General features: G+C 46.4%; 1 protein-coding gene across 4 annotated transcripts; it reads right to left on the bottom strand.

Moving 5' to 3' along the window:
• Nucleotides 1–33,259: 33,259 nt before the first annotated feature.
• Slc13a5 (solute carrier family 13 member 5) lies at nucleotides 33,260–70,470 on the bottom strand. 4 transcript variants are annotated; one of them, XM_045159151.1, is made up of 12 exons: nucleotides 70,309–70,468; nucleotides 59,371–59,499; nucleotides 58,967–59,103; nucleotides 55,336–55,523; nucleotides 53,829–53,997; nucleotides 52,207–52,329; nucleotides 48,738–48,956; nucleotides 47,606–47,706; nucleotides 45,490–45,608; nucleotides 41,056–41,217; nucleotides 37,681–37,818; nucleotides 33,260–35,987 (listed from the first exon to the last, which is right to left on the bottom strand). In XM_045159151.1, exons 1-12 carry the CDS (start codon nucleotides 70,408–70,410, stop codon nucleotides 35,856–35,858), a joined length of 1,719 nt encoding a protein of 572 aa, XP_045015086.1. In that variant the 5' UTR covers nucleotides 70,411–70,468; the 3' UTR covers nucleotides 33,260–35,855. The 4 variants fall into 4 exon arrangements, with proteins under 4 accessions (XP_045015086.1, XP_045015089.1, XP_045015087.1 ...); XM_045159154.1 differs by lacking the exon at nucleotides 70,309–70,468 and adding an exon at nucleotides 60,355–60,385; XM_045159152.1 differs by lacking the exon at nucleotides 37,681–37,818 and having other exon boundaries at nucleotides 70,309–70,470.
• Nucleotides 70,471–71,497: the final 1,027 nt, after the last annotated feature.

Genomic DNA, 71,497 nt, shown 5'->3' with positions numbered 1-71,497 from the left:
GGCCTGACTGCCTTGCAGTGTCCACTGTTGTTTATCCACACCGATGACTTCCCTCTCCTATTGAACTGCATGTAGTGTAGCTTTTTCCAGCTTTTTGTCAGCTATCTACAGGGAAGAGGTGTTTAGCTTAGCTCCAGCAAGATTTCTCAGTGATCGTGCAGCTTAAGTATGTGGAGTCTTCAGCAACACGGTCTTACCATCTGTTTCTAGCAGGAAACCAAGAACGTTGGAAATGGCCTGCAATGTTTAGGGGGCATCAGGGACCTACCTCTTTGGCCAACAACTCACTGGAAGGTATCCCATCCCTGGCACTGAAATTTTTCTAGTAATAATCTATGTCTTCTGGTTGTTCCATTATCCAAAAATGTAGGTTTATATATGGCTTATTCATATCCTCTTAAATTTTTTTCTTTTTGGTTTTTTAAAGTAGGGTCTCAGGCTGAAGGGGTGGCTGAGTGGTTAGGGCATTTTCCTGCAAAGCCAAAGGACCCAGGTTCGATTCCTCAGGAACCACATTAGCCAGATGCACAAGGGGGTACATGCATCCATAATTCATTTGCAGTGTCTCTCTCTCAGTCTCTCTCTCTATTTCTCTCTCTCCCCTCCCTCCCTCTGTCAAATAAATTAATTAAAACAGAATATTTTTTAAAAAATTAAGTAGGCCCTCGCTCTAGCCCAGGCTGACCTGGAATTCACTATGTAGTCTCAGGATGGCCTAGAACTAACAGTGATACTCCTATTTTTGCCTCCTGAGTGTTGGGATTAAAGGTGTGCACCACCATGCCTGGCCCTCTTAAATTTTGATTAACCTTCCCTCACCCTTCCTTTATCAGTTCTCTTCCCCTGACCTAACTTAGGCCATTCCACCCCCACTAAGCTGTTCATCTACTTTCAAATATACAATACCATCTCCTTAAGACTTTTCATCTCCTCCCTGCCTTCTAGCCCCTTTCTAACTTACTAGTCTCTGCTGCCAATTTTTACTCCAGCTCACATACAAGTCTAAACATTTGTAGCTAGGATCCACATATGAGAGAGAACATGTGGCATTTGGCTTTCTGGGCCTGGCTTGCCTCACTTAGTATAATCCTTTCCAGATTCATCCATTTCCCTGCAAATTTCATAACTTCATTTTCTTTACCACTGAATAGAACTCCATTGTATAATTGTAACACATCTTTATTATCCCCTCATTAGTTGAGGGGCATCTAGGCTGGTTTCATTTCTTAGTTATTGTGAATAGAACAGCAATACACATGGTTGAGCAAGTATTTCTAAGGTAGCGAGTGGAGTTCCTAGAAGTGCTATAGCTGGGTCATGTGGTAAATCTATTTTTAGCTGTCTTAGGAACCTCCACACTGATTTCCACAATGGCTGGACCAGATTGCATTCCCACCAACTGTGTTTAAGGGTTCCTCTTTTTCTACATCCTCACCAGCATTTATTGCCATTTGTTTTCTTGATTATAGCCATTCTGACAGGAGTGACATGAAATGTTAAAATAGTTTTAATTTGCATTTCCTGGATAGGTGAATTTTAACTTTATTGAATGCTTGATACTTTTGTATTCTTACATTCTTAACCCTATTTTAGTAACCTGCAAGTTACCCCTTGTAACCTTTAAATTACTTGAAGCAATTTGATCTTTTGGGGTTTTATTTTACACTGTTTTTTGTTTTGTTTTGTTTGAGTCCAGAGTAGTTTTAGGTGATGGATGAATTTTTTTGGTGTTTTTTTTTTTTTTTTTTTTTGGGTGGTGGTGGGGTTGAGGTAGGGTCTCACTGAAGCCCAGGCTGTCCTGGGATTCACTATGTAGTCTCAGGTTGGCCTCAAACTCACAGTGATCCTCCTACCTCTGCCCTCCAAGTGCTGGAATTAAAGGCATGTGCCACCACACCTGGCCAAAAAAATGATTGTTCTCTAAAGCAAAGGCTTTCTAAGTATTCTCCTGGTTATCCCTGAGTTAGGAAGTGTTTTGCCCTGTCTGATGGGAACAAGCCATGTTCTCAGCCTTGTGATCCTTGAAGGTGTTCCTGTCTTTCAGGTGGTACTGTTCCTGTCTTTGAATGGCTTCTTCACTGTTGAATGTTCTCCTCTGGGGATAATGTTATGCTATCTTGGAGTAGAGAATACTGTGGTCCAGTAGCCATGGCAGTTTTGACACTTTCCAACTTTCCAGCAGATGGAGAAGGGGAAGGTCATAAGACCCTCTTCTGGGATTCTAGCTGTTGTTCCCTCCAGCCTTTCTCCCAGCTGTAACTGATTTTGAAGATGCCAAATTACAGAAGTAGAAGCAGGGCTGGAAGAGGAACTCCATGATGCAGCTTCCTTGAGCTTGCCATCCAGAATGGATTTGCACTGGTGTAGCTGCTCTCTAAGTAACCCTAATGATATGGAAATATGGGGTGTCCTGTAGAGCGATGGAGCCTTTATTGGCTCTTGGGTGGGTTTTGAACTCAGGGGTCAGGGTGCCAGATGCTTATGATCCCACAAAACTTCACTGAATCAGTGGCCGCCAGTTTCTTTTTTTTTTTTTTTTTTTTTGTGTGTATTTATTTATTTATTTTGGGTAGGGTCTCACTTTAGCCCAGGATGACCTGGAACTTACTATGTAGTCTCAGAGTGGCTTTGAACTCAAGGTGATCCAATCTCTGCCTCTCAAGTGCTGTGATTAAAGACGTGCACCACCACACCCAGCAAACAAGATTTATTATTTTATTTTATTTTATTTTATTTTATTTTATTTTATTTTTGGTTTTTGGAGGTAGGGTCTCACTCTGGCTCAGGCTGACCTGGAATTAACTATGTAGTCTCATGGTGGCCTCAAACTCACAGCAATCCTCCTACCTCTGTCTCTCGAGTGCTGGGATTAAAGGTGCGCACCACCATGCCTGGCAAGATTTATTTATTTATTATTTATTTATTTTGGTTTTTCGAGGTAGGGTCTCACTCTAGCTCAGGCTGACCTGGAATTCACTATGTAGTCTCAGGGTTGTCTTGAACTTGTGGTGATCCTCCTACCTCTGCCTCCTGAGTGCTGGGATTAAAGGCCTGCTCCACCATACCCAGCTAAGATTTATTTTTACAAAAGAAGGTAAAGCAGAAAGCTCCAGAGTTACCAAGTGGGTAATCCACTTAAGTGAGTGTTTCTTATATTAAACATCAAAGATGGGCTTGGTGATACACAGTTTTAATCCCAGCACTAGGGAAGCAGAGGTAGGAGGATCTCCATGAGTTCAAAGCCATCCTGAGACTACATAGTGAATTCCATGTCAGCCTGGACCAGAGAGACACCCTACCTTGAAAAATCAAAAAGTAAAATAACATAAGGCATCAAGTTGGGGTGAGCTTTACTTATCAAGTATAAATGGCCTTGAACTCTATGTCTTTCTGCCTCCACTATTTTAGTGCTAGGATTATGTGCTACCATGCCCAGCTCAGGTTTTTTTTTTTTTTTTTTTTTTTTTTTTTTTTTTTTTTTTGAGGAGAAGGTAATAGCATCGTTATTGCTGTGAATCATTGCATTGTGTTAGGTAGAAAAAAAGTTGGGAGCATATAGAAGCTTATATATAAATGCTAATTACACCATGCCGTTGGCTGGCAGTTTTGCCCTGTGGCTCCAAACCCTATTCAGCATTGTAACTAATGATAGGTCTAAGCATATTTTTGCTTTGCTACCTGATTCTTTGTTGAATTCTACCAGCAGAGGTCACTGGAGGGAACATTCCAGCCTAGAATTAACAGAGAATACTTCACTTTGCTGTCCTCTAGTCTTCCTGCCTCCCTACACTTCCTGTGAGCACACTTACACCAGCAATACTACACCTTTGTGGCAGCACTTTTTTATTGGCAGCTGAATCCACTTTGCAGCTTTCTGCTTGAAGAATGCATTTTATTGCCCCCCATTCAGAATGTCAGTGCCAGCTACTCAGCCCTTCTCAGAAGCCAGAGTTCATCTGTGTGGGGTCCCTTTTCCAAGCTTCTAAGTTTTAGTCATTCCAGTCTCTTTTTTGTTGTTGTGGTTGTTGTTTTGAGGTAGGGTTTTGCTGTAGCCTAGACTGATTTGAAATTCACTATGTAGTCTCAGGGTTGCCTTGAACTCACAGCAATCTTCCTACCTTGGCCTCCTGAGTGCTGGGATTAAAGGCATATGCCACACACCCGGTCCCCAGTCTCCATTCTTGCCTCTCTGCTAATGAGATAGAGTATCTTTCATAGGCTCATTATCCACATTTATGGAACACTGTTCATATCCTTTGCTCATGTTCTTTATCACTTTTATTACTTATTTTTATTTATTTATTTGAGCAAGCCAGGTGTGGTGGCACACGCCTTTAATCCTAGCACTCAGGAGGCAGAGGTAAGAGGATCACTAGTTCTAGGCCAGCCCGAGACAACATAGGGAATTTCAGGTCAGCCTGGACTAGAATAAGACCCTACCTGAAAAAAATAAATAAAGGCTCCCATTCTTTTTCTATTTGCCTCTTCCCCTCCTTAAACAAACAAACAAACAAACAAATAAAAATATGTAAAAGAGGGCTAGAAAGATGGCTTAGCAGTTAAGGTGCTTGCCTATGAAGCCTAAGGACTCATGTTCAATTCTCCAGATCCCATGTAAGCCAGACACTTTGGTGAGGCTAGCACAAGGTCGCATATGTCCAGTAGGTGGTGCAAGCATCTGGAGTTCTGGCTCTCACATAAAAGAAAAGGCCAGTCTGTTGGGCTTGCCTCAAAAAAACAAAACAAGGGTCAGGGGTGGTAGCGCCCACCTTTAATCCCAGCACTTGGAAGGCAGAGGTAGGAGGATCACTGTGAATTTGAGGACACCCTGAGAGTACATAGTGAATTCCAGGTCAGCCAGGACTAAAGTAAGACCTACCTCAAAAAAACAAACAAACAAAAAAAGAAAACAACACAAAAACCCAGAAATAAAAAATATGTAAAAGAAAAAAAATAATTGAGAGAAAACATGGGTATGCCAGGAAGGGCCTCTTGCCACTGCGAACAAATTCAAGACTCGTGTGCCCCTGTGTGTATCTGGCTTTAGGTAGGTACTAGGAAATTGAACCCAGTTCATCAAGTTTTGCAAGCAAGCACCCTTAACCCCTAAGCCATCTCTCCAGCCATTTCTTTTCTTTTAATTTTTTAATATTATTTATTTATTTATTTGAGTACAACAGACAGAGAGAGAGAGAGAGAGAGAGAGAGAGAGAGAGAGAGAACGGGCATGCCAGGGCCTCCAGCCACTGCAAATGAACTCCAGACGTGTGTGCTCCCTTGTGCATCTTCTAGCCATTTCTTTAAAATATTTTATTTATTTATGAGCAATAGAATCTTACTAATTTTTTAATGAGCCCTAAATGTTTTGAGTTCAGATCTTTTTGCATGCATATTCTTAAAGTTTAGGACTTGCTTTCCTCTTTTATTATCTTTTATTTTTTACTTATACATTATTTATTTGCCTCTGCAAAAAAATATCGGATGCTTGCACCACTTTTTGCATCCAGCTTACATGAATAGTTTGGGAACTGAACCCAGACTAGCTGTCCTTGCAAACAAACATCTTTAGCCACTGAACCATCTCCCCAGCACCTGTGCCCCACTTCTTGAAACAAACTTTATTTTTCATTCTGTGTCATTGTCAAAGAGGTCTTGAAAACTCCTGTGCTATTCTTTGGAGCTTCAGAAATTGCAAGGCTGCCTGTACCTGTTTTGTGTATAGGAAGCCTTTCCATCTTTGCAGGCACCTAGAGATGTTCCTCTGAATGCCACCACAAATTTATATGTATATCTTTTAGAAATCTGTCCATCCCAGGGCTGCATGTGTACCTCAGTGGTACAACATGTGACCAACATGAGTGAAGGCCCAGGGTTTGATCTCCAGAACCAAGAAAGTAAAAACAAAAATACCTATCCCATGGGATACCTTCCAGTGAGTTGTTGGCCAGGGAGGTCCCTGATGCCCCCAAAACATTATAGGCCATTGCCAAGGCCCTTGGTTTCCCACCAGGAACAGATGGTAAGACCCTATTGCTGAAGACTCCACATACTTGGGCTGCAAGGCCACTGAGAAATCCTGCTGGACCTGAGCTGATAACCTTCTCCATGTTGACCAGCTGACAGAAAGTTGGAAGAAGCCATTCTACATGCAGTTCAATGGGAGAAAGAGATACCACCAGTGAAGCTACTCAACAGTGGATACTGCAAGCCTTATAATTGGCCAGCCAGGCCAAATGAACCAACAGGGGCAATAGTGGCATGTCTATCATGGTGGAAACCAACTGCTCTCTAATTGGACTACAGGCCCGCTCCATGGGAGGGAATACATCCCTGATACTGAAAGCTTAAAACAGGGGTAGTCATGAGCCCTAGGGGTGTAACATCTGCTGATGTCTGGATAAATGTATATACTATGCTTATCAAACTGCCCAGTAAGCCCTTCTCTTAACATTCATACATACATACATACATACATATATATATATATATATATATATATATGTATGTATATATTTTAATATTTTATTTATTTATTTGAGAGAGAGAGAGAATGGGTGTGCCAGGGCCTCCAGCCACTGCAAACGGAATCCAGATGCATGTTCTCTCTTGTGCATCTGGCTTACGTGGGTCCTGGGGAATTGAACCAGTGTCCTTAGGGTTCGCAGGCAAGTGCCTTACCACTAAGCCATTTCCCCAGCCTCATACCCTTATATTAATGCTACTCTCACTTTGGGTAGAGACTCTTCTCTTTTCAGATGGCAGTGACCTTGGGATGACTCAGAAGGTATCATAGTGCTGGAAAGAAGTGACTGGAGTACTGAGTAACGTCTCAATCACACCTTCCAAGGTTCAGGCTCTAATGTGGAAGAGGTGGCAGAAAGAATGTAAGAGCCAAAGGAAGGGTAGGACTCCTTACAACATGCTCCCTCCAGACATAAAATGGCCTGGATATCCATGGCCTCATAGTGCCTGACACTACCTACACAAGACCATCATAAGAGGAGTAAAAGATCATGGCATCAAAATAAAAGAGAGACTGATTGAGATGGGGAGGAGATATGATGCAGAATGGAGTTTCAAAGGGAGAAGTGGGGGGAGGGAGGGTATTATCATGGGATATTTTTAATAATCATGGAAGATGTTAATAAAAATTGAGAAAAAAATACCCATTCCAGATCTTCTGTGTACTTCATGCTTTATAGCATGTCATTTGCAAAAGGCTGTCAGTGCTAAAATAAAACATTTGAACATCATCAAACTATTCTGACTCGTATGAAGAGACTGACAACATTAGTCCCACATGTGCTGTAAGGGCACAGCTCCCATCTGCCAGAACAGAAAACGCTCACCAGTGGAAACTCACATATTGTCACACTGCCTTTAAAAAATCTAGGAGAGGGCTGGAGAGATGGCTTAGCTGTTAAGGCACTTGCCTACAAAGCCTAAGGACCCAGGTTCAATTCCCTAGAACCCACATAAACCAAATGTACATGGTGGCACACATGTCTGGAGCTCGTCTGCAGTGGCTAGAGGCCCTGGAACACCCATTTTTCTCTGTCATGAATAAGAATAAAATATTAAAAAAAGTTCAGGAGAGAGGAATTTAAACTACTCCTTAGTATATATATTCATTGATCAGATTTTGCTGCCAAATCCAAGGTCATTTTATCCATCAATTAAGACTGGCTACACTCCTGAGGCCTGTAAATTTTCTAAGGAGCTACAAACATAGATAAGGCCTAAAAATATCACTGGCCTAAAATAAAAAAAGGAAAGTAACCCTATCTCTCTATCCCCTACAAACATTTTTGTTTGTTTGTTTGTTTGTTTGTTTGTTTGTTTGTTTTGGGGGGGGTTCGAGGTATGGTCTCACTCTAGCCCAGGCTGACCTGGAATTCTCTATGGAGTCTCAGGGTGGCCTCGAACTCACGGCAATCCTCCTACCACTGCCTCCCGAGCGCTGGGATTAAAGGCGTGTGCCACCATGCCCAGCTCCCTAGAAACATTTAAAAAAATTTTTTTTAATCTTTATTTATTTGAGAGCAACAGGCAGAGAAAGAGGCAGAGAGAAAGAAAGAGAGAGAATGGGCGCACCAGGGCTTCCAGCCACTGCAAATGAACTCCAGATGCATGTGCCCCCTTGTGCATCTGGCTAACGTGAGTCCTGGGGAATTGAGCCTCGAACCGGGGTCTTCAGGCTTCATAGGCAAGTGCTTAACCGCTAAGCCATCTCTCTAGCCCATAGAAACACTTTTTTATTGTTAATCATTTTAATATGTCCTGGGGGAAAATTAAACTTGCCTTCAAAGTTGTACTTTTGCCAAACTTTTGGACTATACTAAGCATTTTAAAGTATAGCCAGACCATATATAAATTGTACTCTCACTTTTGGTTAGAGAAGCCTCTCTTTTCATATGACAGTGACCACTGAGGAGACTCAAAACTCACCAAAGTGATGAGAAGTGATAATGGAGTGTTCAGCACTAAGTGAGATATCTCTATCATACCCCCCAAGGCTCAGGGACCTTTGGGGAAGAGGTGGCAGAAAGAATGTAAAAGACAAAAGAAGGGGAGGAGTGCTTTGCAATATTGTTTTCAGACACCATGTGGCCATGGTTTTCATGACCTCACTTGACCTGCATAATAGGAGGGGAAAATATGACATCAAAATAGAAAACAAACAAGTTGAAAAGAAGATGGGGTTCACTGGAGGGGGGAGTGCAGGAAGGAGAAAAGGGTAGTAGGAGGGAATTGTGATCATGGTAGATTATATGCATAGAAGCTGTCAATTAAAAGTTTTAAATATCTAGCTGGGGCCTGCAGAGATGGCTCAGAGGTTAAGATGCTTGCCTATAAGGCTTAACACCCTGAATTCAATTCCCCAGTACCTATGTAAAGTCAAGTTTGTAATAGCTAGAAGCCTTGGCGCATCCATTCTCTCTGTCTCTCTGCCAGACATTGTGGCACATACCTTTAATCCCAGCACTCATGAGGCCAAAGTAGAAGGATTGCTTCGAGTTCAAGGCCAGCCTGAGACCACATAGTGAATCCAGGTCAGTCTGTGCTACCTCAAAAAAACCGAAAAAAAAAAAAAAAAGCTGGCATGTGGTGCCCACCTTTAATCCCAGCACTCGAGAGGCAGAGGTAGGAGGATCACTGTGAGTTTGAGGCCAACATGAGACTATATAGTTAATTCCAGGTCACCTTGGGTTGGAGTGACACCCTACCTCCAAAAAATAAAATAAAATAAAATAAAAATACAGAATGTGTCTGTAGCTGGGCAAGGTGGCTCACACCTATGATCTGAACACTCTGGAAGGATGGGATAAGATGATTGCCATAAATCCAAGGCCAGCCTGGGCTACAGATACATCCCAAGTTCGTATTTTTCTCTTTATTTGAAGCCACTTTATTTTTAATTTACATACCATAAAGTTCACTAATTGTAAAATAAAGAAGCAGTGTGTTTTAATAGATTTACCAAGGTCTGTGATCATTACTTACCTCATTGCCTCCATTTATATAGTCCAGGCAGTCCATAGTCCATATTTTTCTTATTCACGAAATAAAATAGAAAAATATAGACTATGTAAGAGTTTGTGCTCATAATAAAACTATGAAATGTTTTGTGACACTTTTATGTAGAGAACCAGAACCATGGAGTAAAATTAAATGGATTCCATTGAGAGCCAATTGTCAAGAAAGATGACTGCAAGTCCATTTTCTGAGGACTCCTCAGACTAGTAACCCATCAACGTCCAAAGACCTCTGGGGGGGCAGTGGGTTTCGAGGTAGAGTCTCATTATGGCTCAGGCTGACCTAAAATTCACTTTGTAGTCCCAGGCTGGCCTCAGGCATCCTCCTACTTCTGCCTCCCGTTAGTCCCTGGATGAAGGGTCCTGGCAACAGGACCGCTTTCACTTTGTGCCATTCACACAATGGCCAGCAGAGGTCAGCTGATCCCCACGCTGAACTTTGGAAAAGCAGAAATAGAGAGAATGCCAAGTGATGCCAAGGTTAGCTGCCTGGGTGCCTGCAGGAGCGGCAGCTTCTGAGAGAGACAGCACAAGCGCCCGGCCCTCCCGGCCACGGTGGCACTCTGCCGTAGTGACTCTACTGTAGCTACTTTCCAGTCATGGAGGTTTGATTCTTGTCTGGAGCTTTCCAGCCCCACTTGGGACACTTCAGATATCTAGATGTTCTCAGACAAGGCCTTCTGAGTCAGGATCAGGCCCCAGCCATGCTCATCTCAGGAAATCCACCAGGGACATGCCCACACAGATCAGAGAACTCCTGTCCTCCCCAGTTCAGGAGGAGCTTTTCAACATGCCCTCCCAGGAGAGGCTTGGATGCACGTTGTAAGCGCTTGCTCTCCCCAGGGCACTGTGGAACACATTCATGCCTTCCTTCCTTGTGACCACTTGAGGAAGACAGAGACACTAGGGGTGAAGAGGTTGCGTGCCTTTCCCAATATTCCTGGCCAGGGGGACGCAGATGCAGAATCCAGCCAGAGGCAGGCTGCCCCTGCCCTCTTCATCGCTTCCGTAAGAAAAATGGACACCCAGCCCACTGCACGGCACTCAGGAGAAACCCTGGAGGTCACCAGAAGAGTAGGGACAGTCAAGCCTAGTACGAATAGGTATGGGCCGTTTTGTTCTGTTGTGTGAGGGCAGCCTCAAAGGTAGAGCTTCAATCAAAGGGTGAAAAGCTAAAGAAGACACATCTGGACTCAGAAAAAGGTTTTGTAAAAATGTACTTACAGGGCTAGAGAGATTGCTAAGTGGTTAAGGCACTTGCCTGTAAAGTTTTAACAACTCGAGTTCAATTCATTCCCTATTATCCACATAAAGCCAGAGGTACAAGTGTCTGGAGCTCATATGGAGCAGCTAGAGGCCCTGGTGTGACCCATTCTCTCTCTGTGTTTGCAAATAAATAAATAAAATGTTTTTTTTTAATTGTACTTACTTTAAAATCTTAAATCTACAGACAGACCTAGCTAGCAGTCCCATCAGCTAGTCCCAGTGAAGTCCCAGGGTGTGGTGCCACGTGGATGTTAGAGCCATGAAGAAGACTTATGACGGTTGAGCCCATTTTGTGAGGGGCTGGACTGCTGCCCGCCACACAGGAGCTAGCACTGTCTCCTTGCTCAAGAACAAAGAAAGACACAACCACTCTGGAAGACACATGCAGTGGCATTTAGGCCAGCATCACACAGAAGGACTGGAAGGTCCCAGGCAGCCTGAGGTTGGAGAAAAAGGAAGAGGAGGAAGCCCAAGTCCCTGGGTCACAGCCCCCCTTGACAGAGTCTTTGAATTTTCCCTCCCCCTGCTTTCTCATCTAGGCTGATCCAAGTGGTTCCTTGTCCTGCTACCTAAGCTGAACACCCCCCCCCTTTTTTTTGTAAGCTTTTTGCCTACCCCACCCTGCCATAGCTCATGTTCTTTCCCAGACTCCAAAGTGTTGTCTGATCTCACTGCCTGGGCTTTCTGTCCAGTCCATGTTTCACTTTCCAAATCTCTCCTCCCTGATATTCCTTCAGATCCCCTGGCTTCTCAGTCCCCATCCTCCCAGACCTTGCTGTAGCATTTGACTCTGGGGAGAATTTCTCCCTCAAGGATTTCTCCTGTGCTGTTTTTCAAGACCCTGAATGCTAACCCTGTCTCTCTATGTCCTTTCCTTCCTGCCTGAAACTTGCAAATGGCCCCAGAATTCTTTCCTGAGCCTTCCACTCTCGTTGCACACACTGCCCAGCACTCATTGTCACTTGCTGCCTGGCTATTAATCCAGACTTCCTCTCGAGCAGCAGGTCTTCATGGCCTTGTCCTACAACAACTAGATACATCTTCTAGTCAAAGGTTTCCAAGATATCCATATGCCTCTTGTCCCCAGCGATCTGCCATACTTTGACTACATATATTCCCCCACACACCTCTGCCTGCCTTTCCTCAGTAGCACTGTGCACCATGTCACCTGGGAGAAACCTCTGTTACCTTTGGCTTCTCCCCCTCACTTAACACATACCCCTTCCCCATACCCTTCAGCCCGGAGGGGAAGGACCTATCTACCCCAGCCTCATTATTCTGGCTCAGGGTTCCCCCATTTCCACCATCTTTTTGCTTGGTTTCTATGGTGGTTTGACTCAGATGTCCCCCATAAACTTAGGTGTACTGAATGCTAGGTCCTCAGCTAATGGCAACTTGGGAATTGAAGCCTCCTGGAGGTAGTGTATTGTTGGGAGTATAGATTATGGGTGTTATAGCCAGCTTCCTCTGCTCCTCCTATTGCTGTTGTCCATCTGCTGGTGGCCAGGAGGTGATGTCCACCCTCTGCTCATGCCATCATTTCTCCTGCCATCATGGAGCTTCCCCTTGATTCTGTCAGCCAAAATAAACCTTTTTTTCCACAAGCTTCTCTTGGTCAGGTGTTGTCTGCCAGCAATGTGAACTAGACTGCAGCTGTTTCTTTTCTTTCTTTTTAAAATGAAGCCTTTTACTTAAAAATGCTTTATTTATTTACTTATTCTTTTGGGGACAAGCAGTAGGTGAGGGGATGGGCACAGCAGGGCCTTTTGCTATTGCAAACAAACTCCAGATTCCTGTGCCACTTTTTGCAGCTGGCTTATATGGGTGCCGGGGAATTGAACTTGGTCAGTCAGGCTTTGCAGGCAAGCACCTTTAACCGCTCTGTTCAATCTCATCCTCTCCTTCCTTCAGTCCGTTTCCAAACTATGTCTTTAAAGACACATCACACCTCCCCTCATCTGCTTCTTTAATCCTACCCATTCTTTAGTTGTGTGGCCCTGCATATCACCAGGCCCCTCTGAGCTACACTCAGTTGCTCAGTTTTGAAGGGCACATTTTCTATGACCTGGTTCCCATTATGCTGGGACTCCAGTGACACTCCCTGGAGGAGCAAGGGTCAGTGTCAGTGAACCCATAGAAACTGCAGAGCCTGGTGCTCTGTGTGGGCAACAGAGCAAGTGTGGCTTGTCCTCTGCCCTTGTCTGGCCTGCAGGCACCTCTGGATGAGAGTAAGACCCATGCCAGCTCCCAGCTAAGCCATTAGTGTGTACATCCTGGATCCAGCCCCCACTGAAACTCTGAACAGAAGGCAGGAGCTAGGCCGTGCTGCTGTAGATACTGGAATCCCCAGGAGCCCGGAGCCCATGGCCAGGACTGGCTCCCCACTGCTTCTTCTTTCATCTCCTTTCCTCCCTCGAACCCACTGCTGTAGTTTGGCTCTCTTTTATGGATGTTTGTGTTTATTTTTGTTTTTCTTTTTTTGAGGTAGGGTCTCACTCTAGGCCAGGCTGAGCTGGAATTTTCTCGGTAGTCTCAGGGTGGCCTTGAATTTACCACCATCCTCCTACCTCTGCCTCCCAAGTGCTGGGATTAGTGTGTGCTGCCACCCCCAGCTAGTTTGGCTCTTAAATGTCCAATAAGCCTGTGTGGGAACTGCTTGGTGGCACTGTTGGGAGGTGGTGAAGTCATTAGCAGGTAGGGCCTGGTGGGAGATTCCTAGGTCACTGAGGACATGTACTGTGGAGCCCTGCCCTTTCCTCCTGTGTTGCTTCTGGCCAGTTTGTTTTCCTGTGCCCTCCCTGAGATTTCCATCAGGCACCATCATCAGAGGCCTAAAGTAATGATGAGTATAGCCTAGAACCTCTAATATCACGAGCCAAAACAAGCCTTTTCTCCTTAAGTTTACCACCTCAGGTATTTTCTAGAGTGACAGAAGGCTGGCACACCCTCCTTGCTGGCCTTTACACTAATCCTTAAACATGCCAAGCTCATTACTGCCGTGGGGGCCTTTGCATTTGCCAAATACTCTCCAAATGTGCTCTTCTTTAGATTTCTGAGTGGTTTGCCTCTTCCCACTACTTAGGCATCAAATCAAATGCAGCTAATATCTCTGCTGATTAAACACTCTAGCTTTCCCGTATTCATCAGTCTCATCTCCTAAGTTGTGTGTTTCTCCATAGCCCTCATTACAGTGGACAGTTATATCATTTACTCATTGAGTAATTGTTACTGTCTTACATTCCCCACTTGTTTACGACTGTATCTCCAAACCTGTCAAGCCTGGCACAGAGGAGGTATGCAGTAAGTGTAGGAGGAATGAAGAAATGAGTGAGTAAAGGAATGGATGTTCAAGACGATGGATGCAGACTGAAGCTGCTCCTCAAATCTGCTCCAACGGGAGCCAAATTGGCTGGCACTTAGCCAAGGCCACAGGTGGGTTCAAGGACAAGAAGCTAAGGGAGGCCAAGGTAGACTCACACTTGCCCACGGGCCTGTAGTGTTGCTTGTGTGAGGTGAACTGTCCTCAAGGCCCTGCTCTGGGCTTAGCTCCCCAGCCCTGCACCCCAAGTCCGCTTCCTCCGCATTTCACTCCCCACTGCCTCCAGCTGTGTTGATGGCACCTGTGAGTTTTGTGCCCCGAGTCCTCCCTCTTGGTCTACTCCTGTCTTATCCAGGTGATAGAAAGCATCAAGGAAGGGCAGGGGCTGGCATAAAGCCTCTCTGTATTCAGTACTTATCCATGGATTGGATGAACAAGGTTGGCTTGTCTGGGCCTAGGCATGGGCACTGACTGTTCCCAGCCTCTATGTGGCAGAGCTTCCCCTGGCAGAAAGCAGGGCAGACACAAGAGGCACAGCACCCTCTGACCATGATTGGGGGACCATTTGGAAGGCTAGACAGGTTTGAATAAAGAGGGCACTGTCTGGTGACACATGCTCATTCACATACTGTGTGATCTTGCCTGCTGTGCCTATTCGTTCACCTACTGTTTACTGAGCTCCCTCTCATTGCCAGCTTCTGTGATGGGCACCAGGGCTAGAGAGAAGGCACAGAGCTGGATGACTCAAGTTCAGAGTCAGATTGTGCCTGCTGTTGGGTCACGGTAGTCCAAGAGAGGTGACCCCAGGATCCTTCTTCCTTTGTCTTCCCTTTATAAGCTACCTTCAGCTCATGGTATTCCAGCTAGCAATCTGGGCATCAGCCAGCTTAAACAAATCACTGCACTTGCAAATACAAGTGCTTCAGAGCCTGCTAAACCACTTTATCCCTTTTCTTAAGTAAAGACCAACTCCATCATTCCTTTTCTGGTTTGGCCTCTCGAGGTGTGATGTCAGAGTCATACTTCAGCAGGTATGACTCAGTGAGAACCCTCTCAATCCTTAAGGCCACCACAGGAGCCAGCCAGGTGGGCAGGCCCTACTGAGGCTATGGCCCTACCAACTCGGCGAGGTTTGCAGATTAGGCTTCATGGTTGGCCCTGGCAGTTCCAGACAGGGAGTGGCAGGCAGGCCCCTCAGTGGTGGCAAGGATGGAAAGACAGGAACAGCCAGATGAGTAGCCAGGAACAAAGGAGTGTCCACTGTTCCCCAGCCTCATGGGACTGCCGGAGCTTTGGGGCAGCTATTTCATGTAATTATTGATTGTAATGTACAGATCCTTTTATTTTCTGCTTATTTTCACATAAGAATCCTGAAAATGTAATTATACAGCTCTTTTATTCTCTCTCTCTCTCTCTCTTTCTCTCTCTCTGTGTGTGTGTGTGTGTGTGTGTGTGTGTGTGTGTGTGTCAGTGTGGCAGCTCATGCCAATAATCCTGGTATTTGGGTGGCTGAGGCAGGATTTTGAGTTTCAGGAGAGCCTGGGCTACATAATGAAATGCCATCACAAAACCAAACAGGGTTGGAAAAATGGCTTAGTCTGAAAACTGATCACTTTGCAAGCATGAGAACCAGTGTTTGACTCCTAGAATCTGCTTAAAAATGCTGTGCATGGTGGTACATGCTTGTAATCCTGGTGTTGGGCTGGCAAGGTGGAGACAGGCAGATCCCTGGGCCTCACTTTAAAGCTTAATCAGTGAGCTCCAGGCCAATGAGAAACCCTATCTCAAAAAAAAAAAAAAAAGTGGGATTGGAGAGATGGCTTAGTAGTTAAAGCATTTACCTGTGATGAAGCCTAAGGACTCAGGTCCAAGTCTCCAGGTCCCATGTAAGCCAGACATACAATGACACAAGCGTGCAATGTCACACATGTGCATAAGGAGGTGCATGCATCTGGAATTTGATTGCAGTGGCTGGAGGACCTAGTGCATCAATTCTTTCACTATATCTCTCTTTATATATTGCATAAAGAAAAAGGCCAGTCTGTTGGGCTTGCCTCAGAGAAAGAAGGAAAGAAAGAAAGAAAGAAAGAAAGAAAGAAAGAAAGAAAGAAAGAAAGAAAGAAAGAAAGGGGATAGCCTTCCTGAGGACACCAGAAGTTGTACTCAGGCCTGCACACACATGAATATGCACACACATACATGCATTAAAAAAATACTTCAATGAGCCGGGCGTGGGGGTGCACGCCTTTCATCCCAGTACTTGGGAGGCAGAGGTAGGAGGATTGCTGTGAGTTCGAGGCCACCCTGAGACTACATAGTGAATTCCAAGTCAGCCTGGGCCAGAGTGACACCCTACCTCGAAAACAAAAACAAAAACAAAAACTTCAGGGCATAGTAGTGCATGCCTTTAATCCCAGCACACAGGAGGCAGGTGTGAGTTTGAGGCCAGCCTGAGACTGCAGAGTGAGTTCAAGGTTACTGTGGCTAGAGTGAGACTCTACCTCAACAACCCCCGCTCCTGCAATAAAGCACTTCATACCACCTACTTTAGCCCATTGGATGCAGCAGATAGTCCTTGGGCCAGTCATTTTTATGTGAAATGCTTTCATTGTGTTGGATTACTTCCTTGCAATGCATTCCCAGGAGTGGAATTACTGTGGAAAAAGGTATGAGCTACTAAATAGCTATAGAACCCTGTGGCCCAATTTCTTCTCTAAAAGGATGTGCTAATTCACATTGCTGGCACACTCAACAGCATGCAATGTTATAATTTTGCTAATGTTTACTAATTTAGTAGGTGTAAAATAGCACATCAGGGTTCCTCCAATTTGCATTTCCCTGATTATAGTGAGGGTGTCTCTATCTGTGAGTGCTAATGTGTCTTGGTGATGGTCTCTTGCTGTTTCTCAGCCACTATTTCTGGTCTGTATCTTTCCACACCTCTCTGCCTCTGGCTGACTGTCATTCTTGAACACTTTCTCTTTATTTTTTTAAATTTTTAAATGAATTCTAGATGCATGTGCCACCTTGTACATCTGGCTTACATGGGTTTTAGGAACTCGAATCTGGGTCCTTAGGCTTCATAGACAAGCACCTTAACTACTAAGCCATCTCTCCAACCCTTGAACACTTTCTTAAGCCTTCCTATTTCTGTCCCTCAGTTCCCTTTCAGTTCTAACTGGCCAGACATGTAGCTGCCAAGCTCTGCCCAGCTCCTAGCTACCCCAAAGATGCCAGGCTCTGGTCTTGAGTCATCCCCTCCTAGAAGCTACGTCTCTGAGGTCAGACAGTGCCCATCTTCCTACCAGGATCTCAACAAGGGCCCTTTCTACCTCTAGACAGCTTTACCTCAGCTGAACTGCTGGGTCAGTTCCAGTAGTTCTGTGTTCCAAGAAGTAGATGGAAGTGACCAGGCTTCCCTTAGTGACCCTATCCTATGAAGTGTCTAAGATATCCCAACTCAAGACAACTGGCCAGGCATGGTTACATCTCTGGGCAGTTGGGAACGTGTGGTGTGAAACAGCCAATAAGTATAGTCTCCAACATCTAGATGTGTTGATGACAGAGGGGATAGTGGCTCCGCCACTCCAACCTGTCCCTTACCTGAAGTCACAGCAAGAGCTCACCTCTGAAGCTGAAAACTCGCTTGGCTCCAAATAGACGGGGCCATCAGTGACCCCATGGGACAGCCGGGTCAGAGCAGGGCTCTTGTACTGCCCCTTCCAATGGCATTGGGAGGTTTTTGGAAAGGCAGGAGACCTTGAGGAAAGGCTGTGCAGATGAATGTGGTGAAGTCTAGCAGCAGACCTGCCCTGTTGCTGCTGGTGACTGAGGCAGGTGAGTCTAGAGCACTCTGGTTTCTGCAGCAGCCTCTTGGGCCTGTGAATGGTCCCAAAGTACAGAACTACAGGCCCAGAGCCAGAAGAGAATGTGTTGCAGTTAGCTTCGCATTGCTGGTAGAAAACACCCGGCCAAAAGCAGCTTGTGGGAAGAAAGGGTTTATTTTGGCTTGCAGACTTGAGGGGAAACTCTATAATGCCAGGGGAAAACGATGGTATGAGCAGAGGGTGGATGTCACCTCCTGCCTCCTGGCCAACATCAGATGGACAACAGCAACAGGAGAGTGTGCCTAACACTGGCAAGGGCAAGCTGGCTATAGCACCTATAAGCCTGTCCCCAACAATACACTGCCTCCAGAAGGCTCCAATTCCCAAATTTCCACCAGCTGGGGACCTAACATCTAGAACACATAAGTTTATGGGAGACACCTGAATCAAACCACCATGGCATGAAAGCCTCAAGTTCTACTCTCTCTCTTTATTTAACTTGTAACAGCTTTAAATTCTTTTACAAAGTAATATATGTCTACCTCTGGTGCGTTTGGAAAGTATCAAAGAAAACGCCAACTGTTTACCCGGTCATTAAAAGTAACTGCTTCTACGTTTCCATTTTACCTTTTTCTATGCTTATCACTGATATCTAGCACACACAGTTTTCTAAGTGCTTTGTTTGCTTTAGATTACAAGCCTTTGAACAGTGAAATAGTCTTCACAAAAACTTTCAATGACTGGGATACATAACTGTCTTTTGAATGGGTACACCTTAGTTTTTCCCTGTTCCCTAAATGCATTTATGTTTTTAGGAGTATAAAAACACACAGTGACAAACATCTTCATAAGGCATGTTTTTAAAGCTGGGCATGTTGGTGCATGCACATATATATGTTTGGTTTTTCAAGGTAGGGTCTCACTCTATCTAGCTCAGGCTGACCTGGAATTCACTAGGTAGCCTCAGGGTGGCCTTGAATTTGTGGTGATCCTCCTTCCTCTGCCTCCCGAGTACTGGGATTAAAGGCATGTGCTACCACGCCAAGCTAGCATACGATATTTTTATTGTGCTTCCCTGAGAGGTTGAGTTCATACATATCCCCTTATCAGGCACCGTCAACTAGAAATACCATCTAAGAAACATTTATAATTTGAAAGTCATTACCTCCTTTTAACGATGAGTCAACAGAGACTTGGATAACTAGGGCAACTCTAGGAATGGGTCATTTCATCCTGACTTTGGAAGCCTTGATTCGGCAGTGAGAAGCACTCTCCGGTGGAGGATGAGTGAAGCACCACCCACGGAGGAGCCAGGCCCACATTCTTCACTTCTGCTCTGCACCATGCTGTAAGTCACGGAGAAACTTGGAGTGTGAGTTTACCCTAAAGATAGACAGACATTTTTTTCTTTTTGTTTTTTTCAAGGCAGGGTCTCGCTGTAGCCCAGGCAGACCTGGAATTCACAATGTAGTCTCAGTCTGGCTTTAAACTCATAGTGATACCTCGCCTTCCAAAGGCTAGGATTAAAGGTGTGCACCACCATGCCTGGCTAGAGAGACACTGTTAATTTAATGGGTTCTTAAGCATCAAAGCCAAGGCTTGTTGTTGTTATTGTTTGGTTTTGTGAGTGTGTGTGTGTGGTGTGTGTGCATGTGTACATACATGTTCATATGTGTGGGTGCTGTGGAGGCCAGAGGTTGATGTCAGCTGTCTTTCTAAATCTCTCACCACTTCATTTGTTTTTTTGAGATAGGGTCTCACTGGAGGCCAGGTTGACCTTAAACTCACTCGGTAGTCCCAGGCTGACCTCGAACTCACAGAGATCCTTCTATCTCTGCCTCCAGAGTGTTGGGATTAAAGGCATGTGCCACCATGCCTGGTTCACTTTTTTAAAAATATTTTTATTATATTTTATTTGGTTTTTTTGAGGTAGGGTCTCACTCTAGCCCCGGCTGACCTAGAATTCACTATGTAGTCTCAGAGTGGCCTCAAACTCACAGAGATCCTCCTACCTCTGCCTTCCAAATGTTGGGATTAAAGGTGTATGCCACCATGTCTGGATTTAAAAAAAATTTTTTTAATTATTTTTATTTATTTGAGAGTGACAGAAAGAGGCAGATAGAGAGAGAGAGAAAAAAAAAATGGGCACGCCAGGGCTTCCAGCCACTGCAAATGAATTCCAGACACGTGAGCCCTCCTGTGCATCTGGCTAACGTGGGTCCTGGGGAACCGAGCCTTGAACCGGGGTACTTAGGTTTCATAGGCAAGCACTTGACTATGAAACTAAGCCATCTCTCTAGCCCTGGATCTTTTTTTAAGGTAGGGTCTCACTCTAGCCTAGGCTGACCTGGAACTCAATCTGTAGCCCAAGCTGGCCTTGAGCTCATGGTAATCCTCCTGCCTTAGCCTCCTGATTACCGAGATTAAAGGTGTGTGCTACCACTCCCAGCATTCCGCTGTATTTTTTTGCGATAGGGTCTCTCACTGAAACTGGAGCTTACTGATTTGGCTTTTTTACCATGGGTGCCGGGGATTGAAACTCAGGTCCTCATGCTTGCGTGGCAAACACCTTTGCCACTGAGCCCTCTCCCCGACCCAAGGCCTAGTTTTATAAGATATTTCTGGTGGACTAGTTTGAATGAGACAGGAGGCAGGGAGGCCATTGGGATGAGAGATCACATAAAGAAAATGTAATCAACAAAGAGGACTGGCATAGATGCGTATGCGTGTGTGGTTGTGGGCAAGGGGCAGTCAGGAACATTAAGGGTCTGGGGAGGCCTCCCACTAAGACCTCTTCATTGGGAAGGGCCATTTTTATCTGCTACACGTCAGGCAAAACCTATGCCAACTGCCAAAGACTTCACCTCAAATCTAGCAAATAAGAGAGAGGACAGTATGGATTACGTTATATTTAAAACAAGCCCACACAATGCCTGTAATTTTTTATTCTGACTCCGTAATTATAGCTCAAGACCAGTCAGATCATAGTTATCCCCACACCGACTCACTGTTGGGACACATTGAATTAAAGGGTTTGCTGCCCTTTGAGATTCTATTTTGGACACCCGGCACTGGCAGGTAACAGGCCGTTCACAAGGCCTGTCTTGTCAGAGCCTCTCCCAGGCAGCCTGTGCAAAGGCCAAGTCAGCACTGGTTTCTGAGAAGCCCACTGATGGCATGTGAGCAGCTGGGATGTTATGATGTTGCCCAGTGCAGCCCTGGTCCCCAAGCAAGATGCTCCAAGGTAAGCACTATCCTGGGAGTAGGTCTGGGCCAGCTCCATCTTAGAGCCTCTGCCCTCTGGAAGATTCCAAAATGCTGTTCTCCCCTCACCCATGATCTGTGTCCTATGGATGAATGGGCCAAGGCTTGGTTGTTTGGCATAGCTGACACAGGTAGGTTGCCATTGCTCAAAGGAGCTTAGTTCAGAAAAGTGGAAGAAGAGGAAGGAAGGAAGGAGTGGAATCCAAAGAGCACAAAGGAGCCAGGCTTCATGGATGGCTCTTGTTGCCAGTTGTGCCTGAGCCAATTGAGGTTTTCCTTCCCAATAGGTTCACCAGTGAGCACCACATCTCAAGACAATACTAGGCAGAGCAAGAAAGGGTTTGGGTCCCCACTTACAGACTTGGAGTCTCAGTAGGGGTCGGGGAATCCTTTAAGGCCTGGTCCAGCTTCCTGGCAGGCCTGCAGGGATGGTCACACAGTACCGTCTCCCCATAAGCTTCAGAACCTGCTCAGTGTGAGGCATGTCACAGTTTTACTCCTCTTATAACCTTGCAAAGTAGCTGTTACCTATGCCACCACAATTTCCATTGGAGACATGAGGACATGGAGCCCAGAGAAGCCAAATGTGGCTCTAAGACCCTCCAGCTCACATATGAAGAAGAGAGATCTGGAACCCAAATATCCAAACCCCCCAGACCATAAAGGTCATGCCATAGGTAACTGGCCTGAAACCTCCAGGCCTGCCCCAGTGCCCATTGGCCATTCCAGTGCCTTCAGGTAGCTTGCTAAGCATTTGGGCCTAAGAAAGCCCAACACAGCGCCTGTTTCCCAATGTTACTTCTCCTGGTGCACACTGCTCCTCTGTCCCTACCAAACCACAGGACAAGCTAACTTCACTGTGCCCTTACTGTCATGACCCCACACAGGGATGGCTCCCTCTTCCTGCCTTGGTACATCTTGCACATGTGTTTTTACTCTGGAAACATTGCATTGTCACTATCCACATGGCTAGCTCCTGCTAGACTTCTCAAAGCAGGGCCTGAGGCTTGTTGGTGACTAGATCAATGGTAGGTACTCAATTGTTCTTTGCAAGAAAAAAAAGTTTGAAAAGCCATTTGTCAAAACTCTGCTTAGAGTCCATCCTGTGAGGCTCTTTGAGGCGTGCATGGACCAAGTAAACCACAGCCTCTTCTCCAAAATCTATAGGACAAGCTATAGTATGGTTCGTGACTCAGCTCTGTCCTTCAGAGCAAGGACAGAGCCCTCTTCCCTGTGATCTTATGCCTCAGCATAGACCTGGCATCTAACAAGGTCAGCAAAAGTAGAACTGACAGCTGGAGAGATGGCTTAGCAGTTAAGGTATTTGCCTGCAAACCCAAAGGAACCAGGTTTGATTCCCCAGGATGCACATAAGCCAGAAGCATAAGGTAGCACATGTTTGTTTGCCGTAGCTGGCTGCTCTGCATGCCCATTCTCACGCTCTCTTCCTCTCTCTGCCCCTTTCTCTCAAATAAATAAAATAAAATATGAGAAAAAAGTAGAACTGAATTGCTCTCTGCAGTCACACACACAACTCTCCCCCACACACCCCGCCCCACAGTGCTTCAGACCCAGATTTGAGGGAACCATGACCTGAACCAGTCAGCTGACAGTGTCACTGGGCTGAAACCACCAGGGGCTGGCACACAAGGGCTCTTTGCTAAGAACAGGAACACTGAAATAAATCCTAACGTTAAAAAAGAAACACCCCCCCACCAAAAAAACAACAGCAAAAAAAAGAAACACCCAAAAGGTGTTCTATTTATGACACTCTGCTCCATTTTTAGCTCTTCTCATCTCACCTCCTCAAGGTGTGCCCTGCCCTCCTGTGGGCTCTTCTGCACCCCACCCAGTAATCATGGCTCTACCTGCCCACCTTTCCTCCCTGTTTGCCCTGCTGGGTTTCCCTGGATTGCTTGGCACGAGGTTCCAGACAGCCCAGCGCCTGTCTCAAGCCTGGCCCCAAACTCCTTCCCTTCATCCCTCCTTGATCTAGGAGTTAGTAAGATGCAGGTCAGAGCCAGGCCTACGGCCCTGAGGAAGATAAGGGGTGGGGTGGGGAACAAGCAGGCCACAAGTCTGTGGATCTGTCTCTTCAAGCCCTACTTCTACAAGTCTCTGTCAAGCCCCAGAGGACCCCACTCCCCAGAGCAGACAGCAGTGGGTGGGGTGTAAAATGCTGGGCGGGGGTGTGCCCAGCAGAGGGGCTCCAGAACCAGGGTCCTGGTCCTGGCCCTGGCTTCACTCCAGTTGCTAGCACTTATAGGACCTACTTTTCTTCCTACAGCCCTAAAGCTGACTCCTCCCTGGCCTGAGGAGTCTCGGTGTGAGGCAGGAGAGGCACAGGGCTAGACTGGATAGCAAGGCTCTTTGTGAAATTCAGCAGCAGGAAAGAAATGAGTGTTCGAAGGCCATGGCTTTGTAGCTTAGAACCTGTAGAGGAATTTCCTGAGTTTCTGCAAAATCATTTTGAGCACTCATCGAAACTCGATGTCAGGTGGCTAGCCCTGGTTCTTCCAGCCACCCAATGAACCCCATTGGTTTCTGGTACAGGAAACAGTGGGTCAGAAAACAGCACTGGTGGGCTGGAGAGATGGCTCAGCCATTAAGGTGGTTGCCTGCAAAGCCTGACAACCCTGGTTCAATCCCTGCTACTAATGTAAAGCCAGATGCACAGATTGGCACATGCATGTGGAGTTTGGAGTGGCTGGAGGCCCTGGTGTGCCCATTTTTCTCTCTCTTCCCTCTCTCTCAATCTCCATCTATCTCTGCTTGCAAATAAATAAATAAAAATAGTTTTTTAAAAATAAGGAAGAAGCCGGGCATGGTGGTGCACGCCTTTAATCCCAGCACTTGGGAGGTAGGAGGATTGCCATGAGTTCAAGGCCACCTTGAGATGACAGAGTTAATTCCAGGTCAGCCTGGACCAGAGTAAGACCCTACCTCGAACCCCCCCCCCAGAAAAAAAAATAAGGAAGAAAGAAAGAAAACAGCACTGGCCATGGCACCCCAGAGCCAGGAGGCCCTTTGATGTCAGCTCTTGCCCCTCCTTCATCTCCATCTGCTGCTTTGTCTCAGGGGTCTCCCCAGGATGCAAAGGAGCACCCCCCAACACACACACACAGGACACCTGCTCTTAATGGACCACAAGACTGGGGGAGAGAGCCCTGTGACCCTCCACACACATCTTAGGAAGGTGCTAGGACCAGACCAGAACAGGCCCCAGGCTGGGTACTTGGCCTTAGTCACAGCTCCGCACTCAGGCAGGTCTCCAACTGACCACAGTTAGGGTTTCCTCACCGCAGGGACAGTAAACTGAGAAGCGCTGAAGCTATAAATGTGAGGCGGCGAACCACAGGACACTGCCGCAGCCCAGCTGAGGGCGGGAGCCGACTCCCAGCCGCCCTGCAGTGCCCGCCGGGGCGCCCAGCTCCAGTTTCTGTGCAATGCCCGGGAGACAAGACAGAGGCCACTGCCCAGCACTCGCCCTGTCAGCCTCCTGGCCTGGGCTCACCTGACTACTATGGTCTTGCTCTCTGTCCACTCACCCAGGCAGAGGGCCTATCAGCACTGGTTATGAAGGTCCCACTCCTGCCCAGGGTGGCCCCAGGTCACACAGCCTCCCGCCTCTGGAGGATGCCATGGGCACAGTCTGGGTTACCTTGGGGTGGGCCTGGGACTCACGTGGCCTCAGTGCGTATCTGCTAGGTCTGTAGCATAGGAAACTCTGGGGAAGTCATGGCCAGGAGGAAGTTTAGAGTGGCCATATCTTGAAGAGGTGGAGTCAGAGCTGTCCTGGGCCTCCGGGATCTCAGCCACTCCACTTGAGACCTGGACAGGAGGGACCCCTCTGCTGTGTCCTCTGAGTCTGCCAAGGCAAGTGTTCTCTAGTACTTTACTCCGCTGGGCTACCAGCAAAAGACAGGGAGAGTGAGAATAGCCAAACCAGGGCCTAGGCAGTTGGCTAGGAGAGGTAAGGTCACCTCAGCCTGTTTGTCACCTATCATAAAGAACTCAGATGAACATTAAGTAAAGGAGGGACTCCAGAGAGATCTGGCAGGGCCCCTTCCCCGAGGCTGGCTCGCCTGCTGGACTCATGCCCTAGGGTCTCCAGGAGAAATCTCTTTGGAGGGATCCTGAACAATGCTTCTTCAGTGTTCCTTGGCTAAAACACTCAGGAAGGAGAGATAGGAAGAGGCCTCTATACACTGGGTTTGAGGGTCACTGGGCTGGGAAGACCTGGGGATCTGGGGCCTTGGTAGCAGCCCATCCCTGCCTCCATTAGTCATGCATTTAGCTTCCCAAACCCATTAATTGAAGACATTAAAATCAGACTGTGTATATGTTTATTATAAAAAATTACATTTATTTGTAAGACATAAAATAATGCAGGGTTGACACTGTGATTAGTGGTAGAGTATGCCCTGGGTTTAGCACCAGCCCTGCAAAATATTTTTCTTTAAATATTTTAAAATAAAAATTATGGGGCTGGAGAGATGGCTTAGTGGTTAAGCACTTGCCTGTGAAGCCTAAGGACCCCAGTTCAAGGCTCGATTCCCCAGGACCCACATTAGCCATATGCACAAAGGGGTGCACATGGTCTGGAGTTCATTTGCAGTGGCTGGAAGCCCTGGCACGCTGATTCTCTCTCATTCTGTCTCTCTCTCCTTCTCTCTGTCTGTCACTCTCAAATAAATAAAAATAAACAAAAAATTTAAAAAAATAAAAATAAAAATTACGGGAGGAGATAAATGTTATTTTCTCTTCCAGAACAGGATATTGTAATGATATCACTTTTCACCCTACAATTCATCCTGGTGCATTCATCCATTCAGTACTATGCACCTAGATGTGTTCTAGGCATGGAGGGTCCACAGATGAACATTCCTGTACTCCTGGGGCTGATGTTTTTAGAACCAGGTGAGAGACAGGCAAAATACAGAAGTAAATCAGTAAATTACAGATTCTACTAGAAGGTGAAAAGTGCATGGGAGAAAAGTGGAGGGTGGTGAGGAGCCTGCAGGCAGGTGAGGAGCTGTAATTAGCAACAGGTTGAGCAAAGAGTTGAGGCTGAGGACAGTGAGAAGCCAGTGCAGGCAGATGGGGAGGGGGAGGTGCTGGATTCGTCACAGGTGATCTTGCCCTTCAGGGGACATCTGGCACTATCTGGAAACATTTTCCATTGTCACAACTTGAGGAGGAAAGAGAACTGCTGTTGACACGCAGTGACTAGAATCCAGGATGCTGCTTGGTATCCTACAGTGCACAGAACAACCCCTTACAACAGCATTATTTCATCCAAAATATCCTAGAGCTGAGGCCAAGAAACCCTGGAGTGAGAGAAGAGCAGAGGGCTGGGAGAAATGGCCAGCAGGTAGATGCCAACCCGAGAGCCAGAGTTGTTTAGAACTGGAAAAGCTGATTCAGGAACTCTTATGGAAAAATACATGAGACTAGCTTGTGGGGAAAATGAAAACAAGGAATAAACAGAGTAAGTAGTCTCAGAAGATTACATAAAAATCCCAGAGTCACTCAGTGGGGTGGGGCGGGGCAGGGCGGGGGGGGGGGAATTCATACTAGGTACTGAGAACCAAGTCAGAAACCTATGGCTGGGCAGATCATAGACCACAGAGGGAAGCTAAATGAAGAGGTTATGCCTATCAAAAAGTCTTCTACCTGATGGGCATGATGGCACATGCCTTTAATTCCAGCACCCAGGAGGCAGAGATAGAAGGGTTGCTTTGAGTTCAAGGCCAGCCTGGGACTTCAGAGTGAGACCTTATCTAGCAAAAAACAAAACGAAATGAAAAGTCTTCTAATTTTACATGTTTATCCCATTTGATCCAATTTGATGCTGTTATTAGTCTTGGTTAGAGAACCTGTTTTGGTTTTTTTTCTGCTTGTTTGTTTGTTTCAAGGTAGGGTCTCACTGTAGCCCAGGCTAACCTGGAATTCACTATGTTATCTCAGGGTGTCCTTGAACTCAGGGCAATCCTCCTACCTCTGCCTCCCGAGTGCTGGCATTAAAGGTGTGCACCACCACGCCCAGCTTGAGAACCTACTTTTTGCAGATGATGGTGAATACCAGGGGGACCCAAGACCCTTCAAAATGACATGACAAAGCCAAGTGTCTAGCATGAGGCGAGTCATCTCTATCATGCCTGCCAGGGCCCAGGAACCATTACAGAGGAGGAGGTAGTTAAATATGAGTGCTGCTCTCATGTCCAGCCAGACAACCTTCTCCAGGGAGGTGGTGGTAGACACTGAGGAGACCAAAAGCTCATCAAAAATCATCAGAGGCTGCTGAGAGCTCAACACTAAAGGACTTATAACAAGCTCTCCTAGGCTTGGGGAACATTGCAGGGGAGGGGTTGAAAAGAATGTAAGAGCCACAGGGTGGGAAGGTATCCTGTGAGGCATCATCCCCCCACAATAACTGACTGGTTCATCCATGACCCCACAGTGACTACCGAGACCCCACTGAGTAGGGCCCTCAGTGGATGGGGCTAGGGAGAGGGGACATAAGAGGATAACCCAATGGGAATATGACCAATTTGCAACATGTTCATAGATTAAAGTTCCCAATAAAAATTTCTGAAAAATACTGAGTCTAAGGAGATGATGGCTCAGTGGGCAAGAGCACTTGCCACACAAACATGAGGGACTAAGACTGTCTCAGTTCAAATCCCCAGCACCTACATAAACAGCTGGGCCCATCCTGTGGGTGCGTGAGGAGTCTGGAGAATAGCTGCGGCTTGAAGGTCAGCCAGTTTAACACCCAGGAAAACAAACAAACAAAGACATGATCCAAGCCAAGCAATTGGGAGGCAGAAGTAGGAAGATTGCTGTGTGTTCGAGGCTACCCTGAGACTAAACTATATAGTGAATTCCAGGTAAGCCTGGGCTGGAATGAAACTCTATCTCAACAACACCCCCCTCCCAAAAAAATTGATCCTATGAAAGATTATCTGAAGAAAGCATGAATGAGCAATAAAAGAAGACACCACATGGTTTCCTCTGGCCTCCACATGTGCACACACAAGGCACACCTATCTGCACACACTACACACCACATACACATGCAAAAAACAAATGAATAACATAAATAACTTCTTCAGTATATATAGAGTTCATATAAATGAATACAAGATCTTTTAAAGGAGATATTTTGCTTCTTTATTTTATTTTTTTAAAGATTTATTTTTATTTATTTATTTATTAGAGACAGAGAGAGGGGTGGGGAAGAGAAAGAGAGAGAGAATGGGTGCACAGGACCTCTAGCCACTGCAAACAAACTCCAGACACATGTGCCACCATGTGCATCTGGCTTACGTGGGACCTGGAGAATCGAACCTGGGTCCTTAGGCTTCGCAGGCATGTGCCTTAACCACTAAGCCATCTCTCCAACCCTTGTTTCTTTATTTTTACTTTTGTTCTTTTGAAGGTAGGTTCTCACTGTAGCCCAGGCTAACCTGGAACTCACTCTGTAGTCCCAGGCTGGCCTTGAATTCACAGTGATCCTCCTACCTCTGCCTCCAGAATGCTGGGATTAAAGGCATGTGCCACCACACCCAGCTCTGAATACATCTCTTGGAAAAATGGGCAAGAGACGGATATAGAAATAAACTGATTAAAAATGGGGAAAATGCTCAATATCACTCACAAGTTAAAGAAATACAGGGCTAGGGAAGACCTGGCAGTACAACTGAGTGTTCATGAAGACCTAGCACCACCTAAGCAAGCAACTCAATAAATAAGAAGGTCAGGAGCCGGGCATGGCGGTGCACGCCTTTAATCCCAGCACTCGATAGGCAGAGGTAGGAGGATTGCTATGAGTTCAAGGCCACCCTGAGACTACAGAGTGACTACATAGCTAGGGTGAGGTCCTACCTTAAAAAACAAAAGAAAACAAAACAAAAAAGTCATGAAATAGCATTTCTGAAAGATAAAAGAGCAAAGACTGTGTGACTCTACACATAGCTGTTAAGTAGATGAAAGCAGGCCTCAGACAGAACTCTTAACATTTAGAAAGAAAATTGCTGTTAAAATGAAATACTCATCCTGTGACCCAGCATGTCATCCTAGAAATACATTGGTTTATTTTTTGTTTGTTTGCTTTTTTTTTTTCAAGGTAGGGTCTCACTCTAGCCCAGGCTGACCTGGAATTCACTATGTAGTCTCAGGGTAGCCTCAAACTCATGGCAATCCTCCTACCTCTGCCTCCCAAGTGCTGGGATTAAAGGCGTGCACCACCATGCTTGGCATTTTATTTTTATTATTATTATTTGTTTTTAAGACAAGGTCTCATTCTACCCAGACTGACTGGAACTTACTCTGTAGCCCCAGGCTGACTTCAAACTCTCAGCATCCTTTTTTCTCAGCCTCTTAAGTACTGAGATTAAATGTGCCACCATACCCAGCAGAAGCATCCTTTATTTTTTTTTAAAAAAAAAAGATATATTTTATTTATTTGGGAGAGAAAGAGGGGGATAAGAGAGAGAGAATGGGCATATCAAGACCTCCAGCCACTACAAACAAACTCCAGACACATGTGCCACTTTGTGCATCTGGCTTACATGGGTCCTGGGTAATCAAACCCAGGTCATTTGGCTTTGCAGGCAAGCGCCTTAACCACTCAGCCATCTCTGCAGCACCACAAGCATCTTTTTAAGAGTGAGCCCTGCTCACTCTTGGGCACACAAAAAGGGCTTCTATAGAGACTTTCATAATAGCTTTATTCATAATAGTTCCAAACTGTTATGTCCAGCAACAGAAGAAAGAAATTTCATACAATGAAATACTACTTAGCAGTAATAGTAAAAAAGTGAACAGATATACACAACAACAACAATGAAATTCAAGTCTTTTGTTATGTAAAACAAATCAGACCCAAGAGTATGAACTGGATAAATGCTATTTCTTTGAAGTTCAATGGATGATGGATATGGACAGAAATCAGAGCCTGCCTGCCTATGAGTGGTGCAGATCACTTAAGCAGGAAAATATCTTCAGGGAAGGCTAATGAAATTAGGGTGGCTTACATAGTGTATGCATTTGTCAAAATCACTGAAGCTTTGTGCCATTTACTAAATGGAATTTTGCCACAAAACGAAATTAACCATTGAGAAAAAAAACTATTAACCAAATAATATCTTGAAATAAAATGTTCTCTAAGTAAATTATTATTTTTATTTATTTAATTGAGAGAGAGAAAGAGAGAAGGAGAGAGAGAGAGAGAGAGAATAGATGTGCCAGGGCCTCCAGTCACTGAAAATGAACTCCAGACGCATGTTCACCTTGTGCATCTGGCTTGCGTGGGTCCTGGGGAGTCGAGCCAGGGTCCTTTGGTTTTGTAGGCAACTGCCTTAATCGCTAAGCCATCTCTCCAGCCCTATTATTATTATTGTTAGTTTTTCAAGGTTGGGTTTCACTCTAGCCCAGACTGACTTGGAACTCACTATGTAGTCTCAGGGTAACCTCAAACTCACAACAATCCTTCTACCTCTGCTTCCCAAGTGCTGGGATTAAAGGAGTGTACCATCACACCTGGCTCCAAGTAAATTATTAATTAATGGGGGGGAGAGTAGAAAAGCAAGAGCAGAACACACATATAGTAGGTTTCCATCTGCAATAAAGAGGCAATATATCTCTTACATACTTTGGTATGTATACAGTATTTCTAGGATACATTAAAAAAAAAAACCCTGTTGACAGTGGCTGTCTTTTGGGAGGTGGTATGAAGATTCAAGATCTGAACTGGGACAAACATTAAGGTACCATTTTGTCCTATTGGTATTTATTATAGTCTGCTCATATGAACCTTTTTTTTTTTAACTATGAAATGTAATTTAAAGTCTTGATTGAATAACAAGATGTTCTGAAATTGAATTCCAACCTCTCTCTACCTTGAGAGGAGAAAGCAGCAGACAGTCTGGGACTCCAAGGTAGAAGTGGCATTTGGACAGGAAGATTGGGGAAGCACCTAAAAATGTCCCTGGCTTGGGACACCAATTGATATAAACCAAAAATCTGATTACAAATGTTTCAGCATGCATGGCAAGCTTCTGGTTACAGAATGTAAAAACTCTTCCTGTGATGTAGATAATTTATCTGGATGGAAATGACTTTTAATGTGAAGGGAGCAAAATGGGGACTTTTTAAAGGATTAATATTTTTTGAAGTTAAAAAAATTATTTATTTTTGAGAGAGAGAGAAAAGCAGAGACAGAGAGAGAATGGGTGCACCAGGGCCTGCTACAAACAAACTCCAGATGCATGTACCACCTTGTGCAGCTGGCTTACGTGGGTCCTGGGGAATTGAACCTAGATCCTTTGGTTTTTCAGGCAAGCACCTTAACCACTAAGCCATCTCTCCAACCCAAAAGGGAACTTTTAAGATGCTGAAAAACTATCCTGAAGAGGAGACTGGGCCAGCCTTGATTTCTACCTTTCCAAAAGCATTTGATCCATTTTGAGGAGTGGACACCATGCTAGTGATTTGATATCCTGATTGGAGTTTGGAATCAAAGCCTGTCTGTCTTGGGCAAGAAGTGTTGGGAGGAGCGAAGACATTAAATGTCCTAGGCAAATGCCTCAAGGGCTCAGGACAAACAGGGAAGGAGATCTGTGGCCTGCCTTTGAGAGTCCCTAATTCAGGGACCAGAAGGTAAGAAGCCAGAGAGCTTGGCCTTTGGAATGTCAGAATCCTTATAGAATCTCAAATCCCTGAAGAAAACCTTAAGAGAGCAATCCTGCTCAGGATTCTGGCTTCAGCTAACCTGGGCCAAAACAATGATCTAGATATTAGAAAGAAGGAATTAAATGTTCTAGGTAGGCTTCTCCTTACAAAATATTAAGAGGCAAAGTATAGGTGAGGCAACGGCCCAAGGTGGCCTTCCACAAGTGGCCAAGCACCAGATGGGAGCAGGAAGTGAACCCATAGACCTGGCTCTCAGCTGACAGCACCTAGGGACGGGGACAAGGGTGTTAGGGAGGTTGTACATACACTTGGTACAAGCAACGAGAGAGTGTATGGGCTAAGAGAATTCTTGACTCTGGGAAAGCCCTTCTAGACCATTTAGTCTGGCCCCCTCACAGTACAGAGAGCCAGAAAGCAGAAAGATGTTCCATTCCAAACGTCAGAACCCAGCTGGGTCTGTGGCCCAGGCTCTAGGCTCCCAGTCCAGTGGGCTCCTCAGAGGAGGCCTGGCCCTTAGGAAGTAGCGCCATTGCTGAAGCTCTCGAGCAGTCAGGCACCTGCTCTGCTTGCTACCTAGCCATGTTTCTGCTGAATTCCACAGAGTAGAAGCCACGCAAGTGGACTGTAGAGAAATACCAGACACTATTCGTCACATATCAAACATGTCCTTCCATCCCCCTTTTTCCTAGTGGAACTCAGAGGGTTTTTTAAAAAAAAAAAAAATTAAGTTTTATTTATTTATTTGAGAGAGAGAGAGAATGGGCATGCCAGGGCCTCCAGCCACTGCAAACAAACTCCAGACACATGTGCCACCTTGTGCATCTGGCTAACATGGGTCCTGGGGAATCGAACCTGGGTGCTATGGCTTTGTAGGCAAACACCTTAACTGCTAAGCCACCCCTCCAGCCCAGAACTCAGAGGTTTTAGCAAGTGGAGGTTCTATTAGTCTCAGGCTAATTTCCCAACCTCAAGAGGTGAGTCTTAATCTGCTTCACGGCATCTGCTCAGTCCACGATTGGTCAAAGGGTAGCTACTGACACCCAGTTGTGTCCAATCACACATACTAGGGACACCACTCAGGAAGCAGAGGTAGGAGGATCACCATGACTTCAAGGCCACCCTGAGACTACATAGTGAATTACAGGTCAGCCTGGGCTAGAGCGAGACCCTACCTTGAAAAAAGCAAAACAAAACAAAACACAGAAAGAAAGAAAAAAGAAAGAAAGAAAGAAAGAAAGAAAGAAAGAAAGAAAGAAAGAAAGAAAGGAAGGAAGGAAGGAAGGAAGGAAGGAAGGAAGGAAGGAAGGAAGGAAGGAGGAAAGAAAGAAAGAGAGAGAGACAGAGAGAGGGAGGGAGGGAGGGAGAGAAAGATGTACTTTGGCATCTTCAGGCCCCCATCTTGCACCCTTTCTTCCTTCCTGGAGCACAGATGTGTATGTGGCCTGAGGTTCCAGCATGAAGGTCACAGTGTGATCCCCTGAGGAAAACAGCAGGCCAAGAAGCCCAAGCCCTTGATGTCCTAAGTGAGTTAGTAAGTCATCTACCTCCACACCTCTGTAAACATCAAATGGCCCTCTGGCGTATATAGTGTGCACTGGGTTTTCTGTTATTTACAGTGGAAAGCATTCCCTGTTAACACAAGCTGCATGACAGTGCAACTCTACCAACTGCAAGAGACATTTAGAGAGAGCCTTGGGTCAGCCTTTTCCAGAAGCTTCCTTTAAGTCCTCAGTCAGATGGTGTCTACTAGAATCTTCTAACCACCCCACCAAATCCTTCTCTCATCTCTGGCTATTCTACTTTTCTTTCAGTGTCCACCTGGAATGCTTTTTACTGTACTGATCTGGCTTGCTTTACCAAGGGTGTGCCCACTATTCCCACAGATCATGTATGTATGGTCCACACTCATGGTGACTTGTTCTGGACCAGCCACAGTGCTAACTCTAGCCCCAACAGCAGTCAAAGCCCTTAGTTCTAGTGAGGCTGTTAAGAGCAGCAAGATGGGAAGGCAAGAAGACCATCAGCATGACAATGGTCAGGGGAGGAAGTTGCCATTTCTATACTGATCTTCCTAAGCAAATGCCTCAAGTCTTAGGACAAAGATTAGCTTTGTCTGAGTCAACACTACCTCAGCCCATCTCAGCAGAGTAAACAAAAAGGACTCATGTTTAGTGATCTTCTCTGGGCATGCAGGACCTTGGGATGGGCTGGTTCTAGGCCATCCCACTTTCCCTATAAACTCTAAGGCCAAGGCTCTTTATGGCTAGAGGAACAGAGCAGTGAATTCAAAGCAAGAGCCCTGTCTTTATTGGAACCAGAAGTGCCGCTAACTGGATATGTAACTTAGGACCCATTCCTTGGTCAATCAAAGTCTTGTGTTTCTTTAAGGACAAGCAAGGATCACAACATGCTGGTCTCAAAGGGCAGCTACAAAGATGGAATAAGATAACAAGTAGACTCACTAGGACTAGGAAGAGGACATGAGGAAGACAGGGAGTCTCCCTCATAAGGTGCAAAACCAGAGACCAGTCAACACTGGAACTTTCCATAGCAGGCAGAATTTGACAAGCTCAAGGGCCCAAGAGTGTGGTCAGGACTCATCCCTCCCAAGGAACCAGACACACATTTGGTCTTTGCTGGGCCTTTCCTTAGGTCCTCATACTGTCTCTTGTTCAGAAAAATGCTAGCTGTGGACTTCATCTATCTGCTATTCTCTCCCCCAGCAAAGCAAGCAGGGAAGGGAGTATCATTGAAGGACAACAGAAAGCTTGCTCTCCTGTCCCCTTCTCTCACGGGAGGTCCTGCAGGATTCCACAGCCACTCTGGAGTCCTGCCCAGGACCTTTTGAGGTCAGTTCTTTCCCAGCAGGGCAGGCCTGCTCAGGCACCAGAAAACAGTGCTCATTCTCAGCCATGCTCTATTGCCACCAGGTCTGGCTGCAGCAGACAGCCAACCAGAGGAAGGATATCCCACATGAGTTCCAACTTCAGCAGGACAGATAAACTCTGAGGTGGCCTAGTCTATAGAAATTGACAGTTGTGTCCACTCTGGGCCTAGATGAGGGAGGGCCTAGATACCTCACTGTGCCCAACAAAAAGCCACACTGCCTATCCTTGGAGTGTGATCCCAGCTGTGAGAAGCTGGCAAGGAAAGTATCTCACAGATCCAAACTGAGCTCCCTGGCAGAACAGGGGATAACCCTGAAGGTCCCTGAGCTGCTGGCCCAGACGACAAAGGGACCTAGTAGTTGATGGGAAAGAGGTCCAAATTGTCAATGACCGTGGAACAAGGCAAGGAAGGGACAGGTCAGCCAAGGGTGAGCTGTGTGAGGGAGGCAGGACTATTGTGCTGCCAGCACCTCAATTGGCTCATCCTCTGGTAGCGCCGCACAAGGGTCCAAGTCTCCAGAAGCCTCCGACTCCCACTGTCTGTCTGGCAGTTGGAGGCTGCCCAAGACCAGATGTCCTGTCCTGGTTGGATGGTCCCCTTAAGAGTGACAGAGAAAAAAAGGGATCTGGGACAGCCAGAAGAGGCAGATGAACTGACAGGCTATTTTCTTAGCTCCCATTCTGGGAATCCAATCCTCAGGTAGTTACCAGGAACTAGGCAGGTGAAGATAAGAGTTCAGCAAGGGGCCACTAGGATGGCCTCTCAAGGCCACATAGTACAGGAGCCTGAGTCCTGGTCTCTCTCTTCCTTGCCTGTCCCAGAGATGACGGCTGAGTCCAGGGGAAGATAGGCCCCACATCCTCTCAAAAGGGCTTTCTTCACTTCTGAACCTGTCTTCATCATCTCTGAATCCAAGCCTGGAGGAAGAGGTAGCCCATTGGCTGGGTCTTCTTGGGGTGTGGGCATCACTGGGTGACCCTGGGATGTACCAGGTGTACCAGAAGGTTTATAGTCTTCAGAAGGGCAGGAATTATTCAGGTGCTCTTGTGGCTCTTCTTAAGTCTTAATATATGTGTCATTAGCCCAGTCAGGGAAATGATCCAAATCAAACATGACCCGGCCCCAGGTGTTGACCGATAAAAACACACACAAGACTCCAATTATGTTCATCACAGCTCCTGTTTTTATCTAGAAAATAAAAACAGGATCAGTCAGAAAACTCAGACTTGCAACTTCAGAATAAGGGCAGATGGGGCACTGGGAGAAAGTCCTCTTGGAGGGGTGGATAGAGCACCAGTTTGCTGAGTCATGATGTTCCTATGCTCTGGACTCTTGGTCCCCAGACAAAACGATTTCATTCCCACTAAGAGTCATCAGGCCAAAAGCACCCCTGGGAAGCAGTCCGCACAGATGGAATCTCTATGCCCATTCTAATGCTGGAAAGTGACTTCAGGGCCACTCAGAGCCTGGGTTGTGCTCAACATCGAGTGTTCACCCCAATGCCTTTGCAGGAGGGCTTCCTTGGGACACTCCCATAGCTCTTTTCTAATGCTCATGAACTCCAGTGCCGATATTCTGAAGCAGATGTTTTTACTGGTTATTAGAATTAGGTTTTCAGCATGTGACTTCTGGAATCCCCCTGCCTGGGAAAAGCTCCTGGGGTCCCAGGGTCACCCAGCAAAAGCTCTGAAGTCACTGATGAATGGCTGATCAGAGGTAGGGATCTTTGTTACTGACTCTCCCAGCTCACATACTCACTCACCTCATCCCCAGCCCAGAGCTACAGAGCTGCCCTTCCTCTCCCAACAGAGGCAATGATATCAAACTTAGCACTGTGACTATGTTTTCTCCCAAGGCATCAGCTGTTCCCAAGCAGTGGTCTCCCCTTTCCTGTACCCACCTCTCACACATGGCTATAGCTTCTGTGACTCTCCTCAGCATTTCCCCCAGGCTAATACTGCTCCTCCTGACTGCCGTCAGGGTTCTTGCTATTTGTCAACTCTACTGCCATGTGGGACCCCACTTCACCTCTGCCAGTGCTCCTCCAGGATTCCCCTGGGGCCCACACAGAATTCACCAGGTGGGAGATTCTAGGACCTTCTGTGGAGACAGAACAGCCTATGAAGCATCAGATCATTTTTTTAAAAAAGAAAAGCTATAGGGCTGGGGAGAGATTTCAGTGGGTAAAATTCTTACCTCAAAAGCAGGAGGACCTGAGTTTGATTTCCAGAACCCATATTAAAATGTTGGACATGGTGGTACATGCCTGTTATCCCAGCTCTGAGAAGGCAGAGACAGAAAGATTCTCCAGGGCTTATTGGCCAGCTGGTCTAGACTAATTAACAAGCTCCAAGCCAATGAAAGATTCTGTCTCAGAAAAGGTGGATGGGGGCTGGAGAGATGCCTTAGTGGTTAAGGCACTTGCCTGTGAAGCCTAAGAACACATGTTTGACTCTCCAGGTCCCACGTAAGCCAGATGCACAAGGTGACACAAGAGTGTAAGGCCACATATGCGCACAAGGTGGTGCATGTGTCTGGAGTTCGATTGCAGTGGCTAGAGGCCCTGGAATGCCAATTCTCTCTCATAAAAAAATTACAAAAAAGGGTGGATAGCACCTAAGAGGAGTGACACCCAATGTTGTCCTCTGGTGACACGCACATGAACCCAAACACGGGCATACAAGCATGCGAAGAAGAGAAGGAGGAGGAAGAAAAGTTGCATCTTAAGTGACAATATGAAATCAGTAGTGAATATAGGCCTGGACATCCTATGGTGGTCCCAAATCATATGATGACCTTTTGAAATTCACACCACTCAAAACTGGGGCCTCTCTTCTACCACTAGCATTATAGTCTGATAGTAAATAGAAAGGGCTGTTACCATGTCAGAAACCTTGAGGTGTCCATAAGCAAACACGATGGCATTAGGTGGGGTGGCCACTGGCAACATGAAGGCAAAGGATGCACTCAGGGTACAGGGGATCATGACGTACAGCGGGTTGAGGCCGATGGAACGAGACTGCAGGGAGACACAGCACTGTAGCTCACTGCACAGAACACAGAAGTGCCCGGGGCCATATTCAGAAGCATTCCCTAAGTCTTGGGTTTGGGTCAAACCTCTGTTCCTTTGGCTGGCTGGCTCCCCTGCCTTTTGCTATTTCTCTCCTTACTAACTATTAACATGGAAAGTTGAGCTCAGAGGCTACCTTCCCTGGGAGGCCTTTCTGGACCCCCTCCATTAAACCCACATATATAACTTGAGTACCTGATATGTGCCAGAGGCTATATTGAACCCTTAGACTTCACTGAATCTCAAGATTCAGGTAGATGTTTGTCTGCCTTGTCACAAACTGAGACAGCCCTAGAGGGCAGGAACCACACCTTCTCACCTGCATACACATCCATAGGTGTATGTGTTTTAATATACATTTGAGATGATTTTGTATTGGGCATAGATCTAACTTTTTCATTTTACATTTTAAAATTCAGCTGTACCTACTCGTACAAAGTAGGTGCTTGTTAGTTAATGAAAGAATGAATTAATTTTCAATATATTCCAAAAGACTCCTTATCATGCACATTCACATGCATATAAGGGCTAACACATATGCAAAGATTTCACTGCAACAATGTAACAGCAAAACACAGGAAACAGCAGGATGGTTAAGTCAAACAGGGTATGGACAAACAGTGGGGTGGCATGAAAAGCATTGGGTGGGTTTTATGAGTTAATATGGAAAGTTTTCCAAGACTATTGGTTAGATTCAAAAGAAATAAAACCTAAGGTAGATAATATGCCTGTATGGAATCATGAAATGTGCTTGAAAATGTGTGAACGTGTGCACGTGCACTGTATGCAGAAGAATACTGAAAAAATTAATAATAGGAGTTGTCTTCTAGGGAGGAAGATGGAGTATTAGGGTCACTGTGCTCATAATATATGCTGTAGGCAATTTGGGATATTTTCCTAAGATATAATCCCTAAGGTGAAATGGCCAAGTCAAGAGCAGGTTTAAGATCATGGACCTTCTTGCTGGACAACCAGCCCTGTGAAAAGGTTTCAGCTCAAGTATGTCTCCTCTGAGAGGAACTGAAAAGTCCTAGGCAGGAACAGGCTGCTTTCTGGTTCCCTCTTCATCCTTGTTGTCCTTGGCTTTGTTTGCCACCTCATATATACACCCCTGGTTTGTCTGAGACCCACTTGGATGTCTACAGCTTTTCCCTTCCTAAAGGTAGTTGCCCAAGCAGGAGCACATGGAGCTTGAAGGAAAATCCGGGCCATTTGAACTCTGGTTCTGGAAAAGCTTATTTTCAAAGGGCCCAGGCAACCCGTTGGGTTAGAGCTTGTCCGGTTGGGGCTGTTGATACTCACAGGGCTGGAGATGACAAAGCCAGGCCTTTGCTCAGGAGAGATGGCATCTCCACACTGTGCCTAGCACCAGAAGATTCTGCTACCCTTCCCCCTCCCCAAATTCTACTCTTCCCTCATTCCTCCTCTTTCCCTTCTATTTTTTCTTCTCCTCTTATTCATCCTATTCCTCTCCCCCTCCTCTTCCTCTCTTCTTTCTCCTCTTTGGCCTCTGCCTGGACAGCATGCTTAGGGGAGGAAAAGACCCTGTTATTTTTAACACTTCCATCTTGGCTTGGAATGGAAGAAACAAAATCCAGGTTTGCTTTTTAAGCACCAGACATCCAGGCTACAGGATGGAAATTTACCAACTTTAGCACTGGGCTTAGTCCTTTGCGAGTCTGTCTCCCAGCCCAGAATAACCTCAGCTTCTCTCCATTCTGGTGGTAGGCTGCAGAGGCTCTCTGTGGCCCGCATCTGTCTTATGGACGCCCTGCACATCTTGAGCAGGAGAGAACTCTGGTCTTAGGCTGTGAGCCCAGCCTCTTCCTGTACCCAATGAGGTTATACTGTTCTGATGATTGGCAGAAGGGAACTCAAAAAGGGATGACAGCTGAGCTCTATGAGCTCTGCTTCTCTGCTCCATCTCACACTGCCCATAGAATCAATGCTGGAGCCATACCTATGGGCTGCCTGGCTCAAACCCCATGGCTGATCTGCCCTAGGCTGTGCAGTCCTAGACACATCCCCCCACCCAATCTCCCTGGAAAGTCATCCTGTCCTTTACCTCCAGCCCCATCTCCCCAGGCCTCTTCCTGTGGTTACTAGTCAGGGATGCTCCCAGCAGGCTCTGCAGCCCACCTGCATGCTGAGTGACAATTCACAACCATGGCCATGGCTCCTCCTTGGCATGAGCACTCTCCCCCTTTTCCAGATTGAAAAAGAATGCAGTTGAATTGATACAATAAGGTTTTTTTTTTTTAAGGGGGAGTACTTCTGATTGAACCTAATACCTCTTGCACGCTAAACAAGCTCTCTACCATCTAGCTAACATCCTCAGCTCTCTCTTTTTACTTTTTATTTTTATTTATTTATTTATTTTGGTTTTTCAAGGTATGGTGTCTCGCTCTCTAGCCCAGACTGACCTGGAATTCACTGTGTAGTCTCAGGGTGGCCTCTGACTCACAGTGATCCTCCTACCTCTCCAAGTGCTGGGATTAAAGGCGTCCACCACCGTGCCTGGCTTCTTTTTACTTTTCATTTTGAGATGAGATCTCACCCAGGCCAGTACTAAACTTACTCTGTAGCCCAGACAGAGTTTCAGTCCTCCCGCCTTAGTTACCCTGTCATGCTTGGTATTTATGTGGGTACTGGGGACCCAAACCCAGTGTCTGGGATAACAGACCTGCACCCCTAGGCTTGACTGACACAACCAAGTTTGAGCATCCGGTCCCTGGCTGGTACTTTGGTCAGAAGAGGAATACAAAGAAGAGCTGACCAAGTGATGAGGGCCTTGGGACCAGCATCATCAAGTGTGTGCAAGTCCATATGAGAGATAGGGCCAGGCTTGGATCTTCAAGCCTGGCCCAGCTCTGACTCCTACTTTCATTACATTCTAAAGAATCAGTACATGGGCCGGGCGTGGTGGCGCATGCCTTTAATCCCAGTACTAGGGAGGCAGAGGTAGGAGGATCACCATGAGTTTGAGGCTACCCTGAGACTACATAGTTAATTCCTGTAAGCCTGGACCACAGTGAGATCCTACCTTGAAAAACCTAAAATAAATAATTAAATAAATAAAATAAAATAATGAAAAAAAAAAAAGAATCAGTACATGGTCATGAATTAAAAGATTCTCATGAAAAAAAAAAAAAAAAAAGCCCTCCCTCCCCCAGCAGGTTTACTTACCATGGAGGCAAAGATAGGCAGGAACAGGGTGGTGGTGGCCACGTTGCTGGTGCACTCAGTGGACGCAGCAACAAGAAAGGACAGGATCAATGTGATAGCCGCAGGGTGCACTGAGCTTAAGGGCTCCATCTGGTTCCCCATCCACTCTGAGAGCCCTGAGGCCTGGGAAGCACAGGAGGATGGGCCATCATTTCAGGGGTCCTGGCTTACAGTTCCTCCAGCATGGTGGGGGGGGGGAGGGGGGCTCAGCCATCCAAGACTTTCAGTTCCTTTTTAAAAAATATTTTATTTATTTATTTGCAAGCAGAGAGAGATAGAGAGAAGTGAGAGAGAATGGGCGCACCAGGTCCTCCAGCTGCTGCACATGAACTCCAGATACATATGCCACTTTGTGCACCCGGCTTTACATGGGTACTGGGACATTGAACCTGGGTCTTTAGGCTTTGCAGGAAAACTTTAACCACGGAGCCATCTCTCCATCCCAAGATGTTTTCTAGATGATCTTATCTATCCCTGCAACTTTATTTTGCATGTGTATGTGAGATATGATATATATATATATATGTATATATATGTATATATATGTATGTATGTATATATATATACACATCTACATATACATATATATATATATATATACATACATACACACATACATACATACATATATATGTATGTATGGTGAGTGTGTACACGTGTATATGCAAGGGTGCACACATATATAACCTTGCATGTGTGAAAGCCACAGGTTGACATCAGGTCTACGCCTTAGTGGCTTTGCATCTTTTTTAAAAAAATACTTATTGATTTATTTATTGTCAAAGAGAGAGAATTGGCATACCAGGGCCTCTAGCCACTGCAAATGAACTCAAGTTGCATGTGCCATTTTGTACATCTGGCTTTACATGTGTTCTGGGGAACGTCTGGTCTTTAGGCTTTGCAGGTGTGTGCCTTAATCACTGAGACATCTCTCCAGCACCCACCTTTTTTTGTTTGTTTGTTTTTAATTTAGGGTCTCACTCTAGCCCAGGCTGACCTGGAACTCACTCTGTAACTCCAAGCTGGCCTCAAACTCACAGTGATCCTCCTACCTCTGCCTCCTGAGTGCTGGGATCAAACATACACAGCCATCTTATTTTATGAAACAAGGTCTCTTATTGAACACTGACTAGTCAGTGAGCCATAGGGAGTCTGTCTCTGCCTCTCTAGCAGATTATAGGCACCAGACACTATACTTGGATGTACGTGGGTGCTGGGCAAGTGTTTTACCAACTGAACCATCTCCTCAGCTCCCATCCATGAAGTTTTCATCTTCACACTCACTCTGCTAGCTCCTACAGCATTATTTGTGGCTAGTTAACCTACTATCTACTACCTGGATTTAAACATCCATGTACCATCTGAAATTTCCACCCAAATGATGAGCACATCAGACCCAACATGCCCAAATCTGGGTTCCTTCTCTTTAGCCCAGAATCTGGTCTTCCTCTATGATGCCCAGCTGGTGAGTGGGTTCACTGTCCACTGTTGCCCGACCACAAGGAGTCATGCTTGGGGGTCTCTGTCTCCCTCATTCCTGACACCCAATCTATCACCAAGGTACTGCAAATAGCCCTCTTTCATCTTCTTCCCTCAGTCCCCAGTTATTGAAGCTTGGGGGTATGATTTGGAACAAAAACTGAGGATTTTGCATTGGAGCTGGGCAATGGAAAGACACTAGATGGTCCATGAAGCAGATGTATACAGGCAAGAAGCCAAGGACAGAGCCTTGGAGAACAGTCATACGTATGGGGGAGAAGATGACAAGCCCTCAAAGGAGACTGAGCAGGGACAAAGTGAGAAGGAATGCAGGAGAAGGAGATGCTTTGGAGGCCAAAATGGTAGAACAGATGTCAAGCAGAGAATGGCTGGATACAGAGACAGAGTTAAATGAAGACAACAGTTGTCCAGCCCTGCTGGCCACAGGCTTCTGTTCTGGATACCAGCATGATTATTCTCAAGTGCATGTCTGATCAAGTCTCCCTGAGCTCCACCCTTAAGTGGCTTTGCATTGCTTTTAGAATCTGGACATGCTTGCTATCCTGAAGCGAGACCCTGAGAACATGGCTTCTGCTAGCCTCTCCAACCTCACCACCCCAGAGAGATACCTCCTGTTTTCCCTTGCTCATGCATCACTTCTTCCTGAAACTCCCTCCCAGACACATTCCCATCCAAGGCTGTGATGTCCTCACAAATAAACGTCAGATCTCAATATCCTCTATAAGGTTTATGACTGGCCCCATAATTAGGGACACACTAGGAAAGTCTGATGAAAAAAATCGTTTGTTAGAGGCTGGAGAGATGGCTTAGCAGTTAAGCACTTGCCTGTGGACCCTGGTTTGAGGCCCGATTCCCTAGGACCCACGTTAGCCAGATGCACAAGTGGATGCACACATCTGGAGTTTGTTTGCAGTGGCCGGAGGCCCTGGTGTGCCCATCCTCTCTCTCTCTCTCTCTCTCTCTCTCTCTCTCTCTCTCTCTCTCTCTCTCTCTCTCTTTCTCTGTCAAATAAATAAAGAAAAATAAACAAAAAAATAAAATGAATGTTTGTTAGCCAGGCCTTTAATCCTAGTACTCAGGATGCAGAAGTAGGATTGCTATGAGTTCGAGATCACCCTGAGACTACATAATGAATTCCAGGTCAGCCTGGACTAGAGCAAGACCTTACCTCAAAGAACCAAAAAAGAAAAATATTGGTATAAAACAACACGGTAGATGGAGAAATGAATGGTGGGTAAATGGATGGTGGAAAGGTGACTGGATGGATGGATTTGTTATGCCGAGAAATATGTGTTAGGTTGGTGATACAGCTCATGGGCAGAGGGCTTGTGTCATGGGCACAAGGCCCCAGGGTTGATCCTCAAGAACCATAAAAAATTAGCATGATTGCTTCTACTGTTCACTCTGTTTTAGATATTGAGGAACTAGTAAACATGCTACAAACCAAATCTATCTTTACATTCCACTCCTAGATTGATAGAAGAGTAAGTGAGTGTTAGTGAATGGATAAAGAGGTAGAATAGATAGGAAGGAAAGAAGAAAGAAAGGACGGATGGGAAGGGAGGAATGGAAGGATGCAGGGAGGGAGGGAAGATAGATGAGATGGAGCTGAAGGATGAGAAGGATGGATGAGAGCAGCTCCAAAGCAGTTCACAGCCCTCCTCCAAGGAAAGAAAAAGTTACATTTGGGGGGCCTGGTGAGTATATTCATAAGGACTGGAAAAAAAGCCTTTCTGGGATGAAGAGCCATCACCACCCAGCCTCAGAGGGTGCTGCCATGTCATTGGCCTCTCTTGACCACCCAGGGTCACTCATCTCCTCATTTCTGCCATCACCTGGCAATGCGTCCCCCTTCAGAGCACTGTTCATGACCCAGAGATCTGGGATGACAAGAGTCCTGCCATAAAGAACGTTCAGTTCCAAGGCTAGAGAGATGGCTCTGCAGTTAAGTGTGCTGCTTATGCAAGCATGAGGACCTGAGAATGCCTGAGTGGGAATCTCCAGAACCCATATAAACAGCTAGGAGTGGCCACATGTGTCTGTAATCCCTGCAGAGGAGCAGAGACCCAGGAATCACTGGAGCTCACAGGGGAAGAAGATGGCAAGCTCCAAATCCATAACACTGGCTCCAATGTCGGGTGTCCTTCCCCATCACTTGTTTATTTTTATCTTTTTTGCTTTTTCAAGGTAAGGTTTCACACTACCTCAGGCTGACCTCTAGGTTCTAACTCACTATGTGGTCTCAGGGTGGCCTCAAACTCATGGTGATCCTCCTACCTCTGCCTCCTGAATGCTGGGATTAAAGGTGTGTGCCACCATGCCTGGCTTCATTACTCTTTGATTGAACTGGCCACCATAGGCAAGAACATGGATGCCACAAATGTACATACATGTGCATGTATCACACACAGCACACACACACACATTCTATTACACAGGCACAAACCAAAAAAGGGGGGAGCTGGAGGGATGGCTTAGGGTTAAGGCATTTGCCTGCAAAGCCAAAGGACCCAGGTTCAATTCCCTAGGATCCAGGTAAGCCAGATGCACAAGATGACATATGCGACTGGACTTTGTTTTCAGTGGCTGGAGGCCATGACATGCCCATTCTCTCTGTCTGTCGGTCTGTCTCTCTCTCACTGACTCTCTCAAATAAATAAATAACTTAAATTAAAAAAAAAAAAAAGAATGTGTAAGCCGGGCATGGTGGCGCACGCCTTTAATCCCAGCGCTCGGGATGCAGAGGTAGGAGGATCGCCATGAGTTCAAGGCCATCCTGAGACTCCATAGTGAATTCCAGATCAGCCTGGGCTAGAGTGAGACCCTCGAAACCCCCTCCCCCCAAAAAGAATGTGCAGTTCTGTGGAGGAGGACAGAGAGAGCTGTAAAGGTTACCTCGCATCCTTTTGCCAGAGCAAATCCTCCCCCCAGGAGCAGCACAATGCCCCAGGGCACCTTCTCTTGAGTCATCTTCCAGTCCAGTAGTGCTGGGGGATAAAATGAAGCTGTCCTTTCTGTGAAGAAAAAGCAACACATAAACACACACATGCGCGCACACACACACACACACACACACACACACACACACACACGCGCGCGCGCGCGCACACAGAGGGGCAACATTAGAAAGCAAACAAGCCACATGAGGAAGTAAGGCCAATAAACATCAGGAGGTGCCCATCTAGATCCGTGAATTAGCTAAAATTTATGATGATGACTGTGTCCATTGCTGGGGAGGGTTTGGCTATATGCTTGGCTGATGGCATTATAAATTAGAACCACCTTTGTGAATGTCAATTATCTAAAAAAAACTATTAAGACATCTCTTATTTCATTTAAGCAAGAACACTGGTTAGTGCCTTATCTATTTTAGGGGCCAAATTTTTTGAGGTGGGGGTCTCGTTCTAGCCCAGGCTGGCCTGGAACTCATTCTGTAGTCGAAGGCTGGCCTCAACTCATGGTGATCCTCCTACCTCTGCTGGAATTAAAGGCGTGCACCACCATGCCTGGCTTTTGGGACTTTATCTTAAAGAAGAAATACTTTCAAATAAAAAAGCTACATCTCAGAAAACATAAATTTATAATCATGAAAAATTCAAAACTAGGGCTGGAGAGATGGCTTAGCGGTTAAGTGCTTGCCTGTGAAGCCTAAGGACCCCAGTTCGAGGCTTGATTCCCCAGGTCCCACATTAGCCAGATGCACAAAGGGGCACACGTGTCTGGAGTTTGCCTGCAGTGGCCGGAAGCCCTGGCGTACCCATTCTCTCTCTCTCTCCCTCTATCTGTCTTTCGCTCTGTGTCTGTCACTCTCAAATAAATAAATAAATAATGGACAAAAAAAAAATTAAAAAAATTAAAAACTATAACAGAATGATTATAGCTCCTCCATGTGATAAAATGGTATTATTAGAGAAAGTAAAATTTTTAGAATATAGTAACAGTGGGAAATGTTTATAGTGACATCCCAAGCAAAAAAAAAAAAAAAAAAAAAAAAGAGTAACAAAGAAATAGGGTTCAAAGTGTGTTTAGATGATAACTTAAGATATAGATGAGGGCTGGAGAGATGGCTTAGCAGTTAAGTACTTGCCTATGAAGCCTAAGGACCCCGGTTGAAGGTTTGATTCCCCAGGACCCATGTTAGCCAGATGCACAAGAGGGCGTACGTATCTGGAGTTTGTTTGCAGTGGCTGGAGGCCCTGACGCACCCATTCTCTCTCTCTCCTTTCTCTCTGTCACTTTCAAATAAATAAATAAAAATAAACAAAAAAATTATAAAAGATATAGATGAGTATTACAAAGTTAGGAAGGGAGAAAAATATTGATATTGTTATGGGAAATTTGAAGCACCTTCTGTCCCTCTGAGGAGATATATATATATATTTGTTATTTATTTATTTGAGAACAACAGACAGAGAGAGAAAGAGGCAGACAGAGAGAGAGAGAGAGAATGGGCACACCATGGCCTCTAGCCACTGCAAACAAACTCCAGATGCATGCGCCCCCTTTGTGCATCTGGCTAACGTGGGTCCTGGGGAATCAAGCCTTGAACCAGGTTCCTTAGGCTTCACAGGCAAGTGCTTAACTGCTAATCCATCTCTCCAGCCCAACTATATATTTTTAACATGGTTATTTATTTATTTGTAAGCAGAGAGAGAGAGAGAGGAGAGAGAGAGAGAGAATGGGTGTGCCAGTGCTCCAGCAACTGCAAACAAACTCCAGATGCATGTGCCCCTTTGTGCACCTGGCTTTACATGGGTCCTGGGGATCAAACCCAGATCCTCAGGCTTTGCAGGAAAGCACCTTAACCACTGAGCCATCTATCTAGCCCAAAAACATAGTTTAAATGTTTAAAAATGAAAAGAGATTGTGCTAGATAATGTCATGCATGGCTTGAAAATCTTTGCTTCACTGACTTTGTTTAGTGGCCCCTAGACCCAGGGACAATCCTACAGGGATCATTGCTCCCAGGATCTCAATCCTGGTGGCTGGCAGGCCAGGACAAGAGCCTTACCTTCCTCAGTCTGGCTACAGAAGTTGAACTTGGGCTTCTGTGAAGGCATAATAAATAGCAAGATGGCCACAAAGATGGCCACCGTGGCATCAGAGGCATACCTACATGGGGACAAACGTGCAGTTTAGTGACAGTCATTTAACAAACTCATCCTAACTCCAATAGTTCTATGTCTGATGCTCCTTCAGAGAGACAGGCTTAATTTGATATGAAAATTGGAGGCCCCAGAGACAAGATTAGGACTGGGTTGGAGACTGAGGCCTGGCTATAACCAACAACCTGACATTCTTGGCTACCACCTTTGGGTGGCCTGCAGCAGCCCACTTCCTGCTATCAGCCTTCATTGTTTCACGATGAATGAAACTTGCTACTTCTTCTCAACCAAATTCTTTAGAATTTTGGACCCACCAGACCTCAAGGACTCTGGTGCTAACCCAAGGAGACCAAAATGAAAGTAGCTGTCTCTCCACCCTCATTTCCTGCCTTTTCTTAAATATTTTGTTTTTATTTATTTATTTGATAGAGAAAGGGGGGGGGGAGGAGAAAGAGAATAAATGGGCGTACCAGGGCCTCCAGCCATTGCAAACAAACTCCAGATATGTGTGCCCCTTGTGCATCTGGCTAATGTGGGTCATGGGGAATTGAACCTGGGTCCTTTGGCTTTGCAGGCAAACACCTTAACTGCTAAGCCATCCCTCTAGCCCTGCCTTCTGTTATAGACAAGTTCCTCAACCTTCTATGCAGATGTCAGAGCCAAGAGAGAAATTATACCCTTTCTGGCCCTGGGGATGTGTCTTAGAAGGGATCTGAAGAAAGATTAAAAAGGAAGGCAGAGGGAACCAGAGCTCTAGGGAACCAACTGTCCCGGGCCCTGGCCATGCTGCTGACCAAGAAGCTTCTGTTTAGTTCTTTGCTAGAGGCCAGGGCTCTGCATAAACAAATGCATCTGCAGGGTCTTCATGAAGATTGGTCAGAAGCAAATGGATTCAGAGACCAAGAGAGAATTCTCCAAAACCCAGATGCCAAACACAAGGCCCACTGTGCACCCTCCTTGTGCTGCCTGTGGCTGAGGTGAGTGGCATTTAGGCACTGGGGATCTAAGCCAGGACCTTCTGCCAAATAAGCAACTTACTTGGTTTTTTCATCCTCCCAGGCTATGGACAGCCAGCCAGGCATGAAGCCAGGGTCGCGGGAGAACCACAGGCCAATGAGGAGGAGGAAGCAGATGAGTACATTGACCTCGGCAAAGGACAAGGGCCCCAGCTTCTGGTACTCCTCCAGCAGAACCTGGTAGGCAGCCTTCTCGCCATTCTTCTTCTTGGCCCCACAGCAGACACAGGACTTTTTAAAGCTAGACCATGCAGAGATGAGATGGATTAGCTCAGTGCTGATGGAACAGGGCCTAGACTTTGCATAGCAGAGTGTAGCAGGACACACCACATTGTGTCTTGACTACTGTGGGGCTTAGACAGGTCCCTTCTTTCCTCCTTCCTCCTCTCACCTTCATCTCCTTCCTTTCCCTCCCAGGATGTCTTGGGGAAAGTCTATTGAGAGAGAGGGGGGGCGGGAGAGTGCTTGAGGGCCCTCAGCATGCCCCCGTTGCACTTCCAGAGCTGGGGGTATCCCCAGAGGAGGCCTGACATAGACATGTCAGTCAAGTGCCAGGGACAGCAGAAGCAGGAAAGGGGAGGGTGATTAGGAGACTAAGGGGCCAAGCAGAACAAGGGAAGTGGTTGAAAGAATAAGACACAGACAGAAGCAGAACTGAAGTGGTCACCAGCAAAAGGGACCTGCCCTGGGCCAGGTTGCCTAAAGACTGGCAGCTCCAGGGTCACTAGAGAGAATGTTGGGAAGTTCCAAAGTTCAAGGCAGGATCAGGGCTCTGTCACATGATCCTTAAGGTCTTTGGGGTAGCTGAAGAGGGCACATGGAACAAGGATGGGTCCTAGCAGATGAGCCAGGAAGAAGCATGGGGGGTTCTTTCATTCTCAGGGGATAAAGGTATAGGATGAGGGACCCCAGAAACCCTGGAACCAGCAGCAGCAGTGGCTAAAGCAGGCAAGAAGGCAACCTGGGCTCTGCTTGTGGATGGTCTGTCCCCTCAGGGTGGCCCGTTGGTAGACCTCCCCTGTAGGATCCCCTCTGAACTGATGTTAGCTTGAGGGAGTGAGAAGGAAGAAGGATTTGTGAAGGAGGTATGGGGGCTAACTCAGCTGTGGGGAACTAATAACTGGGGCCACTGATACATGGAATACAGGCTCCAAGGTCTTGGAGGATTCCAGTCACAGAGTCCCTCCTCTGTTAGCTTGAAGCAGGGAATCGAGGCCAAGAACATTGTTCCTGGAGAATCTTCCCTTCCAGAATCCTTCCAACATCCAGGACAAGATTCTAAGAAAGACTAGGGCTGATGGAACAGGGATTGATTCCCAAGGCCATGCAGATGTGAACCACCTCTGAGACATGAGGGCAGTGCCCATGACAGTGGCATAGCTGCCTCAGAGGAACACTGGGACATTAAGACATGGCTCAGGGTGACCTTGAACTCATGGCGATTCTCCTACCTCTGCCTCCTAAGTGCTTGGATTGAAAGCCTGCCACCACACCTGGCCTGTTTCTTCATTTTTGAGATCAAGTCTATGCCACCTAGGCTGGTCTGGAACTCAGGCTCTTCAGCCTCCTGAATGTTGGGATTATAGGCATGCACCAGCACGCCCTGTCCTTGTTATTCCCGTGCCCCTTGCAGAGTTGAAGATATCTACCCACAGCAGGCTCAAGGGTGATGCTGACCAACTGGCTGGAATGAACTAGCAGGACTTCTGTGCAGCTTCTAGAAGCAGGTGGAGAGAACTGCCGTCAATGCTGAGCTGTGCCACGAGCGAATGTGCAAGCAGCTTCCCTTCCAGAAGAGGGTAGAGTCTGGACACGTGAAGGGTGCTACCTTGAGAGCTTGTCTGTTATTACACTCTTTATTATGATTGTTTTAAACACGTATAGTAATTTTGTAATGACTGTTTTTAAAATAGTTCCTTCTTCAGAAGAAAATTGATTTAAGAAATTGTCCCATTTCCTCATGAAATCTAGGGTTCCCTTGGCCTTTTTGCAGCTCCATTCCAAGTCTCTGCTCCAGTAATGGGATCTCCTGTTCTTTGCTTGGCTCAGGCTCCCTGGGAAGCAAGGCCTGGCACCCTCTGCTTCTGGTATGGATCTTGCATATCTTTCATTGCAGCTTGATAAATTTGTGTCTTTTTTTTTTTTTTTTTTTTTTTTTGAGGTAGGGTCTTGCTAATGCCCAGGCTGATCTGGAATTCATTATGTGGTCTCAGAGTGACCTCAAACTCATGGTGATCCTCTTACCTTTGCCTTCCAAATGCTGGGATCAAAGGCATGTGCCACTCTGCCTGGCTCCAAATTTGTGTATTTTTGTAAAAAGATATTTTATTTATTTATTTATATTAGAAAGAGGCAGAAAGAGAGAGGGAGAGAGAGAATGGGCACATCAGGACCTCTAGCCACTGTAAACAAATTCCAGACGCATGCACCACCTTGTGTATCCGGCTTATGTAGATACTGGGGAATTGAACCTGGGTCTTCAGGCTTCACAGGCAAGCACCTTAACCTCTGAGTCATCTCTCCAGCCCAAAATCTGTGTCTTTTAAAATAACTTTTTCTTTTAGTTTTTTTTATCAGACCCACCCACTTACATCATAGTTTCTGTCCAAAGTCTGGCCACTGCCAAGGATGACTCTGGGTGAACTTGACAGTATGCTGGGAATAGGAAGGTAAACTTCCCAGTTCCGACACGCTGCTGGGAACACCACAGGCACTTAATGCAGGTCTGGGCTTGGAGCTAATTTGTACGATTCTCAGACAGACTACTGTGACCTGGCCTGATAGACCCATGTGGCCAAATGTTGACCTGACATATGAGGACAAGGTTCTGTTTAACTCCTTTAACCCACATAGATGGCACACCTACTTTTCTCCCTGGACTGGGAGCCCTGCTGGGTGGCAGGGGTCAGAGATGCCTCAAGAGAGCTCATGGTCTAGGGGGATGGGTGGCATTGGAACATGAAGACAGGTGTCAAGGAACAGGTCCCTGAGAGGGAGCCAGTTATTCTTCTGAATGGAATGGAGGGAGGACAAGCTGGGGAAGGGGCATCCTGGGCTTGTGGGAGCAGCACTTGAACTGGCCTTTAGTGCTAAGGTGAGCAGGTCGGAAGGTAGGAAATCTTCCAGGCAGAAGGAACAACACAAGCAAAATACTGTGAGCATCCAAGGTGGACAGGATGGGAGGGAAGGTGAGCGGATGGGGCTGGAGAAACAGCACCAGCCAAGAACTGGCTGAGGGTTTCTTTATTTATTTATTAGAGAAAGAGGCATATAAAAAAAGAGTAGACACACAAGGGTCTGTAGCCACTGTAAATGAACTCAGATGCACCTTGTGCATCTGGCTTAACGTGAGTCCTAGGGAATTGAACCTGGGTCCTTTGGCTTTGCAAGCAAGTGCCTTAACTGCTAAGCCATCTCTGTAGCCCTGGCTGAAGAGTTTGTACAGGGGTCTGACACAATTAGATGCTAGCCTGTGAGCAGCCTAAACTTACTTGAATCTCATGTAAAAGCACTGGAGCCACAGCCAGGAGAGCAGCAGCATTATCAGCATGTTGGGGAAGGCAAATCCAAACCAAGAGGCAAAGTTCAAGAGGTCTTTGCTGTCAGGAAACAACCTGAAAGGAGAAACACCAGCTACATCTCCACCTCCCACGCTGAGCTGCGGGGCAGCAGGCTGGGCCCTGAACATGGAGGCTGAGTCATAGCTGGACCCTGAGAGGTAGGTCTGACCAGGGTCACAGAGACCCAAGACCTGTCACTAGAGTTCACCATTGGGCATGCCCCTCTAGTCAAGTGGACAACCCCTGCCCCCACCGCAACATGGCCATAGAAAGGATGAGAATGAGGAATGACCAATTCTGTGAATAAAGATACTGCTGAGACACCCATGAGTGTATGGCCTGGGCCTCTAGAAAAATATGCCTTTGCACACATTTGCACATAATCTGGCTGACAGTTTTAGGGGGCCCATGGATCCCAACCCACCTGGGGGTTCTGCAAAGGAAAAGCCCCTGTAGAAAAGTAGATCTCAAACATTCCTGAGGGCGAAACTAGAAGAGGTCCTCACACCCTCCTCTCGTCCCAGGCCCCTCCCAGCTCTCTGCTAGTCCCAGGGCAGCTCCACGATGTCAGTTCCCACCACCCAGAGCTTGCCCCACTCAGTCCACATAGGCAACTCTTTGCAGGGGAATTTAAGGGACATCCCAAAGGTTATCATTACAGTAAATACTTCCAGGATCAAAGGAGCCTGGTTGCTGAACCTCAAGTTTCTGCCCTGCTGGGCCGTGTGCCTGTCTTTTGTACCTGCCAGCTCTTACACCACGTGCCCTGACCAGAGCACTTATATGCACTGGACAGGCTCCTCCTTAGTTTTTCTCCTTACTACTGTAATTTGTATATATTTTAATTAGCACATTTATTTACCAGACCTACATCTGGCCTCTCAGAAGACTATGAAAACCTAGCATGGAGCCCAAGCTTCTCTCACTTTTGTGATCTCAGCTCCTCCCAGTATAAGGCTGAGCCTAAACATGGGATCCCTATAGCCAGTATCCCTTTGCAGTCAAAGTTAGACAGTTCCAAACTACCTTTGTGGTCTGCCTGGGCCTCATGAGTTTGACTAACCTCCGGCATAATTAGTGGGGCAATAGTGAGGCAGCAGAGCAAGGAGGGAGGGACTCGATTCCAACCTTCTCTAGTATCTGCAGATGCAGTTTATTAAAGGACCGCCACCATTAACAGCATATATGAGTGAGCTAGGCAGGGCTCTCCTAGAGATGCTCATTTTCTGAAAACTCAACCCTGGCCTCACAATGACATGACTATGGCTTAAACTGTTAGCTCAGAGTGTGGGTCACAAGCTCTGAGCTTGTGGAAAGAAGGTAGAGCTTCCCCCAAGACAGAAAGCAGCCTTGCCTATGAGCTTCAGCATTTCAGGTCCCTCTTCCCTGGATTCTCTGAGTGGGTACAGGGATGGATCATGGCATACATCTTCTCACCCTGCTACGCTGCTAGCTCCAAGACCCAGCCGAGGAGGTAGGAGTGCTGAAATGGTTATACCAGTCCAGCCCCAGGGCCCACTTCATTGTCCCCTGAAGGTATGGTTGTAACTCACTCCTGCATTTGGCCCAGGAGCACCACATTGGGTCCTGTCCCGGTCAAGGTGGCTGTCCCCCCGATGCTGGCCGCGTAGCACACACACAGGTTCATAGCCTTGTACATGTTCTTCTTGTCTCGGTCTTCCTGCCTTTGCATGGTGGGGTCTTCAAAAACCACTGTGCTTCCTATGGTGGACACGGGGCTGTTAGCCATGCCAGTGGTGGGGACAGCCCAGGCAACCACAGCTCGATACTGCTGCTAACCTGAGGAAAGGGACATGCCACCCTGCCACATGCATTCTTCAGCTTGCATTCCCAAATCATTGTTAGGTCCTGTCTGCTTTTGCCACAGCCCCTTCCCATGGCTCCCCCAGGGTTTCTCCCTGCTCCTGCTGAACCCAACAACTTAAGACACTCATCCCTCTTTGCTGGCTCCTTGCTATTGGTCAAGCTGCTCCCTGTATCTGAGGCTGTCTTAGTCCACCTTACATGCCTCTCCTACTGAGGTCTCCTCTCCTGAGCTATCTTGGTGTGCAGCTTAGACCCAACAGTGACTTCCCCCAAGGCAGGTGATTTTGGCAAGGGACCTACTTATGTTGTCCCAATGGGGTCTATGAGAGTCTATGGTCAGGTGCACCTGGTCACCACTAGGTTGCTAGGACCTCACCTAGGGTCTGACAATTATGCAGTAGCTGTGTGTCCGAGTGCCCCATGCAGAGACCTGGGGATGTATAGGGAACAGACAGGGTGAAGCAGAGGCTATCCTGCATCCCCTAAGCCCCCAGCCTCTCAGGCAGAAAACACAGAACAATGTCCCTGAGACTTGTGGGAGTAGAGCCAAGGGCTCATCTGCTCAGGGAGAGCTGAGAATGCCACCCTGAGGATGGTAGGAGTAGCAAGGGTGAGGAGAAGTTCAAACATGCACAAATAATCAAATGGCACACACTGATTTCTGTGGTGGGCAGAAACTGGGGTGGGAAGAACTATAGGCACGTACTTAAGGAGACTCAAGGAGGTTCTAAGCTCTACTAAAGAATCTGGTTTTTTGTTTGTTTGTTTTTTGTTTTTTGCAATCCTCCTACCTCTGCCCCCCAAGTTCTAGGATTAATGGCGTGCACTACCATGCCTGGCTCAAGAATCTATTTTTTTAACTTATTTTTATTTATTTATTAGGGAGAATGGGCATGCCAAGGCCTCTAGCCACTGCAAATGAACTCCAGATGCATGTGCCACCATTTGCATCTAGCTTACATGGGTTCTGGGGAATTAAATCTGGGTACTTAACCTTTGTAGACAAGTGCCTTAACCACTAAGCCATCTCTCAAGCTCTAAAGGATCAATCTTTTATATAATGACCATAGTCCTCAAATTAATGACACAAGTATTTCCTAATGTTTTTTTTTTCTGTAAATGTTTCAGGCAGTATGCTAGGAGACAGGGAGAGAGAAGCTGGTGACCAGAGCAGTTGGAACAGAAGGGAAGGTCACAGCTGTGGCTACTGCAGTGCCCAGGCGAGGGACTTACCTGGCAGCTCAATGGCCTTGCCCTTGTCCACTGGCTCTGGTCTCTTCCTACAAGCCCTGGTGGCTGTGCTTGTGGCTTCCATCTGCTGCATCATGGCTTCCACAATGGGCACCATCATGGCCGTAGTGGCTGTGTTGCTGATCCACATGGACAAGAAGGCTGTGACACTCATGAAGCCCAGCATCAGCCTGTAGAGAGGAAATCCAGAATGTTCTACTCCTACCACACCCCAGGAAGCAACTGGGAACACAATGCCAACTCAGGATGGTTATTTCCATATGAGATAGCATCTTGATCACCTTCCTTCCCTCCTTTCCTTCTTCCCTGCCCTCCTTCCTCTGTAATTTTTTTTTTTTTTTTTAGGGAAGGTTTTCAAGGTAGAGTCTCACTCTAGCCCAGGCTGATCTGGAATTCATTATGTAGTCTCATGGTAGCCTCAAAACTCACAGCAATTCTCCTACCTCTGCCTCCCAGCTATAATGGTTAATTTTGATTGGCAACTTGTCTAGATTAAGAAATGCCTAGGACAACCTACAGAATGGGATAAAATCTCTGCCAGCTATACATCTGATAAAGGATTAATATCTAGAATATACAAAGAACTCAAAAAATTAAATAATAAGAAATCAAACAATCCAATAAAAAGTGGGCTATCAAACTAGATAGAGAGTTCTCAAAAGAAGAAATACAGATGGCATATAAACTTCTAGAAAATGTTCTACATCCCTAGTCATCAGGGAAATGCAGATTAAAATTACATTGAGATTCCATCTCACTCCTGTCAGATTGGCTACCATGATGAAAACAAATGACCATGAATGCTGGTGAAAATGCGGAAAAAGAGGAACCCTTCTACACTGTTGGTGGGAATGCAATCTGGTCCTGCTATTATGGAAATGAGTGTGGAGATTCCTGAGACAGCTAAAAATAGATCTATCTACCATATGGCCCAGCTATAGCACTCCTAGGCATATGTCCTGAGGACTCATCTCACTACCATAGAGATACTTGCTCAACCATGTTTATTGCCATTCAATTCACAATAGCTGGGAAGTGGAACTAGCCTAGATGTCCCTCAACTGATGAGTGGATAATGAAGATGTGGCACATTTACACAATGGAGTTCTACTCAGCAGTAAAGAAAAGTGAACTTATGAATTTTTCAGGAAAATGGATGGTTCTGGAAAGTATTATGCTTAGTGAGGTAACCCAGGCCCAGAAAGCCAAACATCACATGTTCTCTCTCATATATGGATCCTAGCTATGAATGATTGGACTTCTATGTGAGTAGGAAGAAAACTCAGTAGCAGAGCCCAGTAAGCTAGAAAGGAGATATAAAGGGAAAAGAAAGGGAGGGAGGGGGAATTAGTAGGATGGTATTGTATATATGTAAGTAGATAAACAGATTAATGGGGGTGAAAAGGTAAGGTGAGGGGAAGAGATTGAGTAAAGGTGGAGGGAGGGCTAATCAAAATCTAAGAGGATATAAATAAATCATATGGAAACCTAATTTTCTGGACAATGGAACATTCAGGAGCCACAGATTGTTAACAGAAAAATTTCAGTGCCAGGGATGGGATACCTTCCAGTGAATTGTTGGCCAGGGAGGTCCCTGATGCCCCCAAAACATTGCAGGCCATTGCCAAGGCTCTTGGTTTCCCACCAGGAATAGATGGCAAGACCCTATTGCTGAAGACTCCACATACTTGGGCTGCAAGGTCACTGAAAAATCCTGCTAGAGCTGAGCTGAAAACCTCCTTCATGTAGACCAGCTGACAGAAAGCTGGAAAAAACCATGCTGCATGCCGTTCAGTGGGAGAGAGATAAATCACCAGTGAAGATACTCAACAGTGGACACTGCAAGCCTTATATTTGGTCAGCTAGGCCAAATGAGCCAACAGGTGCAATAGTGGCACATCTGTTATGGGGGAAAAATCAACTGCCCTCCAATTTGACTGGAGGCCTGCTCCATGGGAGGGAGTACATCCCTGACACTGAAACCTACAACAGGGGTTGTCATGAGCCTTAGGGGTGTAACCTCTGCTGTTGTCTGGCTAAATGTATACATTATGCTCACCAAACTGCCCAGTAAGCACTTCTCTTAATGTTCATACCCATACATTAATGCTACTTTCACTTTTGGCTAGAATAGCTTCTCTTTTCAGATGGCAGTGACCTTGGGATGACTCAGAAGGCACCATGGTGCTGAAAAGAAGTGACAGAGGAGTGCTCAGCACCCAAATATCTGTATCACACCTTCCAAGGCTCAAAGTCCATTGTGGAAGAGGTGGTGAAAAGAATGTAAGAGCCAAAGGAAGGGTAGGACTCGTTACAATGTGCTCCATCAGACACAAAATGGCCTGGATATCCATGACCTCACAGTGCCTGACACTACCTACACAAGACTATCATAATAGGAGGAAAAAGATGATGACATAAAAATAAAAGAGAGACTGATTGAGAGGGGAGGGGATATGATGGAGAGTGGAGTTTCAAAGGGGAAAGTCAGGGGAGGGAAGGAATTACCATGGGATATTTTTTACAATTATAGAAGTTGTCAATAAAAAAATTGTAAGTAAAAAAATTTAAAAAAGAAATGCCTTCTAGGCTGGGCGTGGTGCTACACACCTTTAATCTCAGTACTCAGGAGGCAGAGGTAGAAGGATCACCATGAGTTTGAAGCCATCCTGAGACTACACAGTACTTGGGAGACATAGGTAGGAGGATTGCTTTGAATTTGAAGCCAGCCTAAGACTACATAATGAATTCCAGATAAGACGGAGCTAAAATAAGACCCTACCTCAAAAAACTTATTTAAAAAAATGGGTAGGAGATTAGTTGAGCTGTGGCTGTGGTATGACTATGAAGGAGAGAACATTGGATCTTGAGGACTCTGGCATAATGAATGGATGAATTTATTGAAGGATTCTTGCAATGGCATTATTGGAAGGTGATGGAAGGTAAGAGGTGAGACCTAGTTAGAGAAAGTAAGTTACTGGGTACATGTTCTTGATGGCTGCATCATGCTCTGGCCTCTGCTTCCTATCTGACAGAAGCTGAATTTCCTCTGACACACACTCTGGCACCATGACATGCTGATCAAGTACATGGGGCCAAACAACTATGAACTGACCCCTACAAAACCATGAGCCATAATAAATCCCCTTCCTTAAAAGTTGTTTCTGTTAGGAATTTGGTCACAGTGATAAGAAAAGTAACTAATACTGCTACCCTCTTTCACAAACATTCCTGATGTCTACACTCCCAGCTAGTGGGTCAACAAGAGGCCACAACCCAGATAAGGTCCTAAGACACTCCCATCTAGCAGGGAAAGCACGGCATCCAAATGGTGCCAAATCAACATGGAGTTTGCCCTAGTGAGACCCAGGGAGTGATATAGCATTCCTATGTGCAGGCAGCTCCGCACCCCACTTGTATCTGGAAAATTGGTACCATCTCACACAGAGCCTCTCCTCTCCTCTCTGAAATTCCAAAGAGCTAACCAGAATCAGCCTGCCCTTCTCAGGAGCCAATTCTTACCTGGTATGGACGGCTTGCCCTAGGCCACACTCTACTCCTAGCCTTAGGACCCCTATAGAGCCGGGAGGCCAGAAAAAGAAGGTATAATTACCGCGCGGGCTTGGTCCCCACCCAGAGCAGCACACGTAGGGCAATTCTCTTGTGCAGGTTCCAACGCTCCACGGCCACGGCTACAATGAGGCTGCCCAGGAACAGCATATTGGTGTCCTTCATGTACTGAACACACACCTGGAGGGCAGCAGGGAGGCATGTCAGAGCTGCCCTTTGCTCTGGTCCAAGGCCACCTAAGCTCCCAAGACAGACTAGCAGGCCAGATGCTGATCTCAGGGCATGCTCTGTCTCCTTGCCTATCTCAGGAGGATTCCTGCCTGGGCTTCTGCAGTCACTTCTAGGCCTGGGAAGAACAAACAGGCTGTCTTGTAGAAGGAGAGGGTACATGGGAGAATCAGGAAGTCATTTGTCCTATCCCTCCTCCCACCCATGAGGCCTGCTCACCTGCTTGGAGTCCAGTATCTGCAAAAGTGGGAAGAGCAAGACAGGCAGGAGGGAGGTGACAGCCACTGGGATGACATCTGTGCACCAGTAGACGGCCATGAGAATGATGACATAGGCACACCTGACAACCTGAAGAGACAGACCCGAGGCTCAGGCAGGACTCGTTTCACTGTCCTCACTTAGTAGGCAGGCAGTTGGCATGGGTCTCTCTCTCGTTCTCTCTCTGAGGGTCCCCTGGTCCCTGTCCCTGGTCAGGACAGCCAGGAGGATCCAGGATCAGTCCCCAGCTCTAACCTTCCACAGACTCCCCCTTCCCAGCTATGTGGTTCCAACAAAGTTCTTTCATCTTCCCAAACCCTGGGTTAGTCACCTGCCAAAAGGAAAATATAAGAACAGGAAGACTGGACTAGAGAGATGGATCAGGAAATCCCAGGATAAGGATGTTTGCCTGCAAAGCCCGATGACCGGAGTTTGCTTCCCCAGTATCCCCGTAAATCCAGATGCACAAAACAGAGCATGCATCTGGAGTTTGTTTGCAATGGCTGGGGGCCCTGATGTGCCCATCCTCTCTGTCTCTCTTCTCTCTATCTCTCTTTGCTTGCAAATAAATAAATAAAAATTTATTTGTAAAAAAGAAAATGAACAGGAAGACAAGGAAGGAGAAAAAGAAGGAAGGGGCAAGAGGGAGGGAAGGGATGAGGCAGAAGAGAAGGGGGGAAAAGGGGAAGAGGAGAAAATATCATTTGAATGGCCTGCTCTAAGAATTACACAAAATCTTTTTGCTAAGAAGCATAGTTTTCACTCCTGCAAAGCAGTACAGTTAGTATGCTCTGTGTCTTCTTTTTCTCACCATTCTACCATGGTTGTTTCTTCTTCTGGCTCACTGATCATTTTGAAAACTGAAAATTAGGCAGGTTACATTTTTGTCCTCCTGTCGCTGTGACCACACTGGCTGTGATCACCCTGTTTTGTCAGCTCACTTACTTTAAGTCTGTCCTTCCCAGAGGTTTCCTGGAGCGTGTCCTTGAATTCCTAATCTCTAGTCCTTCTTTCTTTCTCAAAGGGCTGCTCCAGGCCTCTCTGCCATTGGCCGTTAATGGTTGCTGGGAGAGAGAGACATTTTCTTCAGTGGTGTAGCCACTGGCAAGTTGTCAATGCCCTATAAAAAGCCCTAATTAAACTCAGGTCTTCTCACACAGAGACAAAGACATCCAGAGGTAGAAGGACTAGTTCGGAAGGGGATCAGCATGAGTGGGGTTGGGGCAAGTGAAAATAATAGAGGGTAAAGATGATCAAAGTACATAATCTACCTGTATCAATGTCACAATGATTCCTATTGTTGTGCATGATTAATAAATGCTAGTGAAAAACTTAGAAATAAAATTTAGGTGCCAGGCATGGTGGCACAGACCTTTAATCCCAGCACTTGGGGGGCAGAGGTAGGAGGATTGCTGTGAGTTTGAGGCCACCCTGCTGAGACTCCATAGTGCATTCGAGGTCAGCTTGGGCTAGGGTGAGACCCTACCTCGAAAAATCAAAAAAAAAAAAAAAAAGAAAGAAAGAAAAAGAAAAGCATTTAGCCGGGCATGGTAGCGCATGCCTTTAATCCCAGAATTTAGGAGGCAGAGGTAGGAGGAACACCATGAGTTTGAGGCTACCCTGAGAATACAGAGTGAATTCCAGGTCAGCCTGGACTAGAGTGAGATCCTACCTTGAAAACCCAAAAGGAGAAAAAATAAATAAATAAAATTTTAAAATAAAGAAATAAAGGCTGAGGATGTAGCTCAATAGTAGAGTTCCTGGCTAGCCCAAGGCCCTGGATTTAATCCCCAGCACCACAGAGGTGGGGAGAAAATGAAAATGAATCGTTAAATTTGTGCTAGATTTGTTTTGGAAAGACCCAATGGCCTCTGCCTTTGCTCAGGCCACCTCTTGCCCCGCTTCCTGCCAGATCCCCACACTTGTCTTCTAATGAGGTTTGTTTCCATCAACTCATGCTACCTTCCTTTTGTGTCATGTTCAGATCTGATCATAACATCTTCTTGTTTAATCTACACTTCCTTTAGGACCAACCACCTCATCAGGACCCAGCACTGTCTGCTATAGACCAGGCCTTGCTGACTGGTCCAGGTCCAGGTCCTCACACACCCACTAAACTTTGTGTCCCAGCAAGGCCGAGGAGGATGCTGCCCCAGGCCCAGTCTCCTCCTTCCTCCTTCTCTCTTGGTCTGGAGTGAAGACTTAGCAATCTAGGCATGCTCTGTCTTAGATCCCTTCCTGACCCCTCCACAGTTTCACCTGTGCCCTTCCTCTGAGATTCCTCAGCAATGAGCAAACTAGATCCTCTATGCTTTCTCCCTCTGTCACCAGTGTGCAGCTCAAGGGCACTGGTGGTATTTGCAGAATCACTGTGTCCACAGAACCTAGCACTTTCCCTATGCTCAGCAGGTGCTTAGTAACGGAATCCGTTGTCAATGTCTGGGGCCAGCTAGGATGACTGCTGAGAAACATACCCAACGCTGCGACCTTTTGTCACACAGGGAGAATTACCGATGTGGAAGACACGGGGCAAGACCTAAACATTCCTTGCCTGATTTGTGAATTGTGCTCAGTCATAAAACAGGAAAAGAAGACTGGAGAGATGGCTCAGCAGTTAAGGCACTTTAGTGCAAAGCTTAATGACCCCAGGTTCAGTTCCCTAGTTATCCATGTAAAGCCAGATGCACAAAGTGGTAGATGCATCTGGAATTCAGATGCAGGGGCTGGAGGCCCTGGTGTGACCATTTCCTCTCTGTGTCTGTCTATCTCTCTTTGCTTACAAATAAATAAATAAATAGGTTTTTTTTTTTTTAAAGAAAAATGAAAAGAATCTTGGGGGCTAGGAAGATGGCTTAGTAGTTAAGGCACTTGCCTGTGAAGCCTAAGAACCCATGTTCAACTCTCCAGGTCCCACATAAGCCAGACACACCAGGTGACACAAGAGCACAAGGTCGCACATGCTCACAGACTAGTGCATATGTCTGAGTTTAATCACAGTGGCTGGAGGCCCTGTGATGCTAATTCTCTCTCTCCCTCTCTCACATAAAAAAGGCCAGTCTAACAACAACAAAAAATATTTAAAAAGGCTTGTCTGTTGGACTTGCCTCAAAAAGAAAAACAATGAAAATCTTGGCCTACAGGCGTATTTCAGTGGTGGAGCCCTTGCCTCATATGCACAGGTCCTGGGTTAAATCCCTAGCACTGCAATAAACAGATAAGCAAGCCAACAAACGTATTTTTCAAAGGAAGATTAGATCCCACAAAAAAACCCAAAGCACTTCCTTATTGACTAAGGTAGCATTTGTCAGCCCCACACATTGCCGCTGTGGGTAGGATGCCCCTTGTGAGGACTGGTCTGTATACAGTGTTTCTAGAGCAGCATCCTTTGTCTCCACTCAAGAGATGCTGACACCATTCTCTCCAGTTGTGACAACCAAAATTTGTCTCCACAACTTGTCACATGGCCCCTGCTATGGGAAGGAGAGAAGATGAAAGGACTCCAGGACTATCACCCCAGAATACAGTGCCCTGATATCCCGATTCTTCTAAATTAAAGAAACTTAGAAGATACTGGAAAAGGGTCTGGGTCTCTGTATCTGTCAGATTCTATCAAAGAAGAAACAACTGTCTCTGTCCCTTCCTTGAATCCTCACTAACTGAAATCCTATGTCAGTAAGGCTGATGTCTGAAGGAGGCACGCTGACTCACTCCTTACATCTGTAATACCAACACCTGGGGGGCTGAGGAAAGATGATCACCATGAGTTTGAGGTCAGCCTGGTATACACAATGAGTTCCAGGACGGGCTGGGCTAGAGTGAGACTCTGTCTTAAATGAAATCTGTCTGCCAACACATCTGTGAACAATGTCCCCTATTTCTTGCACTGGTCCATTGTCTATTCTGTGAATCCCAGTGGACTTTGTCCCTAGCCACTGTATGCTTCTCTAAACACGGAATTCCCTTGAAAATTGTGCTTGGTCCCTCCACTTATGGAAGGCATATGTCAGCTTTGGAATCATGTAGAGCTAGTAGGGAGTTACATTTTATGATCATTTCCTGGGCATAATGGACTTATGCTTCTTTTCTCCTCCTTTGTTGGTCTGTTCATCCCAGAATAACCTCAGAGGGTAAAGGGAAACCTTTTCTTTCACCCCTACAGGATGGCTGCTGGAAAGCCACTGGGGTGTGCTTTGGGGGTGGGTGGTAGAGGAGATTCTTTCCAGGTACAGGGAATGAAAGAGTGCACAGTAGAAAATCAGTCTGATTCTACTAGCATCATGTGATAGCAATTCTGAACAGTGTTGCTCACAGTTACCTCTCCTGGTAGTTTTTGTCATCTAAACTTGGAAGCAGTAGATGGCCTGTGTAAAAATTTTCACTATAGGTTTGTCACAGTCAGCTCCCCTTGCTGGGATGATCCTCCAAACCGGACAGAGTTTAGGCAAGGAAGGGGTTTATTTCAGTTTACAGGTCCAGTGGAAGTTCCTTCAATGACAGAAAAAGCTGGCGCCCTTTCACAGATCTAAGTAGACAGAAACCACCAAACATCCAGCAAATACCAAAAATTAGCCAGCACACACCCACCAGAGCTCACACTGCTCTCTTACACCTTTTGTCTGGAATCAGATCTGCCCCCAAATACACCTTTGGGCTGGATCCCAGGATTTGCCCCCAGTGACTCCTCCTCTGGCCAAGTGTCTGGAGATCCAAGGTTAATAAAACACCTATGTCTATGGGATACACACATTCACTTTCAAACCACCACAGGCAGGGTTCCTGGAGGATCCAAACATTGATGAAGATGGGACCAATACTGACTGTCTCTTTACCTCTATCTGAGAGAGAATAGAGACAGGAAATTAAAAGGACAAGAGATCACCTTGGGATCTAGCTTGCCTTCCCTGATGACAAAGTCAAGACACTTCAGCACCACTGATGAAGCCAAATTGCCTTCAGATATAAAGTGTGTTTTCCAGGCTGAAGCAATGGCTCAGTCATAAAGATGCAAGCTTGTAAAGCCTGACTGCTGGGATTCGATTTCCCAGTACCCATTAAAGCCATATGCACAAAGTAGCGCATGAGTCTGGAGTTCGTTTGCAAATAACTAGAGGTCCTGGAGTGCTCATTCTCCCTCCCCCCGCCCTGTGCCTCTCTCTCAAATAAATAAATAAATAAATAAATAAATAAATAAATAAATATATTTTTAAAATAACGTTTGTTTTCCTGAAGACGTCTCAAACAAGGATGTTAAAGACATCAATGAATTGTACTTTAACCTTGAGTTTTACCATGTTAGCACTCCTCTCTCTATCCTGAATCTAAACATACCTCACAAATCCACCTTACAATTTCATTTAAAAAATAGCTGGGCGTGGTGGTGCATGCCTTTAATCCCAGCACTCAGGAGGCAGAGGTAGGAGGATCACATGAGTTCAAGGCTACCCTAAGGCTACATAGTGAATTCCAGGTTAGCCTGAGCTAGAGTGAGACCCTATCTTGAAAACACACAAAAAAAGTAAAATAAAATTTTTTTTTCCAGGTGTGGTGGCACATGCCTTAAATCCCAGCACTCAGGAGGCAGAGGTAAGATGAACACCATGAGTTCAAGGCCACCCTGAGACTACGCAGTGAATTCCAGGTTAGCCTGGGCTAGAATGAGACCCTACCTTGAAAAATAAACAAACAAACAAAAGAAGCCACAAGGTCATACATATTGCCATTGTAAAGACAGTAAGGCACAAGTGTTCTTTAAGAAGCCCATACCCACACTTGGGTGCATCTTATTCTTTGTCCAAGCACCTCATTTTCTATTAACCACTACACTTAAGCTCTATGCTAAGAATGTCTTTTTACACCACAGGCTTTGATTGTAGGACACTGAGAAACCAAGCTAGAACTAGGCTGACCAACTGTCATAGTGTTGGGAAGTGCTGTGCAGCCTGCTGGCAGAGAAGAGTCATCAACAATCTTAACCACCAGTACAGCCTGCAAGCTATGCAATTGGCAGCCAAGCAGGATGTGCCCACTGGTGCAATCATGTCATGTCTGTCATGGCTGTAATCTGCTGCTCTCTCACTGGATTTGAGGCCCACTCTATGGGAGAGAATTCATACCTGGTACTGAAAACCTAGTCAAAAACCTATGGTTGGGAATGTCATAAGCCCTGGGGAGGGGATGGGAAGCTATTAGTTTTATTTGGCTAAATGGATATATTTGCCCTCTAAATATTTATGTTTATGCCCATATGTTAGTGCTGCTCTCACTTTTTTATTTTATTTTTTTTGGAGGTAAGGTGTCACTGTAGCCCAAGGTGATCTGGAACTCACTCTGTAGTCCTAAACTGGCCTCGAATTCACAGTGATTATCCTACCTCTGACTCTGGAGTACTAGGATTAAAAGTGTGCACCACTATGCCCCAGATGCTCTCACTTTTGGTTAGAGAAACTTGTCTTTTTCAGATGGTAGTGGCTACTAGGGAGCCAAAACTCATCAGTGCACTGAGAAGTGACATTTGAGTGTTCAGTACTAAACAAGTCATCTCTATCAAGATTCAAGGGCCGCTGTCAAAGAGGTGGTGGAAAGAATGGAAGAGCCAAGCCAGGGTGCATGCCTTTAATCCCAACATTCAGGAGGCAGAGGTAGGAGGATCATTGTATCATTGTGAGTTCAATGCCAGCCTGGGACTAGAGTGAGACCTACTTCCAAACTAAAAACAAAAAACAAAAAACAAGCAAACAAACAACAAGAATGTAAGAGTCAAAGGAAGGGGAGAAGTGCTTTGGAACACTGTCTCCCAGACACAAAGTGGTAGTTGTATTCATGACCTCACAATTCTGCCATTTACTTGCACAAGACCTACATAATATTGGGCCCATCAACATTCTATTATGGATGATAGAGGAGAGCAAAAGAAAAAAAATACACCAAAATAAAAGAAAGGCTAGTTGGAAAGAAGAAGAGATTCAGTGGAAAGGGGATGGAAGAGGACAAAAGAAAGTCATGGGAGAGGATTATGATAAAAGTTCATTATATAGGGCTGGAGAGATGGCTCAGTGCTTAAAGGCACTTAAACAAAGCCCAACTGCCTGGATTTAATTCTTTAGTACCCATGCAGAAACCACATACACAGTGGCACATATATATGGTGTTCCTTTGCAGTGGCCGGAAACCCTGGCCAGCCATTCCCTCTTCTCTCAAATAAATAATATTTTAAAAATACATTATATATATATGTATGTATGTGTCTGTGTCTGTGTGTATGTATGTGTGTGTGTGTATGTGTGTGTGTGTGTGTGTGTGTGTATATATATATCAATACAAAAGTTTTTTAAGAAAAGAAAAGTAAAGGGCACACCAAAGTTCTCATCAAGGCTTTCAGTAAGGGTCAAAGTAATTCTGGCCAGGCATGGTGGTGCACACCTTTAATCCCAGCACTCAGGAGACAGAGGTAGGAGGATCACTGTGAGTTTGAGGCACCCTGAGAATACACAGTGAATTCCAGGTCAGCCTGAGCTAGAGTGAGACTATACCTAAAAAAAAAAAAAAAAAAAAAAAAAAAAGTAATTCTGGCAAGTTGGATGTAGTGGAGCACACCTTAATCCCAGCACTCAGGAGGTTGAAGTAAGAAGATCACCATGAGTTTGAGGCCAGCCTGGAGCTACAGTGAGACACTATCTCAAAAAATATTTTATATGTTATTCTAAGAAGTGTGTTCTTAGATAATATTGTGCAAATATTGTACAATCAATTTACACAAACTAAGATGGCTGTGACATTATTAGGTGATATAATCTGCTGGGATCACAGGCCTAAGTGTGGCCTAGTGTTGAGTAAAAAAATGGCCCAGTACATGTTAAATAATGAAAAAATGTAAACAAAACATATTGTGTGTGCAGAGTAAGTTGGTTGGTTGGTTTCCATAAAGATGTCCATCAAAATATTAATAAGTTAGGGCCGTATAGATTTGTTAGTGGCTAAGGTACTTATTTGCAAAGCCTAAGGATCAGGATTGGATTCCCCAGTACCTACATAAAGCTAGATGCACATTATTTGAAGTGTGTTTACAGTGGCTGGAGGCTTTGGAGTGCCTGTTTTCTCTCTCTCTCTCTTTCTTTCTGTCTCTCTCTCTCTCTTTTTCCCTCTGCTTGAAAAAAATACATATATATTTTAAAAAATCAGTGAGAGGGGCTGAAGAGATGGCTTAGCAGTTAAACGCTTGCCTGTGAAGCCTAAGGACACCAGTTCGAGGCTCAGTTCCCCAGGATCCACATTAGCCAGATGCACAAGGGGGCGCACGCATCTGGAGTTCGTTTGCAGTGGCTGGAGGCCCTGGCATGCCCATTCTCTCTCTCCATCTGCCTCTTTCTCTGTCTGTTGCTCTCAAATAAATAAATAAATTTTTTTTTTTAAATCAGTAAGAGCTGGGGGTGGTGGCACACACCTCTAATCCCAGAACTTGGGAGGCAGAGGTAGAAGGATTGCTGCGAGTCTGAGGCCAGCCTGAGACTACACAGTGAATTCCAGGTCAGCCTGGGCTAGAGCAAAACACTACCATGAAAAATAAGTTAAGGGCTGGAAAGATTGCTTAGTGGTTAAAGCATTTGCCTGTGAAGTCTAAGGACCCAGGTTAGATTCCCCAGTACCGATGTAAGCCAGATGCACAAGGTAGCACATGAATCTGGGGTTCATTTGCAGTGAGTGGCTGGAGGCCCTGGCACACCCGTTTTCCCTCCCCCTCTCTCTCTCTCTCTCTCTCTCTCTCTCTCTCTCTCTCTCTCTCTCTCTCAAATAAATAAAATAAAATAAATCTTTAAAAATATTAATAAATCAAGGTGGGTATGGAAGCACATGTCTTTAATCCCAGCACTTAGGATGGTTGAAGTAGGAGGATTGTCATGAGTTTGGGGCCAGCCTGCGACTACAGAGTGAGACCTTCCTTTGAAAAAAAATTAAGTTATGGGTTACAAGGGTATTTTAATTTTACTTTATACTTTACAGACTTATAAAAATAACTTCTAACAATTTTAATAAAGTAAGTGATGCAATAAATTTGTCACCTATTTTATTTAAATGATTTTAAAGGCACGCGGGGGAGGGGGGTGGACAGAAAAGAGAAATAAGTGGAATAGAGAGGAGGCCAGGAACAAGCAAGTAAAGGGAGGAGAGGAGAGCCAGAACCACAGAGGGCAGCATGTACTGGGAGTCCCCGACACCTGACGGGAACAATGATGCCCGGGCTGCCAAGGTCCCACTGAATTCCTGCCTCTCTGCCCGGGCTGCGTACTTCTGAGTTTTCTTGTACAATGGGGAGCGGCATGGAGCGTGGGGCCAGGGAGCTCTTCAGTGGTGACCAAAACAAAGGTACAAAGGGAGCTAACAATAAGCCCCTGACCCAGGCTTGGTACCGGTATGCAACCCAGCTATTGGGAAGCAGCAGGAGGCCAACCTTTGGAAGAGCCCTCATGGTGTCTCCTATTCCTCTTCCGACCTTCATTCCTAGAGTGGCCTAACATCTACACCCCCGCTGGGGACCAGCGCCTCCACCTGTGTGTATGCGTACATGAACCAGGCATGGGAATGGGGCATCCGTTAAGCTGCCCCCAGGCCAGAAAGGTCAATCAAGTGACTGTAATTTTTCCAGGGAACATTACTCCAGCAGAGCTAAAATCATTGCTCTCAACCTGGCTTCCTCCCACCGACAGGACTGGCCCCCGATATTCCCACAGAGGAGCTACGCTGACCGCTGACCATGTGGCAGCTCAGCAGCCACTACAGTTGCAGCTGCTGCCCTTGGTCCATTCAGGGCCTCCAGAGGCTCAGTACATCCCCGCATACGAATCAATCCCCTTTGACACCCACAGTCTCAGAGCACCAAGGCCCAGAGCGCACAGGGACTTGGCGAAAGGCACAAGGTGGAGTGGATGGAGGTGCAGCCCTCCCCCCCTCTGTTCTGGGGCTGCTGTTGAGAGCATCCCCTGAAGTGTTGCCCTGTTTTCCAAACCTGCCTGGGGAGGGAAGGCAAGAGTGGGAACGAGGGTTTCCTGTCTGGGCTGACAGTGAAAGGGCTGAAAGAGGGAGTGAGGAAGGAGCAGCCAGCAGCCACAAAAGGCTTCAAAGGGCTCCAGCCTCTGCCAAACTGGCTGCGCACAACACAACCAAGTCCGCCTGGGCGCCCCCCACCCCCTCGGCGGCCCAGGCCATTCATTCTCTCCCTCCCGCCCTGGAGCATTAGGAGAGGGTTTGGGACTCAGCTTTCCTGTTACCCACTGCTATGCCACCCAAGGCGTGAGCTGTGGGAACGCGTCCCGCCTCCCGTCACAGCCACAGCACGCTGTGGGCAATAGAAACCATGGCTGGCCTGCCTTTCAGTTCTGGATTGGGACTCAGAAGCGGCTCTGCTGGTTTCAGAGCTGGAATAAAATGTGAATATAGATGGGGAAACTGAGGCCCCTCCCAAAAAGATGATTTTTTTTTTTCTTTCCGTAGGTCCCCGGGAAGTGTCAAATCCCTAAGGGAGGGACTGGTAGGGAAAAGCCAGCCCCTGGGCTCCCTGCTGCCTGGAGCAGCAGCATCTTGCGTGGCTGGAGGACCGTGATTTTGCACTCTGGGGAGACTGAGTCAGAGGTTAAGCCTGTGACCGGGGTCTGTGTGGTTAAGATCCGTACTCAGGTCTAGGTGTCTGTGTTCATCCGAGGGCGAGTGCACCTTAGGGTGTCTGCGCCCCCAGGGATTCTTTGCAGGACCGCTCCCATAGGGTTCCTGGAGCACCTGAGCGCGCGCCAGGGTTGCCGTCCCCTGGGAGGGGGATGTGTGCGTTCCAGCTCAGCACTCCCGAGTTCCGTGCCCGTTATTGGGCACTGGGCACCCGGTTCCGCCGGGCTGCCCAGACACGCAACTGACCTTGCCGGGTATAAGAATGATGAGTGGCAGCAGCAGGAGCGGGGTGAAGAACAAAATCACGAAGGACTTGAACTTGGAGACATAGCTGAGCGCCGAGGCCATCGCGCGGAAGGGAGACTGGCGGGAGAGACGACCCAGGGGCAGCCAAGGCTCTACGGCTTAAGAAGGGGCTGCGGTCCCACGGGACGGGACGGGACGGGGGGGGGGCTACAACTCCGCCCCCCGTGGCGGAGCCTCCCGGCGGTCCTCAGGCGGGGCCACCCCTCGGGGTCGGTGGGGCGGTGCCAGCCCGGGACTCTGCCACCGCGCGGCGGCGGGAGGCGTCTGCGGATTCCAGAGCTTGGTACCAGTCCTCTGGGAGCCGCCGGAACCCTGGCACCTCACGACGCGCCCGGCCTGGGGCCTGCAGGGAGTGTGGGGCATCCATTCGGCCAACGTCGGCGTTCAGGCTACTCCTGCGTCCGCACCTGCTCTTCCACCGGCTCCCGAGGGTCCCGGATGCAAAGCTGGATCAGCCTCCAGGTCTTACAATTCAATTTATCTGGTCGCTCTCCTACAGAGTCCCCAGCCCTCAGGGGGAGTCAGTCACACGCCCAGACCGTGCCCTGCGTTCCCCTCTTTGAGGCTGCGGCACTGAGTCCCCATGCCATTTTATGGAGGGAGGGAAGATTCTAGAAGGAGACATAACCCTGGCTACAGTGAGAGTTTTAAATTGTACCAAGCACCTGCTGGGCTCAGCCCCTTTGGGGGCTCCGGAGACAGGGAGGTGCAAAGGCATAGCCTCTTTCTTCCAGGTCTTTTCATTGTGCAGTTTCCTTTGAGAGTCCTATGCATGCAGCTGGTGTAACCACAGACTGCTTCTTAGCGATTGCAAATGAGCTCCAGTTGCATGTGCTACTTTGTGCATCTGGCTTTACCTGGGTACTGGGGAACGGAACCCGGGAGTCTGGCTTTGCAAGCAAGCGCCTTTAGCCGCCTTAAATTGAAAGGCCCTCCAAGTATGCTGGGGGTATGGATGGCTTCACAGAGGATCTGGCATTTGAGCTGAGATTTTAAGGCAAAGTAATAATTTGCCAGGTAACAATGGAGGCTGATCGAAATCACCACTGAATGAGAAAGTATTAAGATTGCTCTCTACAAAAAAAAAAAAAAAAAAAAAAAAAAAAAAGCCAGGTGTGGTGTCGCAGGC

This window comes from Jaculus jaculus, chromosome 9, assembly GCF_020740685.1.
Source record: "Jaculus jaculus isolate mJacJac1 chromosome 9, mJacJac1.mat.Y.cur, whole genome shotgun sequence".
Taxonomy (NCBI): Eukaryota; Metazoa; Chordata; class Mammalia; order Rodentia; family Dipodidae; genus Jaculus; species Jaculus jaculus.
This window is presented reverse-complemented; position numbering and strand designations above follow the sequence as displayed.

Coding starts and splice junctions, on each gene's coding strand:
- Slc13a5 (XM_045159151.1), bottom strand. CDS start 70,410: ATGGCCTCGGCGCTCAGCTATGTCTCCAAGTTCAAGTCCTTCGTGATT. Junction 53,998..55,335: donor CAAGGCCATTGAGCTGCCAG/GTAAGTCCCTCG, acceptor TGTCCACCATAG/GAAGCACAGTGGTTTTTGAA. Junction 45,609..47,605: donor CTGTAGCCAGACTGAGGAAG/GTAAGGCTCTTG, acceptor TTTTCTTCACAG/AAAGGACAGCTTCATTTTAT.